Source organism: Cajanus cajan, chromosome 7 (genome assembly GCF_000230855.2).
Source record: "Cajanus cajan strain Asha chromosome 7, NIPB_CcT2T_4, whole genome shotgun sequence".
Taxonomy (NCBI): Eukaryota; Viridiplantae; Streptophyta; class Magnoliopsida; order Fabales; family Fabaceae; genus Cajanus; species Cajanus cajan.
Genome location: NC_138523.1, coordinates 7,875,901 through 7,947,989, shown reverse-complemented (window position 1 = coordinate 7,947,989; position 72,089 = coordinate 7,875,901). Strand labels below are relative to the sequence as shown.

General features: G+C 32.5%; 4 protein-coding genes and 1 non-coding gene across 7 annotated transcripts; 3 read left to right on the top strand and 2 right to left on the bottom strand.

Moving 5' to 3' along the window:
* The first annotated feature begins 17,392 nt into the window (after positions 1 to 17,392).
* LOC109805491 (pre-mRNA-splicing factor) lies at positions 17,393 to 31,004 on the top strand. Of its 3 annotated transcripts, none has more exons than XM_020367577.3 (7): positions 17,393 to 17,596; positions 18,160 to 18,302; positions 23,408 to 24,250; positions 24,340 to 24,477; positions 24,843 to 24,934; positions 30,291 to 30,362; positions 30,457 to 30,596. In XM_020367577.3, the coding sequence occupies exons 2-7, from the start codon at positions 18,167 to 18,169 to the stop codon at positions 30,490 to 30,492; spliced, it is 1,317 nt and encodes a 438-aa protein (XP_020223166.1). In that variant the 5' UTR covers positions 17,393 to 17,596; positions 18,160 to 18,166; the 3' UTR covers positions 30,493 to 30,596. The 3 variants fall into 3 exon arrangements, with proteins under 3 accessions (XP_020223166.1, XP_029128712.1, XP_020223165.1); XM_029272879.2 differs by having other exon boundaries at positions 30,451 to 30,596; XM_020367576.3 differs by having other exon boundaries at positions 17,395 to 17,596; positions 30,486 to 31,004.
* A 3,666-nt stretch (positions 31,005 to 34,670) lies between these two features.
* LOC109806372 (binding protein) lies at positions 34,671 to 46,663 on the top strand. The gene is made up of 17 exons (XM_020368753.3): positions 34,671 to 34,895; positions 34,963 to 35,252; positions 35,728 to 35,891; positions 35,971 to 37,150; positions 37,417 to 37,608; positions 38,098 to 38,757; positions 38,882 to 39,058; positions 39,290 to 39,357; positions 39,455 to 39,677; positions 39,755 to 39,854; positions 39,966 to 40,081; positions 40,165 to 40,222; positions 40,669 to 40,820; positions 40,902 to 41,100; positions 41,518 to 41,691; positions 41,771 to 41,861; positions 46,276 to 46,663. The coding sequence occupies exons 1-17, from the start codon at positions 34,760 to 34,762 to the stop codon at positions 46,277 to 46,279; spliced, it is 3,984 nt and encodes a 1,327-aa protein (XP_020224342.1). The 5' UTR covers positions 34,671 to 34,759; the 3' UTR covers positions 46,280 to 46,663.
* A 4,925-nt stretch (positions 46,664 to 51,588) lies between these two features.
* Positions 51,589 to 54,706, bottom strand: LOC109806749 (2-oxoglutarate (2OG) and Fe(II)-dependent oxygenase superfamily protein). Its single transcript, XM_020369256.3, has 3 exons — positions 54,225 to 54,706; positions 53,250 to 53,574; positions 51,589 to 51,988 (listed from the first exon to the last, which is right to left on the bottom strand). Exons 1-3 carry the CDS (start codon positions 54,599 to 54,601, stop codon positions 51,767 to 51,769), a joined length of 924 nt encoding a protein of 307 aa, XP_020224845.1. The 5' UTR covers positions 54,602 to 54,706; the 3' UTR covers positions 51,589 to 51,766.
* A 2,532-nt stretch (positions 54,707 to 57,238) lies between these two features.
* On the top strand, positions 57,239 to 57,345 carry LOC114916412 (small nucleolar RNA R71). The gene has a single exon (XR_003804862.1). It is a non-coding gene; the product is annotated as a small nucleolar RNA R71 (small nucleolar RNA).
* Positions 57,346 to 62,096: 4,751 nt separating this feature from the next.
* Positions 62,097 to 66,573, bottom strand: LOC109805849 (triacylglycerol lipase SDP1). The gene is made up of 3 exons (XM_020368097.3): positions 64,486 to 66,573; positions 63,429 to 63,572; positions 62,097 to 63,263 (listed from the first exon to the last, which is right to left on the bottom strand). The coding sequence occupies exons 1-3, from the start codon at positions 65,902 to 65,904 to the stop codon at positions 62,307 to 62,309; spliced, it is 2,520 nt and encodes an 839-aa protein (XP_020223686.1). The 5' UTR covers positions 65,905 to 66,573; the 3' UTR covers positions 62,097 to 62,306.
* Between the last annotated feature and the right edge of the window lie 5,516 nt (positions 66,574 to 72,089).

Sequence of the window (72,089 nt, the reverse complement as noted above, 5' to 3'; positions counted from 1 at the left end):
TACTACTGGTTTTGCTGATACATGGGTCATGGATACCGGAGCTTCTTATCACATGACTTTTAACAAGAAGCTGTTCAATTCATTTAAAGAATGGAATGATAGTGTAAAGTTAGGTGATGATGAAGAGCTTGGAGTAAAAGGTAGTGGTGCTGTATGTAACGACCCACCCTAGGTCGTCACATCAATAACCAACCAAAATAAAATAATATAAAATAAAGAAAATAGAGCAAAAGTCAGCTACGCTAGAGTGTAAATATACAATAACATATAAATTGTTTCCAAAATATATAACATAATCTTTTATAACAGAGTCATCATCCTCAGTAAAGTTATACAGTAATCCAAAAAGATAATGTAATTACAACGTCATGAAAACATCAAAATAAGACACCCTAGGTGCTGGTCAAGCTCTAAACCTAGCCACTTCTCAAAGCAGCTATCCAAAAGACTCCTTGCTATCCCAAAGCCTCATACCTGATCTGCTCCCCCACATAGTGAGATCATCACAGTCCACATCATGGAAATATAAGGGTTAGCACATATAAAACCAATCATAGTACATCATAATAAAATATCATTAAACAGATATTTATCCACAGTATTTATCCAGACCAACAAGTCATTTTCAAGCTAAATATAGACCAACCCAAAATATAATGTATACACGTCCATGCCAATGTATACATATTTTATGATAATAAAATAATCCATAACCAATGTATACAATCCATACCATATGTATACATATTCCACATCCAAAACAAAGTCACACCAGTATATAATCCATGATGTAACCAACACATCCAAACTAAATGTTGGCCTCAACACCATCCAAACCAAGTGTTGATACGGTGAAACATGTCATCAACCCATGTTCCACACCTAACCTCTCATGGAAAATATACAGTTGGATTACGTCGTCACGTAACCCTGGTGAGGCCACCTCAACCATCGGTATGACTCGGCCTAGACCCATACCGGTAGCAAATAGAATAATTAGAGGAGTACTTCAGAATCCACCTAACATCTGAAGTGGTTTATCATATAATCTTTGGAAAAGTTCCACATTGGAATCCTCACCATGGGATTCCCAAATTCCATATTTTTCCAAAGATTATATCCTGATCTCACCAAGAGATCTATCCATACCATAACCTTACTCCTTTAAGTCCTATTTACTTTTCCAAACCACATACACATAGCATATTCCATAATTAAACATAACCATAACCATGCCAATTTGTCAATATAATAATAATATAATTAATTAAATATTTAAAACAACCATCAATTGATCCAAATTATACTATGTGAAATGAAAATCTCCACATAAAGTAGCATATTAAAATTATACTAGTCCTATCATGTTCATATGTACTAGATTAATTTTATAAGCACTACCCTTACTTGGATAAACCTGAACTGAAATTCGGGCAGAACCTCCTCCTCTCTTTTCCTTAGATAAGAACCGAAACTCGGACAGAATCTCCACCTCTCTCCTTAAACAAGGACCGAAACTCGGGCAAAATCTCCACCTCTCTCCTTAAACAAGGACCGAAACTCGGGCAGAATCTCCACCTCTCTCCTTAAACAAGGACCGAAACTCGGGCAGAATCTCCACCTCTCTCCTTAAACAAAGACCGAAACTCGGGCAGAATCTCCTCCTCTCCCTCCTCTTTTTTCTCCCCTGGCAGAACCTCCTCTACTGGATTCCTCTTTCTCTCTCCTCTTTTCTTTTCTCCTCCTCTCTCTTTCTTTCTCTCTCTCTCTCCTCTTTCTCTCTCTAGGATTCTCTTCTCTCCAGTTATAATTTTTCACCCCCTACCTCCTATTTATAGGCAACTTGAGTTACCCGGAACGGCCGTACTGAATTCGGAACGGCCCATTCCGAATCCTTCATATGTACGCAAATTTTTGAATTGGAACGGCCCGTTCTAAATTTGGAACGACCCGTTCCCAAAAGGCAGAACGGCCCGTTCTAAAATCAGAACGACCCGTTCTGAGACTCATCCAGAACGGCCCGTTCTCCTTCTGGAACGGCCTGTTCTCCCTCCAGAACGGCCCGTTCCAAAACCAGAACGCCCCGTTCTCCTTTTGGAACGGCCCGTTCTGGGCCCGTTCTCAATCTTTAAACTTAGTTTCTTTTTGGTGCTTGGAACGGCCCGTTCCGCTTTCGGAACAGCCCGTTCCGAGTTACCCAAACACCCTCTATCTTTAAGAAAATTTACGAAAATGCCCTTGATAAAAAAATTGGGTATTACAATTCTCCCCAACAACAAAAATTTTCGTCCTCGAAAATTCACTTACTCAAAAAGAGATATGGGTATTGATCCTTCATCCTATCTTCCAACTCCCAAGTGGCTTCATTAGTAACCTCATCCCAAATAATCTTTACCAAATTGATAGATTTACTCCGTAACTGTTTAACTTTCTTATCTACCACTGAAACTGGTTGTTTCTCAAAAGTTAAATTCTCCTTAACTTGTACTGCCTCTGATTCCAAGACATGACTTGGATCGTGAATATACTTCCTCAATTGTGAAACATGGAACACATCATGCAGATTAGAAAGGAATGGAGGTAATGCAATCTGATATGCCACTGGTCCAATCCTCTTGAGAATTTGATACGGCCCAATAAACTTAGGATTCAACTTCTTAGCTTTGATAGCTCTTCCCACACCTGTGGTAGGAGTTACCTTCAAAAACACATGTTCTCCCTCTGAAAACTCCAAAGGTTTCCTCCTCTTGTCTGCATAAGACTTTTGCCGACTTTGAGCAGCTCTCATTCTTTCTTGAATTTGTTTCACCTTTTCAGTAGTCTGTAAGATGATCTCTGGTCCCACCATCACTGATTCTCCCTCTTTAAACCAACACAAAGGTGTTCGACACTTTCTCCCATACAGAGCCTCAAAAGGTGCCATTCCTATACTTGCGTGAAAACTGTTATTATAAGTGAACTCAACCAAAGGTAAGATTTCTTCCCAACTCCCTAGATGATCCAAAATACAAGCCCTCAACAAGTCCTCCAAAGATTGGATAGTCCTCTCAGACTAACCATCAGTCTGTGGGTGATAAGCAGAACTGAGTCTTAACTTAGTCCCTAACGCCTGATGCAAACTTTGCCAAAATCGAGAAGTAAAACGAGGATCCCTATCAGAGATGATATTGGAGGGCACGCCATGTAATCTAACAATCTCCTTAATATACAACTGAGTTAACTTTTCCAAGGACCACTTTATATTCACTGGAAGGAAATGAGCACACTTAGTTAATCTATCCACGATCACCCAAATAGAATCACAATTCTTAGCAGACCTTGGTAATCCAACAACAAAATCCATGGTTATACTATCCCATTTCCATTCTGGCACTTCCATCATTTGTAACAAACCTCCTGGTTTTTGATGTTCTACTTTAGCTTTCTGACACACAATGCAAGATGCAACATACTCGGCTATCTCCCTCTTCATACCATTCCACCAAAACATTTTCTTCAAATCTTGATACATTTTTGTCATACCCGGATGTACACTTAACTTGCTTTTATGACCTTCCTCAAGTATCAACTTTTTCAACTCTTTATCTTGTGGAATACAAATTCTACCCTTGTACCTCAAGATTCCATTCATATCTTGTTCAAATCCTTCAGCTTTCTCAGAACCCAACAACTCTCTAACCTTATTCAATCCCGTATCCTGAACTTGTCTTTGTTTCACCATCTCCAAGAAATCACTAGTAATGGTAGTCATACCACAATTAATAAAATCTGAGGCAATCACAACATTAAGATTCATATCCCTGAATTTTTCTATCAACTCCATTTCTTTAACCATCATGTAAGACATATGAAGAGATTTTCTACTCAAAGCATCTTCCACCACATTCGCTTTACCTGGATGGTACATTAACTGAAAGTCATAATCTTTCAAAAACTCAATCCACCTCCTTTGCCTCATATTTAACTCTTTCTGATCAAACAAACATTTCAGACTTTTGTGATCACTGAACACATCAAACTTTGCTCCATAGAGATAATGCCTCCAAATTTTCAAAGCAAAAACCACCGCAGCCAACTCTAAATCATGCGTAGGATAATTCCGTTCATGAGTCTTTAACTGCCTAGATGCATAGGCCACAACCTGTTTATCTTGCATAAGAACACATCCTAGACCTTGATGAGATGCATCACAATAAACCTCAAAAGATTTATTAGGATCTGGCAGAATCAACACTGGAGATGAAGTCAACTTTTCCTTTAACTCTTGAAAACTCTTTTCACACTCCTCCGTCCATATAAAAGGATGATCCTTCCTAGTCAGCTATGTCAAAGGCACAACTATTTTAGAAAATCCTTCTATGAATCTTCTATAATAGCCAGCCAATCCCACAAAACCTCTAACTTCAGTAACTGATTTCGGACGCTCCCACCTCAAAATCGCTTCCACCTTAGTAGGATCAACTGCAATTCCTTGTGCAAAAATCACATGACCCAAGAACTTAACTTCAGATAGCCAAAACTCACATTTTGACAACTTTGCAAATAACTGTTTCTCCTTCAATACCTGCAAAACTATCCTCAGGTGTTCTCTATGTTCTTCCATAGATCTAGAATAAACCAAAATATCATCAATGAACACCACAACAAACTTATCCAAAAAGGGTCTGAAAATCCTGTTCATATAATCCATGAAAATAGTTGGAGCATTCGTCACTCCAAAAGGCATAACAACATACTCATAATGGCCATACCGAGTCCTGAAAGTAGTCTTTGGTATATCCTCCTCCTTTACTCGAATTTGGTGATACCTAGACCTCAAATCAATCTTGGAGAAAACAGAAGCTCCCCTCAACTGATCCATCAAATCATCTATCCTTGGCAATGGATACTTATTCTTGATTGTCAACTTATTTAACTACCTGTAATCCACACATAACCTCACACCACCATCCTTCTTCTTTACCAATAACACGGGTGCTCCCCACGGAGAGACACTAGGTCTGATCATCTGCTTCTCCAAAAGTTCCTCAACCTGTTTCTTCAATTCAGACAACTCCGTTGGTGCCATTCTATAAGGAGAAATAGACACTGGTCCCGCCCCTGGTATAAGATCAATACTAAACTCCAACTCTCGCTTTGGTGGTAACCCTGGAACATCATCCGGAAAAACCTCTGGAAAATCTCTAACAACATCAATACTATTCAACAACTTTTCATTCTCTACACTAATAAAAGATAGGATCATAAACCCAAGAGCTCCACCCTTCAACAACCCATCCACCTGTCCACTAGAAATAAATCTCTCTTGTTCAACAGTAGGAAAGATTAATCTCTTTTCTGAACAATCTATCAAAATCCTATTGGCAGAAAGCCAATCCATCCCTAAAATCACATCCAAATCGGATAAAGGTAAACAAAACAAATTCACTTTATAACAACGCCCTTCCACTTCCACTGGACATCTCAAACAAACCTCAGAAGTCAAAACAGACCCTGAAGCTGGGGTAGAAACAACTAGATCCACACACAAAGAATTCACAACCAAATTTAACCTTGTCACGCACTCATAAGAAATAAAAGAATGTGAAGCACCAAAATCAAATAGAATAGAAATATCATTACCATCAGCTTTGCCCTTTCCCTTTACCAGTTCAGATGACGTTTCAGCTTCAGCACCTGTTAAAGCAAAAACACGACCTGCTGCAGTAGACCGATCCACTTTCTGGTTCTCTCTAGCTGGAATATTTCTGACATTGCAATCTTTAGCCATGTGACCCACCTTACCACATTTAAAACACATATAGTTCTTTGTAGGACAGTCCCTCATCATATATGGGCCTCCACATGTGTAACATTTAATACTCTGAACAGATCCTGTAGTAGTAGTCCCCATTAGTTTTTTATTAGCATTCCCCTTTTGAAACTGAGATGGTCTCTTTTGAGGATGTTTCCCCCTCCCAAATTCAGTTGATCCCTCTGTACCCTTTGCCACTCTATTTCCTCCTTCAAATTTCTCAACTATTTTTGCCTTTTCAACTAGAACTGGGAACTCCACAATCCCCATAGGCACAATAGTCTTTTTCAGCTCATATTTTAAACCTTCACTGAACTTCCTGCATCTCCAGGCTTCAGTGATAGCTTGAGAATAGTACCTAGCCAAGTGTTCAAACTTGACCACATACTCTTGTACAGACATATTCCCTTGTTGCAGTCTTAAAAATTCAGCTTCCTTAGCATATCTGGCGCTATTTGGAAAATATTTTTCTAGGAAAAACTTTTTGAAATTTTCCCAATTTATCACCTCCCCTCTAGCTTCCATCATAGCTTGAGCACCTTTCCACCAGAAACTAGCCTCACCTACCAACATATAAACAGCATAAACTAGCTTCCTCTCCTCGGGGCATTGCATCACCATGAAGATTTTCTCCATCTCCTCAATCCATTGATCAGCAACTTCAGGTCCATCAACACCTGTAAATTGAGGAGGATTCCCTTTTCTGAACTCTGACAAGCCCCTATACTCATCAGGTACCTCAGCTCTAGCTGCTTCAGCTGCAGCCCGGTTGGTCTCCATCTAAGCCAACAAAGTATTCTATTGTCCAATAGCAGCAGCAATTAGCTCCATAGCCTGAGCAATCTGCCGCTCATCTACACCTGAAGAAGGATTAGAATGGTTTCCCCTACCAACCATCCTAATAAAGATAAAAGGTCAAGGAACCCATAAGTTTACACCAAAACACATAAGAAATTCCTTTTCAAAAATCCATTTCAACATAATAGAAACATAACAAGACCATTTCCCACAAACCCTAAAGAGACTCGACCAGCTCTAATACCAAAATTATAACGACCCACCCTAGGTCGTCACATCAATAACCAACCAAAATAAAATAATATAAAATAAAGAAAATAGAGCAAAAGTCAGCTACGCTAGAGTGTAAATATACAATAACATATAAATTGTTTCCAAAATATATAACATAATCTTTTATAACAGAGTCATCATCCTCAGTAAAGTTATACAGTAATCCAAAAAGATAATGTAATTACAACGTCATGAAAACATCAAAATAAGACACCCTAGGTGTTGGTCAAGCTCTAAACCTAGCCACTTCTCAAAGCAGCTATCCAAAAGACTCCTTGTTATCCCAAAGCCTCATACCTGATCTGTTCTCCCACATAGTGAGATCATCACAGTCCACATCATGGAAATATAAGGGTTAGCACATATAAAACCAACCATAGTACATCATAATAAAATATCATTAAACAGATATTTATCCACAGTATTTATCCAGACCAACAATTCATTTTCAAGCTAAATATAGACCAACCCAAAATATAATGTATACACGTCCATGCCAATGTATACATATTTTATGATAATAAAATAATCCATAACCAATGTATACAATCCATACCATATGTATACATATTCCACATCCAAAACAAAGTCACACCACTGTATAATCCATGATGTAACCAACACATCCAAACCAAATGTTGGCCTCAACACCATCCAAACCAAGTGTTGATACGGTGAAACATGTCATCAACCCATGTTCCACACCTAACCTCTCATGGAAAATATACAGTTGGATTACGTCGTCACGTAACCCTGGTGAGGCCACCTCAACCATCGGTATGACTCGGCCTAGACCCATACCGGTAGCAAATAGAATACTTAGAGGAGTACTTCAGAATCCACCTAACATCTGAAGTGGTTTATCATATAATCTTTGGAAAAGTTCCACATTGGAATCCTCACCATGGGATTCCCAAATTCCATATTTTTCCAAAGATTATATCCTGATCTCACCAAGAGATCTATCCATACCATAACCTTACTCCTTTAAGTCCTATTTACTTTTCCAAACCACATACACATAGCATATTCCATAATTAAACATAACCATAACAATGCCAATTTGTCAATATAATAATAATATAATTAATTAAATATTTAAAACAACCATCAATTGATCCAAATTATACTATGTGAAATGAAAATCTCCACATAAAGTAGCATATTAAAATTATACTATTCCTATCATGTTCATATGTACTAGATTAATTTTATAAGCACTACCCTTACTTGGATAAACCTGAACTGAAATTCGGGTAGAACCTCCTCCTCTCTTTTCCTTAGATAAGAATCGAAACTCGGGCAGAATCTCCACCTCTCTCCTTAAACAAGGACCGAAACTCGGGCAAAATCTCCACCTCTCTTCTTAAACAAGGACCGAAACTCGGGCAGAATCTCCACCTCTCTCCTTAAACAAGGACCGAAACTCGGGCAGAATCTCCACCTCTCTCCTTAAACAAGGATCGAAACTCGGGCAGAATCTCCTCCTCTCCCTCCTCTTTTCTCTCCCCTGGCAGAACCTCCTCTACTGGATTCCTCTTTCTCTCTCCTCTTTTCTTTTCTCCTCCTCTCTCTTTCTTTCTCTCTCTCTCTCCTCTTTCTCTCTCTAGGATTCTCTTCTCTCCAGTTATAATTTTTCACCCCCTACCTCCTATTTATAGGCAACTTGAGTTACTCGGAACAGCCGTACTGAATTCGGAACGGCCCGTTCCGAATCCTTCATATGTACGCAAATTTTTGAACTGGAACGGCCCGTTCTAAATTTGGAACGACCCGTTCCCAAAAAGCAGAACGGCCCGTTCTAAAATCAGAACGGCCCATTCTGAGACTCATCCAGAACGGCCCGTTCTCCTTCTGGAACGGCCTGTTCTCCCTCCAGAACGGCCTGTTCCAAAACCAGAACGCCCCGTTCTCCTTTTGGAACGGCCCGTTCTGGGCCCGTTCTCAATCTTTAAACTTAGTTTCTTTTTGGTGCTTGGAACGGCCCGTTCCGCTTTCGGAACAGCCCGTTCCGAGTTACCCAAACACCCTCTATCTTTAAGAAAATTTACGAAAATGCCCTTGATAAAAAAATTGGGTATTACGCTGTACAAATAAAAATGTATGATGGCATGGTCAGAACGTTTGATGCTTGGTATGTTCCTGGCTTACGGAAGAACCTGATTTCTATTGGTACCTTAGATAAACAAGGGTACAGTTTTTCAGGAAATGATGGACAAATTACAGTTTCTAAAGGTGCTCTGGTTGTTCTGAAAGGAAAGTTACAACATGGAATTTATGTTATGCTTGGCAATTCCTTTCAGGGAACGGTGTCTATATCCCATTCCTTAGAGCAACATGTTGATAATACAAAATTATGGCATTGTAGGTTGGGACATATGAGTGAGCGTAGACTTGCAGTGTTGAGTAAACAAGGACTGTTGGGTGGAGCGGTGACAGGGAAATTGAAGTTCTGTGAATCTTGTGTTATGGGTAAACAACACATGCTGAAATTCAGTCACGGTAAGCACACTTCAACCGAAATATTGCAATATGTTCATTCTGATTTATGGGGTCCTTCCCCAATTCAGTCCCATGGAAGGAGCAAGTATTTTGTGACGTTTATTGATGACTACTCTAGAAAGGTTTGGGTGTATTTTTTGAAGTCCAAGGATGAAGTGTTTGGGCGTTTCAAGGAGTGGAAGACTATGGTTGAGAAAAGAACCGGGAAATTAGTCAAGACTCTAAGAATAGATAATGGATTGGAGTTCTTCAATACATTATTTGATGATTACTGTAAAGAAGCAGGTATAGTCACGCACCTCACAGTGAGACATACACCACAACAGAATGGTGTTGCTGAACGAATGAATAAAACACTACTTCAGCGTGCTCGGTGCATGCGTTTAAATACTGGTCTCTCAAAAGAATTCTGGGCTGAAGCAGTTAATATTGCTGCCTATTTGGTGAAAAGGTCTCCATCTACTACAATTGACTTAAAACTCCTTAGGAGGTATGGTCTGATAAACCTTCTGATTATTCTGGCTTACGTATATTTGGTTGTCCTGCTTATGCTCATGTTAATGATGGTAAATTAGAGCCTAGGGCAATGAAATGTATATTTTTGGGTATCCTACGGGTGTCAAAGGATATAGATTATGGTGTACTAAAAATAACAGAACAAAAAAATTTGTTCTTAGCAGAGATGTTACTTTTAATGAGTCTGCTATGTTTGGCCAGAAAGAGGAGGTTGAAAATCTTGCAGGAAATAAAAGTACAAATAAGGGAGTTCATCAGAAGGTGGAGTTTGAGGTTGAAGATTCAAATAAAGAAAATTTGAATCATGTGGAACAATCCAGTAATGTTCAAGAAGAGCCTCAAAGCATAGCAACAAGGAGAACAAGGAGGGAAATCAGAAAACCTACGAGGTATGCAGATGTTACTAATGTTGATACTAACTCTGTTGCATATGCCTTGCTAGTAGGTGAAAATCTTGATTCTGATGAGCCTAAATCCTATAAGGAGGCGATTCAAAGTAAAGAAGCATCGAAATGGCTAATTGCCATGGATGAGGAGATGCAGTCACTTAAGAAAAATCAAACTTGGGAGAAAAGTACCATTACCTAGAGGTGTGAATCTAGTGGGATGCAAATGGGTGTTAAAAAGGAAAGAAGGGATTCCTAGTGTTGAACCATCCAGATTCAAGGCAAGACTTGTGGCAAAAGGTTTTTCACAGAAAGAAGGAATTGACTACCATGAAGTGTTCTCGCCTGTGGTAAAACATAAGACTATTCGAGTTCTGTTGGCTATGGTGAGTGCTTTGGATATGGAGTTAGAGCAGCTTGACGTGAAAACTGCATTCTTGCATGGAAATTTAGAAGAGCATATTTACATGTCACAGCCAGATGGATTCCTTGACGCCGGAAAAGAGAACCATGTGTGTTTGCTGAAAAAATCCTTGTATGGTTTAAAACAGAGCCCGAGGCAGTGTACAAGAGGTTTGATGCTTTTATGATTTCCTATAATTTTGTCCGAAATGAGTTTGATAATTGTGTTTATAGTAGGAAGCTATCAGATGGTTCTTATATATATTTGTTGTTGTATGTGGATGACATGCTAATTGCAGCTAAGAGCAAGACTGATATTGATACTCTTAAAGCTATGTTGAGCAGTGAGTTTGAGATGAAGGATTTGGGTGCTGCCAAGAAGATTTTAGGAATGGAGATTTGGAGAGACAGGAATGCAGGTCTACTTTATGTATCTCAGAAGAAATACATTGAAAAGTTGTTGCAGTCTTTTCAAATGGAGAATTCTAAGCCTGTTAGGACTCCTTTGGCAACACATTTTAAACTTGATGCTAGCACTCTTCCTAGTACTGATGAAGAAAAGGAGTATATGAATACGGTTCCTTATTCTAGTGCTGTTGGGAGCTTAATGTATGTCATGGTTTGTACAAGACCAGATTTGGCTCATGCTGTGAGTGTGGTTAGTAGATTTATGAGTAATCCTGGAAAGGCTCACTGGGAGGCTATGAAGTGGATTATGCGATATTTGAAAGGTACTAGTAATATCTGCTTAGTTTATGGTTCTAATGATATTAGGTCTGGTCTTATTGGCTATGCAGATTCTGACTATGGTGGAGATCTCGTGAGGAGAAGATCTTTGACATGTTATATCTTCCCTCTTTATGGTTGTGCTGTAAGTTGGAAAGCAACACTTCAACCTACTGTTGCTTTGTCTACCACTGAAGCGGAATACATGTCCTTGACAAAAGGGGTTAAAGAAGGTATATGGTTGCAAGGTCTTATTGATAGTTTGGGTTTGAATGTGCAGAGACGTATACTTTATTGTGATAGTCAAAGTGCTTTGTGTTTGGCAAAAAATCCAGTCTATCATGAAAGATCAAAGCATATTGATGTCAGATTGAATTTCATACGAGATGTAATTGAAGACAAATTGTTCTCCATAGAGAGGATAGCTACTGTAGACAATCCAGCAGATATGTTGACTAAACCTTTGTCTTTTGAAAAGTTTAAGCATAGCTTGGACTTGGTGAATGTTCACATCACTTGAGACCCTTTGGGGAGAAGCAGGAGAGTTGTTCTTGGTTACTGGTGACTTGGAAAAATTCAAGTCAAGGTGGAGAATTATTGATATGCCTTGAATTTATAATTTTGTCCGTTACTATTTCCACTATTATTTGGGTTGTAATGAGGCTGTTATATTTTATCCTTGTTATAAGGCTAAAAGGCATCTGTATCAGATATCTCTATTCATTCAGAAATAAGAACAAAACATAATATTTGCTCTCAAAGTTTCTTGACTATCTACATCACTATAATAATAATAATATAATATAAAATTCTTTAAATGCTAATGGTATTTCAAAATAAAATACCATCATAAAAATCATTGCTAGAAATTCAATGTTAGGAGTGACTTAATGCATCTTTTTCTTTAAGTTTTAGCCCATCAACTTATTGTATCCTATCGTGACCCTGATGATAAAATAACATTATATATATATATATATATATATATATATATATATATATATATTAAAACCAAATGTGATGATAACCAATAAAAGAAAGGAAGTTTGTTTAACAACTTATGCATCTAATATATTTTTGAAGTCTGAGGGAGGATTCATGTGTAGTGAAAATAAATCATGTAGTAACATTGTCCCTAGGACAAATATTTAAAATTTTCTAATGAGCACATTAGGAAATAGTTAGTGAAAGCTTAGTTTAAAAATTATAATGAATTATATAACTATTTACTTACTTTGGCTGATAAGCAATCGAGTAAACTTGTTTATTTGACTCATATATCCAATTATGGATGTAAATATGGGTGTTTATGGCTTTATTGCTTGTCCTTTGTATAGATTTAGGTTCTAGGAATCCATATATGTCAAAATTTTCCTTATCCATATACAATTCATGGAGAAATCTACGAAGTTTAAAAAAAGTTAGAAAAAATCAAAAAGTTAAAAAAAAAAAACACTAAAGAAATGTAGTGAGTTGTGATGATTGAGAGTTATGGTTGGATGTAAGATTTAGAAGTTTGGTGTTATTTGTTTAATTCTAAAAAATATCGCATAAACATGTCTCAATATTTAGGTCATTTCTCTCCATGTGAGTAATAACCAAATAGAGTTTCATTTGTTGAGTTAGAAAATAGACATTTAGAACTATAATTTATATTAAACAATCACATGAAAATGTTAAGAAATTATCAAATTATATGAATCACAAGATGAACCTTACATTTTATGGGCTAAAAGTAACATATGTAACTTGTAACCCTTGTGAGGACATTTAAATGACTAAAGTAAGTTTCATGGTATTCATTAAAGTCGTAGCCTTAGATGTTAGCTTTCTACACGTGTTACCAATTACCCAAAAAAATATGTTTAGAACTCAATTTATGATCAAATTAGTGAGTAAAGGACATGTTATTAGATTTAGACTTAAACACTATGATTATGTAATTTTAAAAATTAGTAATGGTAAAATCAACTTTTGAAGTCAACTTGATAGAATAGGTACATAAAATTAAGATTGACTTTAAAAAAAAGTTTTAGAAAATTAATGTAGTTATTTAATAAAATTAATATCAACTTTATAGCATAGGTACAACTCTAAATATCATGTTTAAACCACACCTGTCATAGAAGCTTAAGATAATAAGAGATAGTTTCTTAGTTGTAAGAGTAAGTCATTTTATCCTTTAAGTGTTTAATCTAGAGAATGATTTGAAATACTAATACCAATAGTTAAAAAAAATGTGAAGGGGATACTTTTGGATAAGTGGCGAGTGAGTTATGAAGGTGTGAAATTATGTTTGTAAGACTTTGTACTTAAAATTTCATGCCTATATGCGATATTAAACAGTAATGTATGGTGTGATATGAAATGTTGATGTTTAAATTGAGAGTGATGAGTGAAATATTTGAAACATTGGTGAATGATGAATGATGATGATGATGATATATTGGTGATGATATGACAAGTCATGTAAGTCTAGGTTGCGGTTTGGCAATGATAAAACCAAGTAGGATTTGGTATATTGTGAAGAAGTCCAAGCTATGATTTAGAGATGATGAAATCCAAGTAGGGCTTAGTGTATTATGTAAAAACCAAGTTGCGGTTTGGAAATGATGAAATCCAAGCAAGTCTTGGTATATTGTGGAAAAGTATAGGACTTCGGTTTGACAAAGTCATTGAGATGGTCATTGCATTGGTTGTAGTGTGGTGTTGGTCTGTGTATGGAGTCCTTGCATCACATATTTTCTTTGGTGGGGTAATGTGAATCTATATAGGAGGATCTCTATGATCATCTTCCTATACCTTAGGGCCGTGATGGTAGTGAGCCTCTAACAGGGGTGTGAGGTTACCATGAATGCTTGTAACACTTTGATTAGATCTCGTTAAATATCACTAGTTGAGAGTATCACCTAGTGTGTGGTGATCCGGTCCATAGCTCCCATATTTCCTTGTATTAGTGATGATGAGATTGGTACCACATGCATGTAGAGTTAAGAGCATACATCATACAAGTCTATTATATTTATGTTAAAGTTTATTTAGATTAAATGTATTGATGTGGTTAAGATGAATGTACTTTGAATGTTGGATATATTTATTGTTAATGTTTAGTTATGAACACTTGTTGTGTTAGTAATGCCTTTATGCCTTATATATTCTCACTCCTTTATATTTGTGTTGTTTGTTGTTTTTTTTTTACTGATTGACATATTATAGGAGTAGGATTGGTATATGAGGTCGAGCATGAGGGAAAAGAAGTTTAATGCTTTGGTGTTTGTTTTGAGATTTTGCTCTAATAGTGTGATATAGGGATTAGAGAACTTTCGTATTTTTATTTAGTTTTTGTTTTAGTTTAAAAAGGTTTTATTATGTTATATATTTCATTATAAAGGTTTTGTATGATGTTAGTTTGTTCCTTCATTTAAAAGCTCCTATTTTATTTATTTCATTTGATATTTTGAAGAGTTTTTAACATGTGAACACTTTTATAAAATGAATTTAAGTCAATCTTTTTATAATAAACTTTTAATTAAATGCATTTTCCTAATAAAAGGTTTATCGTAACTCTTTGGTGGTAGAAAAATGTCACATTTAGTGGTATTAGAGTAGGTCAATTCATTTGACCAATGAGTTATGTGTATTCCATTTTTTCCCAAGTGTGTTTCGTGAAAGTGTTGATGTGAAATGAAAAGCTTTAGTTTGTTTGTTTGTTTTGCCAATGGTATGAACTAATCACCTTAATATGTTGTGCACTATAAATAGGGGACTTGCCAAGTCTAAAACATGTGACCATTGGCATTACCCCTAGCATTTTTTCACTACAACATTTTTTGAACAAAAAAATGTGGTTAGATGTGTAAATTCTATGGCCTGAAGTTTAAGTTATGGATTAGCCATATGTTTTGGAAAATGCGTTCTCAGTGGTCGTGGTATTTGCTCAAAGACCACGATTTTTTACTTTAGGCTACAATGCAAAGATAACTATGGCCTGAAATAATGAGATAGACCACACTATTTTTTGTGGTTGTATATTTAAGACCACGAATATTTGACTGTGGACAGATATAATAAACAATGGTTGAACAAGTATAAATCATTGTGCAAATTCTTTCTTAACCTTCATATCTTGATATAATTCTTGTTATTATTGATAAAAAGAATTTCAAGAAATTCAAGAAATTGTTTCTTTGAATGTTATCAATTGCTTATTCAAATTCTGATTATTGTATATGCAATTTGGTAATAAGTGAAAGAAAGTAATTACTAAAATTAATTTAGATTACAAGAATTTGTTCCACTGTGTAATAAATATGATATTGTGCATCTTTAAATGCATTGTAATTTGAATGTGATTAACTGAAATTGGTATATGAAAGTAAAGAATTAAAAAGAAAGTTCTTAAATACCATAGGAAGCCATCTAAGTGAAAAATCTATTCAACCCCCTTCTAGATTCGTATTCTACCGAGACCAACACTATGGACTATGACTATTGCAAATACTTGAGTCTTCTTGGTGGACTTGTTTCATCTTGCTCCCTTGTCTGGAGATGTATATGTTGGTGCATTGCAGATCAATGATGTTATTTATCAACTTTTAGGTACAAAATATAAGGAATTGCAATGTGTGTTAGTCCAAAACATCTTTTAGTTGACTTTGCGTACTTTGAAGGGTCTACTTGTCCCTTTTATAACGAAAGACACATCTCATCCTTTTGTTATTCATTCTTTGTACCAAAAAAGCTCTTATTTTTTCAATCTAAGGTATATTATGAAAACAAACTATAGGAATATCAAACATAATAAATACATTTATCTCAAACATATAATATAATTAGTATAGATGGACATGTATAATCCTTAGTTTAATACACTCTTACAAGCAATTTATAGTATTATCTTATAACATTGTCTTTTTGTGGTTTGACATAAACATTTATATTTGTTATGATTATAACATAATTTTTGAGGGATTCTAACTTTTCATTTGATCTTACACAAAAATTACAATAATAATAACAAAGTCTTAACTTAGAATTCCGTATATTTTATCATAACTCTCACTATTATGTTTAGGAAAATTCTACGGTACCCACAGGGTATCGGAACAGTCGTTTTTTTTAATATATATTTTTATTATAATTACTTTATTTTTATTTTTATTTTAATTTAATATTTTAATAATTTATCTTTATAAAAAATTTTATATCTTTATATTATTTTTATATTTTTAAATTTTTATCTTAATATAGCATTTATTATAATTAAATAGTTTAATATTAATATTTTGTTAATACATTTTAGCTTTTCTTTGGTGTTAATTTTTTAAATTTATAATATAAATTAGTTTTTCAGTTGTATTATTTATTATTATTATTTTTAATTTTAATATTTTTATAATATTATTATAATTTTTAATTTTTAATTTTTAATTCTATCATATATAAGTAAAATTTGTTATAAAAAAAATTGACCATTTAATTATTATTTTTTAATTAATCTTTTTGATTGATTCATCTTATATAATTTTTTAATCTAAAATTTATACTGTTTTAAAATTATTTTTTAAAAATTATTTGTTCACATAATTTAAAGTACCAAAATCTTTCAATTTTCATGGGTACTATAGCAGTTTCCTTATATTTATCCTAATGGTTCAAATATTTAATTATAACAAAAAAAAAAAGAAATATCAACTTTAAAAGAAAAAAAATATAGAAAAATAATCATAACTTTCCAAATTTTAGATGCATGAAAAGAACTTTTTAATTTTTAATTTTACAAATTTTAGCTATTATTCATTTACTCCAAACATAATTTATTTTGCAATTATTTTTAAAAAGATGAAATTCGAGAGAAAAAAAGTGTCCAACGATTAACTCTTTCATTTCATTTTATCATGTAAGATTGGAACAAAAATATATTTTTTTTAAAAAACAAAAATATCTAGACGCAGCTCAGCTCTGGTTCCTGATTTCTTTTTATTGTATTTTATTTTATTTTAAGGCTTGTTGCGACATAACGCTCTTCATTCAAACGAACTGAAACGACATATCGCAGAACCAAGGGTTTCGTTTCTTCTCTCGCAACTTTCATTCCTTCTGCTTGCAGATTTCTGCTGCTAAACTGATGAATCAAGCGCCAAAATCCCTATGAATCAATCATCTACCGTTTCAATTTTCCGAAACCTCGCAGTAGCTGGTTCCCTCTCTTTCTCTTTTACGATTTCAGTAGCGCATCTTAGACCCTGAAATTTGATGCTTGTGTCGTTTAGAATATGTTTATGCATTTAATTTTTGGATTTTATTTTATTTTATCTTCGTTTGATTGATTAATTTGGAACTGTAGCGATTAATTCTTTCATCTTAATTTTGTTTAAAAAAATTTGAAGCTGTGCTGAATTTCTAGATTTTTTTTTATAATTATTATCATTATTATTATTATTTATTATTTTAATCTTTCATTTCATCTATTGAAACGTTACAGTTCGATTTATTTATATATGTATTTAGTTTTTCTGTGCTGTTAAACTAATGAAGCCTGAAACTTGATACCCTCGATGCAAGTAGGACTAGCCATTGGTTGAAGAGGTTGGCATTAATTTATTCACGAGTCTGTTTAATAGGCGCTGTAACTGCTAGCCAGTACTTTAATTTCTGCCTGTTTCTGGATATTTGCACAAGTCTTTTTGCCTTGTCTTGATTGTTTGATTCACTGAGATTATTTGCATTATAATCTGACCAACTGTGTTAGTGCAATTACAGGCTTGGAATGATGGATTCGAACTTACCGTCTCCAGCTCATGTCAATTCTGATACAAAAAATGCATTTCGCAAGCCTTCTGGTGATGCAGCTAATAGGAATTATCGGCGTCGGTCACCTATTGAGGGATCACCCCCATCTGATGGTTGGGATCTTTTAAGCTCTTGGTCTTATTTCTTTTAGAAGTTACCATGGTATTGTGATGAGCTAATTTGCTACTAATATTGGTAATTTGGCATTTGAAACTTTTTACTGTGTGATGTTCATGCTTGGTACTTCTTGTGACGGAAATTAGATAGGTGGTACTTTTAATATTGTTATCACATGCCGAATTATCTAATTTATGGGATTACTATACTCAAGGTTGATTCACTGTGTTTTTAGACTGCAGTTTCTCATGTATCTGAGAAAACTGATACTGTGTGTTGTATGCTTGTGATAAGCATAAGATGGGAATGTTGTTGCGGTTTCAAAAAATTTAAAACTCATGCACTGATAGCATGCATATTCTTTTTCTTTTGGCTGTCTATGTGGTTAGTGTTTTGGAAAAGATTTTAGTTAGTATGGCATGAATTTATTTTGCTATAGCTGGAATATAGTTTTTTCTCTAATTAAGGTGGGGATATACTGTTAACACTCCATTGTTATAATTTTTATGGAATTTCTTGATGGAGGAAAATTTGGAAAGGAATTATTTACTTATTCACATTGAGTAGTTTTTCAGTGGTGAAGCTTATGTGCTGAGGTGATCTTATTTATTATTTTTATGTGCAAGTGTGATAGTTAGTTCCTAGTACTCCCTGTTTTCTTTTGTCTGATTGAATATCTTCTCTCTTTCGCTTATCTGATATTGTTTTTATCAATATCTTATTCATCGTCTTTGATTGAAAGTTTTATCACTTGTGTCATGGAGCATGCTGTTAGTTTCCTAAAATTTGTTTCAGTTCATAGAATGTATGCTTGAAAACATAAATCCTAGCAGAAATTATGCCCTTGTAATCTTATGTACTGCAGTGGCACGAGTTAGCATTTTAAATTTAAAAGACCAAACTTATTTTATTCTTAATTAGAAATCTGATTTTGTTTTCTAGTATGGTCGAATGAAAATTTTAATTAGATTTCTTAGCTTGAAAATTTTCAATCGGACTAATTTTTAAGTAGATACTGTATGGCTTAGCCTATAATTTTTATGTTTTGCTTTAAATAAATTGGAATGGAATTACATCTGCGTGTTCTTGCATATTTTAAATGTTGTAGGATAGGAATGTTGAAGGGGAGGTGGTATGGCCTAAACAATACTTAATGGCTGTATGGCCTCTCCGTACTTTTCCCTCCCTTTTGCTTCCAACTTTTTTCTCTTCTTACCCTCCTTGTCATATAGCCAAGGGTATTACTGATTACAATTTACAACCCAATTCCTGCTTTCATCCCTTGTGTTTCTCCATCTGATTTAGCATTACAATACTCCCCTGCTGAAAGATTCACCTTGTCCTCAAGCTGAAGATTTGGAAAAACAGCCTGGAGAAAGACATCGAAACAACTTCCCATGTGCATATCTCAATCTGTTTAACTGTTATTTTAGGCCGGGTAAAGGTGGTTGTCTACAGGCCTTTAAACCTTTAGAAGTGAAGCAATATTGGATGCAGTGGCAGACCTTAGTTGGGGTGGGGGGCAGTCATGGCCTCCTCAAATTTTTTGTTTTCCTTTTCAAATGTGTGTATATATATTATGTTATAAATTTTTTTTGAAGTATACGTATTTAAATATTGTGGTCCCCTCAAAATATTTTCACAAGATCCACCTTGCTTGAATTTTTAAAGCCTAGTGTAGCGTCACATGAAAATGTTATGAGCCCTTGTGTTGGACTGAATCATGGGGATTCCTTACAACCTATAGTGAAGGCAAAGGAACAAACTTATCCTTGATCGAGTCTCTCTTGAACCAACCATGGAAGTTTTTTAAAGAAAATAGTTTCTGATGATCTTATTCTAGTCATAAAGTGCCTTTTTTAAAGGCTATGAATACTAATTAGATATCCTTATTGAATCATAATTGATAGAATCATATCTACATATATTCTAACAAAATCAAAACCAAAATTCAAAACTACGGCGATAAGGATTCTAATATGCAGATCCTTATCAAAGCATTCTTATTGAATTACAAAAGTAATTCCAAATTATTAAGAAATAAAAATCTAAAATTATCCTAATATGAAAAAAGAATAAAAATATGAAATTATCCTTCACGGTACTTAGAAGTAGCATGTAGCTGTCTATGTAGCTGTATAAGAGCAAGACGAGAAATAACATAAAAGGTTAGGAGGGGGAGAATTAGTCATGGGAGTCAGGAAATCCCAACAGAATCATGACAGTTGGCACAGAGGCAATGAGTGAGGGGATTTAGAAATCAAAGGGCAGTGATAACAAGGGAGAGTAACACTGATAGAGAGCTAAAAGCTACAGCTTCTAGAATCAGTACAAGCATCGTATGATACACAATACGTATTGTATAATACGATAATGGAGCCAGCGATTTGAATCACAAGGAGACTCGTTTTGGTGCATGAATTGCATCCAAATTGCTAATCAGATCAAAGGAATTACAATATCGTGCTGGATTGCCAATAGAAGTATGTTCTTGCCAATAGGTGACATGAATTCTCAAAGGTTTCACCCTACTTGATTGCCATATCCTTATGTTTTAGTAATTTGGTCTATTCGATAGAAGTGTGTTCTTGCCAATTAGGTTAGGATTGCAGGTTAGCTAACATGTGAGTCGGATGTTGATATTGAGCCAATGCAATAGCAATAGCTTGTTGCTTGCTATGAGATATGAAAGTGTATATGAATTGTGAGGAGTAGCTTCTGAATTAGCCAGGCCATGCAAATGGTTGCTTAAGGGGAAAATAGTTTGTTGTGAATGTGATGGAATGGATGTTAATGGCCAGTATGTTTGAATAGAAGGCACATGCAAAGCTTTTGATGCAGGAATAGGATTGGAGTAAGTGTCTTGTAGATCTAGCATAAGACCAAGTATTCTAATGGGATAAATTAGACCAATGAGTAGCATCTATTTTTTTAAAAGCCCCAACAAGTAATGTAACATTTTGATCATACTGATAGGTTGGTTTATAATAATTTCCATTTTATTAGAGGGATGAGATGTTCATGAGATAGGTTCAAACCCAATTGTAGCAAGGGCATAAGAATTTGGAAGATGTTGGCTAGCATTTACGGGTGGATGTTTGAACAAATGTGGCTCCACCAAGGCCAAGGTCTCAATATTACTTCTTACATGCACTGTCTCACAAAAACCTTTAGAAAGAGAAATAGTGAGACTGAAAAAAAACAAAGTAGATTGAAAAAGTAAGAAAAAGTGTTTACATTTGATTTCAAACTCATTATTTGACTCGAGAGTTTATAAGAATTTAAACAAGTTTTGAAGATTTTACTTGAAAAAGAGTATGTTATAAAGTTAAGTTGTTTTCTCTACTTACGATCGCAAAATCTTTTACTAGTTAATTCGAGAGTTTGATAACCTTGGCCCCATTTGATAAAGCCCTTCAAGCGTTTAGGTTTCAAGGAAGATTTGGGTCTCCTTGGGCCCATCTTAACATTATTCTTAGGATTTAAGCACAAGAGGAGAGTCCAAACCAAAAGACTAGTCCATTTGGTAGGAGAGCCTCATGGCTTAAGTACCACATCAAGCTTCTTATGTTACTCAATGTGAAACTTCTAATATTGTCACCCCTTTTAAGAGTTGACATCCATGGAGACTTTCACTCAATCGACATTGATCCAATAGTAGTTATTTTCTCTTTGACTACTTTACTCGCCTATTAGTATTCAGTGTTGTACTTTAATCCAGCCTATAAGTGGTCCATTTTGTAGATCAACTCTCAATGAAAGCACTAATTGTTAAGACATAAGCACAACAGGAGAGCTTAACTCAAAAGACTAGTTCATTCAGTGAGAGAGCCTCATGGCTCTAGTATCACATCAAATTTCTTTTGTTATTCAATGTGGAACTCCTAACAAATACACCATAAGAAGAGAAAAAAATAAAGAGAGGGTGAGTTGCACTAGCCATATGTAGCTGTCATATTTTCTTTCATTTTTAGCTTTGTCCCCATTTTCAGGGGATTTTGTCAGCTGTAGGAGTATGAGTTCCACTCCCTTAGTTTTCTGATAATATTCACTCATTTCCTGTTCTAACAAAATCCCTAAAATCACCTATTTTTCAGAAACAAGTTGGGTGACCTGACCTGTTCTGTGTGCACAACCTGCTGTGCAAGAATTGCACAATGTGACTGAGTTGCAATTCCTCCAATACTGAAGCGATTCACATGATTGAGCAAATAATTCAAGGTCAAAAACCTCTGATTGTGATATGTATCAAACTATGAAGATTTTGTATCATATCAGGATACAAGTTGTATGATATATGCAATTCTAACTACAATGGTGCCTAACAACCTGCCTTTCATCTTCCTCTTTTTTTCTTCTAAAAAGCCAAAAGTAAGTGTCTTTAATATTCGTAGCCACTTAAATGATTTACTGTTCATATCGGTTAATTGTTTTAGTGCGTGATTGGACACACACCCAACACATATGTATATTAATAAAATCATGTCAAATATCTTCAATCACACAGAAGTTGTGAATGGTTGCTTCTTTGAAACGTATGTAAAAGTGTAAAACAGAGGGAGACACAAAAGCAAACACGCTGTTACTAGTTCCTGCCTCTTATGTATTGAATATCATTCTATGCACATTTTGGCATAAATTATTGTATTTTAAACAGTTCACTTTTGAGTATGCACTAGTATCAATGTCCTTGTGCTGCAATTTGCCATAAACCATTTTGATCCAGAAGTATCTCTAAGAAATTGTGGTATGCCAAGAAATGAAATGAGAAAGAAAAGGAAGATTTTATTTCTTGATTGCAAAGAAAAAAAAATGGAAGATGTAACTTCCCCCCAAGGGACTTTAGAAAGGATTTTTCCTTTCACAAAGAGCTAAAGCTCAATTTACAAAAGAACATATAGGAATCCATTTTCTCACCTTCAGTCCTCCTATTTATTTATGACACTAACTCACTATGACTAATATTTAACTGTCCCTTCTCTGGTGTTTTGCCTAATATACAGCTCTGCAATACTGATCAGTGTTACGAAATTCAATACTAAGCATGCTGCATATGAAGTAAGACTTGAATAAATAAGTTTATGCTCTTCTCAATATGCAGTTAGTCCTAGGCATGGACATAGCTCAAGTCCAAATCCAGTAAGAGAAAATTCTGCAAGAGTCTCTCACCATCATTCAAGGAAGTATGATGACAGGGAACAAGGCCAACAATATGGAAGAAATCACTATGGAAGAAGCAGTGATTCTCTTAGACATTCTGATAGGCAGTCATCCAAGAGTTCCTATGGTCACTTTCGGCATGAGAAGTATGCCAATGAAGATAGATATCGTGAGAGGCCATTGTCTCGTTCTGGACATGAGTCAAGGGATGGTCATATGAGAGATGAGAGTGATAGCAGGTCAAAAAACTACCAGCACGGTGTGGACAAGTATTCACGTGACAAATATGACAGGTCTGATCATAGAAGCAAAGAAAAACGTAGAGAAACATACTTGGAGCATCAGAAATATAAAGATATAGATTCTTCATATGACAAATCTGTATCTGGCAAGAGGCTTGCACTGTATGGTGAGGTGGAGAAGGAGGGGCGTTCAAGGGACTGGGATGGTCGAAATGAAAGAAGAGATTCCCGCAGAAGTTCAGGGGATTACAGAAGTGAGCAAGCAGTCTGCTATTCAGATTCATGGAACCAAAGGGATGACTCAGGTCCACAAAGAGATGGCAAATTTAGTCTGAAAGAAGCTTACAAGAGTGAACAGGAGTCAAATGATCAAAACCATCCATGGGAAGGAAAAAGAAAACATGATGACCCTGAGATTGGGAAGGGCAAAGACTGGAAAACTAGGAAAACAGGCGAGCAGTATGGTATTGAAGATAAAGAATCTTCTGGAACAAAACTAAAGTTGTTTGATCCTGTCAACGATGACAATTATAAAAAAGATGGTATTGTTTACATATTTTTTGTACCGATTCTTGATATGATTTGTACTTATAGGTGATTATTGTATACTTTTTTTTGTCATGTACTGAAGCTGATGAAAGTAAGACTTCAAGTTCAAAGCTTTCTCATGAGAACAAGGCAGATTTACAGGCTGCCAAGACCAGTGGCTTTGATGGTGACAATGATCTGGATGCTGCAAAAGTTGCAGCCATGAGAGCTGCTGAATTAGGTATACACTACTTAACCGGAAAATTCCCCGACTTTTAGGTTATGGACATGTGTCCGGTATTCTATGATTGATTGGATTCTTATGAATTGAAGATTCATGATTTTAATTTTAACCATTTGCTGAAGTCGAATTGATGTGGATTTGGAGCATGCCATTGACTTGGTTTTTCTTTTTCTAAATACATGTCTTCTATTAAGTCCTTACTTTTATTTTGCCCATAGATTAGTTTATTTCTCCTAATAATCTGTGTTGAAGTCTTCAACATTAAAAAATGGTTTTAGTAAAGCAGCTAGATACACGAGACTGAAATGAAATTTTATATCACATGGTTGTTGTATTCATCTGGAAATTTTGGTGTATGACAGTTAATAGGAACTTAGTTGGGGCTGGTTGCTTGACTACTGACCAAAAGAAGAAATTGTTGTGGGCTGGCAAAAAGAGTACACCAACTGAAGAGGTATTTTATGTTTTTCTTTTTTTGGCAGCATTCTTACCTTCACATATAGCATGGTATAAAAGACAGTAATTTTTTATTTGGGATTGATGCTTAATGAATGATTCTGAAGTTAAAATGAACTATATTAGTGTAATTCACATTTTAGGCTTCCGTTTCTTTGGAAATAGTGCTTTACAATTTAGATAGCACCAATGTGAAGTTTTGAGACCAGAGGTTAAAAGTGCACAGGTGATGATGACCAGTTCTACAATACAAATTAAATTTATTGTGTAGGAATACTAATAGGAATCTGGTTCTTATTTGAATGAGAATGTATTGTATTATTGAATTGAAACAGTATAAGATTCTGAAGAAACAGAGCAATGCTCCCAGCGAAGGGAAGATTTCCTTTAACTCCAAGCTAATGCCAACTTATCAACAACTGAAAAAGATCCCTCTTCACTTCCCCATCTAACCGAATACATAATTTCCACTTTACCTCTTTCTTTTTCTTCTAACTAATCTCCCTCCTAAATCCTTTTCTTGGGCCTTAGAGAATATACCAACATAGGCTTGTCAGTACTAGACCTATCCTTTGTAGCTTCTGGGTCAGCTGTGTAGATTGATGATTTGAAAGATAGAAGCCTATTATTGAGATAGACAGCTGTATGAAAAGCATTATCCCAAAAAGAGATAAGCATGGAGGCTTGAGAAAGTAGAGATAGGCCCATTTTAACTATATGGAAGTGTTTACATTCAACTAAATGAGTTGGTTAGACCCAAACCCACATTCTTAGAGAGATATAGCTTGGATCAAACCTGTGAGAGCAAACAAAGGCATCATGTCTAGGTTTATGGAAAACCTGAATCAACCTCCTCTACCATGATAACTAAAATTTCTTGAACCAGCAAATTGAGGAAAAATTAGAGGAGGTAGTGTTTGGCTTAAAACTAACCTGAGAGGCACTTGTATATAGAATCTGAAACTTTTGATGCCCGTGATATTAAGTGAGACAATATCATTTACTGATTTGAAATTCTCAGTTTGATGTTCATGTGCCATAAGAACTGAAGAGCTTCAATTTCATCGAGAATATACTTTGTCCATGACACAACAATTTCTCTTTGATCTTGCAACTTTTACCCCCAAAAAATATTTTAAGGACCCAAGGTTTTAAAATCAAACTTTGCAAGTTTTCGACTAATTTATTTCACTGAAATCATCTTTAGTAGTCGCAATGTTGTACTGTTGAGAGTAATGTGAATGGAGAGAACATATTCCTTATGGATTGCAAAGCAAAAGATGTGTTTAAATACAAAGTAGTGGGCCTAGGCCCATAAGATAAAAACTATAAGATAAAAAACTATAAGATAAAATTATATCTAACACTCCCCCTCAAGCTGGTGTATATAGATCATATGCACCAAGCTTGTTACAAATATAATCAATCCTAGGATCCCGTAATGATTTGGTGAAGACATTTGCCAACTGATCAGTAGAGTTAACAAACTGAGTAGTAATGTCCCCAGATAAAATCTTCTCACGAATGAAGTGACAATCTATTTCAATGTGTTTGGTCCTCTCGTGAAATACTGGATTTGAGGCAATATGAAGGGCAACTTGGTTATCACATATGAGAGTCATCTGTGTAACTTCGCCAAATCTCAGTTCTTTAAGCAACTGTTTGAGCCAAATAAGCTCACACGTAGCAGAGGCCATGGCACGGTATTCTGCTTCTGCACTAGATCTTGCCACTACATTCTGCTTCTTACTTTTCCACGAAATCAAGTTATCACCAATAAAGACACAATAACCTGAGGTGGATCTCCTGTCAGAGGGAGAGCCTGCCCAATCTGCATCTGAGTATCCCACAACTTGGGTATGATTGTTGTAGCCATATAATAAACCTTTTCCTGGAGCACCTTTGATATACTTCAGAATGCGGATGACTGCATTCCAATGTCCTGCACATGGAGAATTGAGAAATTGACTCACCACACTAACCGCAAAAGAGATTACCGTGAGATAGTTCAATTTCCCAACCAGTCTTCTGTACCTCTCAGGATCTGAGAAAGGCTCTCCCTGACTTGGTAGAAGTTTAGCATTAGGATCCATAGGTGTATCAACGAGCTTGGAATTCATTAGCCCAGTTTCCTCTAAAATATCCAATGCATACTTTCTTTGAGATATTACAATTCCATTTGTAGATTGCGCTACCTCAATCCCCAAGAAATACCTAAGTTTACCAAGGTTTTTTGTCTGAAAGTGATGGCAAAGATGTTGTTTTATCTGAGAAATGCCATGATGATCACTACCAGTGAGAACAATATCATCAACATATACTATCAAGTAGATGCACCCAGCAGTGGAATGTCGATAAAAGACCGAATGATCAGCTTCGCTTCAAGTCATACCAAACTGTTGGACTACAGTACTGAATCTACCAAACCATGCCCTTGGAGACTGCTTAAGACCATAAAGTGATTTGCGGAAAGGCGGCGGACGGCGGCGACAACGAAGAAGAAACCCTAAAAAAAATAGGAAAAAATTGCCGGAAAGAGACACGACAGGATGGGTAGCCGGAAAACGGAATGAGACACCTTCTCCGGGCACCGATGAACAGTGGGTCCACCGGGAGGTCAAGGATTAGGCTTTGATACCATGTTGAGAGTAATGTGAATGGAGAGAACATATTCCTTATGGATTGCAAAGCAAAAGATGTGTTTAAATACAAAGTAGTGGGCCTAGGCCCATAAGATAAAAACTATAAGATAAAAAACTATAAGATAAAATTATATCTAACATGTACAATTAAAAAAACCATTTTTGCTCTAAAAGTGTTTTACAAACATTGTATGGTCACTTTGATATTGAACTTATTTTGTTTCTTAGCAAATTTGGCAAATCTCTCAAACTAATCTCTAGGTGATTGTCTTAGAGATACTTCTGAAGATTGCATACCTTTTGATTAAAATGTGATTCAAAACCTAAGGGTGCATCCACGTAGACTTCTTCCTCCAAATCCCTTTTTAAAAAGGCATTTATCACATACAGTTGTTGTAATGGCCAATCTAAATCTATAGGTAATGACAAAAGAACACTAATGGTTTTTAACTTAGCAATTGGGGCAAAGGTTTATATCTATCATTAGATCCATCTGCCTTATGTTAAACACCCATTTACACCTTACAATTGTCTTTCCTCTAGACAAGTCCTCTTTTTTCCAACTTTGAAGTCTGATTTTCCTGAGTTTTCTTTCTAAAATTGCAATGCATATATGCCCTCTTCTCAAGTGAAATCTATTTAATTCCAATGTTTATAGTTAACCTCTTTAGTTGATTCCTTAATCAAAGCTATATTATGTACGAAATTATAAAAAAAAATGTCCTTGGTTAACATATCTATGGCTAGATTAAAACATTGCCTCAATGTTGGGCTTTGCTATAAACCATTCTTACAAGTCCTTAGTCTCGCCTCTAGGAGTTCCCATCATACATGTGTTGTATAGCTCGAGCAAACACCTTACTTTGCCTCTGCAACACTTTTGATGGAACTTGATCATATGCTTTTTCCATGTCTATAAAATTCATATTTAAGTCTTTCTTTGTTTCAATACCTTTTCATGTAAGATAAATAGCTTCCATTGTATACCTTCATGGCATAAGTTCAAATTGATTTTCCACTATCCTAGTCTCTTAATCTATTTTCAATAACTTTTTCCCCATAATTTCATGGTGTGACTCATAATTTTTTATCTCTTCATAGTTTATACAATGAATATTTTTCAAATTGTTATATAAACTCTTGTAAATTGTTTTGCATCAATTATCTTTATAATTCTCTTATATATAAATAAATTTATTCTGCTGGGTGGAATAATCACTCAAGTATATTCAGAAAATGATATCTCCATTTGTCTTTTTTTACTGTCCTCTTGGATTTTGAATCCTTCCATAAGGGTGATCCTTGCCCATAGTGAAAAGTTTATAAAAATAGTTATCTTCACTTTCTTTGATATCTTAATTTATAACCATTAACCAAAATTTTCTTTCTTTCCTTGGTACATTTAATATCCTAACTTTGTTTCCCTATTTTTGACAAACATATATATCTGTTTTCTTCTTTTTTCCAAGATCTTGGCAAAGCTTTCGGTTGTGGCACAGTCACAAGTCACAACTTTCCTTTTCTCATTAGAGCCTTTTGATACCTTACCCATTTTTTTCCCGATAATGTTTTTATTGCTGTATTCTACAAAATTATTCTCATGGAACGAGGTTGTGTGAAAAATATAATGTCACCTTTATTAGCTTACTTAATGTGATAAATAATTAAATTTTTTTGGAAAGTTATATTGAAACTAAACATAAAAATCTTTGATTCTCAAGAAACATATTTAACTATTTCCTAGGATATTTATGACCAATTAAACAAATTTAAGTCATTCATAGGAATCATCCAGGAATCATGGTTTCTACTTTCTAGGCATGAAAATCTTTTCCTTTTAGCAACTGCATCCTTAAGGTACCAATATTTCAAGTATCAAACCTAATTAGGAATTCCTTAAGTAACTTCTTATGACTTTTTTGTCCAGAAAAGTGATAATACCCTTGCTCATTTTGATAAAGACTTCTCCATGTGTTTGATCGAAAGTTTAGTGTTGTGTAGTAGTAGTTGCCAATTCTTAGATAATACCAATTTAACTCATAGTATCCACAAGTTATGAGTAGGGTATAGTGCCTTTTTTCTCCCCTGCGTATTATGGGTTCTTGTTTAGCAGCTATCATCATGCTTTGGAGATGCTTGCCAGTATGGTATAGTTATTGTTGGCATCATTTGAGATTACAAATGTTCATTTTTGTTTACATTAACAAGTTCTTCAATTGTGCACATGATGAAGTCATGCTTTGTTGTGAACCAACATCCGCAACTAGGTGAGATCAGCCCCAGTGTGAGGGTAAAGGTGATGCACATTTGTGCTACAACATGGATTCATCAAAGTTGAAACATCTAGTGCATGTTTTGGTTAGGATAAATTTTGATGAAATAATTGGTCTTTTTTCCTTTGTTTCAAAAGCACTCAGATAACTGATAAATAGTTAGTTATTTTTCCAAAATACTCTGAAACAGAACTAAACATGCTTTTACTCTTACCTAAAGCTGCAATGACCTCCAGTTGAGTGGATCCTTTTAGATGTAGTCTAATGGACCAGTGTTGTATACACCATAGATATAGAGTATAGATGAGTGCAAGTGGTGCAAGTCAATTGTGTCTACCTATCTGTAATCTGTTCCAGTTTTATGATATGGGTAATAGCATAAGCATTTGTTTTTGCATTTCCTAAAACTTGGTACTAACAATGCAATTGGTGGTTGTAGTATGGGAATCATCGTTGGGATACAGCTATGTTTTCTGATCGTGAGCGGCAAGAGAAATTCAACAAACTCATGGTAAGTCTTGATTGAGGCAATAATTAATTACAGGACAGGATAGGATTGTTATTTGTTAGTGTTTCTTCACCTACTAACTCGGTTTGAGTCTGAGGTTGTGTTTGTGCCTATGGCAAATTGTAGGGTGTGAGAGGCGAAGCTAAAGTGGAGCAGAATTCCAACCAAGACACTCTCCGAGCTGAGAAGCAGAAGGAAGTTCAGATCGATCTAGAGAAACAATACACTGCAGGTCTTCGACGAAGAGATGGCCGCACAGTTGGCTTAGGCCTTTAAACGTTCACTTATGTTTCAAGTATCACCCCGTGTTTGTTTGGGAGTTTATATATCTGCATCATCACTTAGCAGCTAGTGGGATTTCCTGATCTAGACAGGCCATGTTATTTCTACGGAATTTCTTATCGTCATTGTACCTAAATTTTTGTTTTTATATCAAACTGGCTTGGCTTAGGTAATTTGGTTTTCTTAAACCCCTGATTTTATTTCTGTTACCGGGTTGGAATGAAATATGTCTAGCAGATGCAACAAGTCTACTGGATTATGAATTTTCAAGTCATTCCGGATATTGTTAATTGTCTGTCAATTTGAGAAATCAACTATTAGGAATGGGTTTTCATAATGCGTCAGCAGAGGCCCAATTTCATACCTTTCCGTTATACAAATGTCTTATTTTTTATGCCTAAAAGGCTTATAGTGTTTTTGGACGAGGAATTTTACAAATTCAAGGAATTTTAAATTCTTGGTATTTGAATTATTTTGATTTCAATTTTTATCATTCTTTAAATATTTTATTTGGATGAGTCAATTCAAATTTTTTAAATTTTAAATTGTTAGGTTGAATATGATAATTTGATTTTATCATAGTGAAATTGATTTTAAAAATATATTTATATGTTGAGATTTTTAAATTAAATTTTATAAAAAATAAATATTAATCCATTTTAAAATATTTAATAATTTTAAAAATTCATATTAGATAAGATTTAATAATTTTAAAAATTAATATAAGATAATATTTAATAATTTTAAAAATATTTTTGAATATCCAATAATTAAAAGAATGAAGAGATAAGATAAAAATATATAGGTGAAACAAGAAAAATAAATATGATAAATTTTAAATTCTCTCATTTTTTAGAGAATTTGAAATTCTATTATTTTAGGGAATTTCACAAATGTTTGGATTTCAAATTCTTTGTAAATTCTTCATCTAAATAAAACATTTCACCTCAAGGAATTTGAAATTCTTCAAATAAATGAATTACCCTATATAAATTCTTCGTCCAAACACATCATTAAGTCACTTAAAAATTGAAATTGAGGTAATTTATAAATAATCTTCTTCCTTAATCTTAATCCACCAAGGTGTCTTTTAAGAAGTTGTGATGGCTGACAAGTGTCAAAAAAGATAATATTTTCAATGTAGTAACTTTAATGATGTAAGTGAACTTATGATTGGAATATTGGTACTAGTAGGATCTAGATTATTCTTGTTCCTTAGTCTAAACTATAAGACTTATTTTGATATGTTTAAAAGTCTTACATCTCTTAAAAATTAAGGTTAAAGATATTTTATAAACATCATTTCTCTTTAATCCATCAAAGTACTTTTTTATGGACAAAATCATGACAGATTAACAAATATTAAAACAAACAATACTTTAAGTGAGGTGATTTTAATGATGTTAACAAACTTAGGAATGGAACACCTTTACTTTATATGAATTTTCACATTTCTTAATATATCATGATCTATTATCTATTTTAATATTATATAATTTATTCTTTAAAAATGTTTAATAATTTTATTGTAAGGGTCATGAATTTTATTTCTTATCAAATAAATTTTTTATTATTACAAAAATAAATATTATATTTCTTTTATATTTTTCTTTTGTTACCAAAAGGAACACATTATAAAATTTTAATAATTTTGTTAATTAGCTATTGAAATGAATTTGACCACTATAATAATTATCAATAATAAAATGTTTACTTTTTAATTTTATTGTGTTTTATGATTGAATTTGTGATCGATTGATATTTTAGCCACTGAAACTAAATTGGTTGCTAACTTATATACAACTTTGTTGCTAATTGGTCGCTAAAGGTTGAACAAATTAAGACTTCCACCAAAGCTTATTAACGATGGATTTAGTCATTGAATTTAGTTACCGAACATATTTGGTCTCTAAATCAGTTGCTAAATTAAAATAGGGACAAATGAATTTTTGTTGCGAATTCAATGACTATTAGCGATTGAAACATATTCGGTGGCTAAATTTGGTGGCTATTTAGACTTTTTCTTGTAGTGAATGTTAGCTTAATTATGAAAACATAATCGTTTTCTTCCACCTAGTGTGTTTGACAAATGAAAAATCATATTGTTAGTGTTGTAAATTGTAAAATGAGAAAGCAAAAGGAAAAAAAAAAAAAAAAGAAGCAAACATGAATTGTCAGATTTAACAGTAACCAAGTATGAACAATATGCAACAAAACATATAACCTAAAAGTCGACTACACATGTTGACTCACATAAAATGAACAAAATATGCACAAACAAGGATAGATAAAAAAGAAGAGGGACTTAGTTCCATATAAGAAAAGCCTTCCATGGCTTTTAGTAGTGTAACAAAATGTTCACTTTGATTACTAACTCCCCTATTGATATTCACAAATAAGTAACATGAGTTGGAAATGTTGAATGAAGTGCACCTAGTGTTTTATTAAACTTACACGTGGGCATTGTGATGAGTCTTCGAGGTTGATGTTTTGTAATCATGGGTAGTGTGAGATGAATTGAAAGAAATATGTGGTAAATGTGTGGTTTTTTTGTCGTAGTGTGAATGGAAAAAAGATGTATGTTACATGTGTGGCAACATTTTGAAGATGTAGTAGCGAGAGCGTTATGATGCAGACTTTGATTTTTAAGCTAAGAGGGTGAAATGAAAAATAAAATAATAAAAGAGCGGGAACATGTGTGATGTAGGAGGGAGAAGTTGATGTTTGAGGAATGTGAAGGAGCGAGAGTAATGAGTGATGTTGTGGAAGAGAAAATGTGAAAGAAAATATGTGTGATATTGAATGTTATATGGATTTATAAGGAAGAGTGAGTTAAAAAAGGAAGAAGGAAAAGTAGTAGCTTCCTGTGTGAAAGAAAGAGAAGAAAGCCCCATCTCTTCTTCATGAGAAAACTAGAAAAAAAACCAACCCCATTTTAGGGGTGGGTGCATGAAAAGAGACCATTGTCTTTTGTGTATATTTTTTCTTGAAACAACTAGGAAGAGAAGGATTAAATTTAGGTGTGTGTGAGTGAAAGTGCTTATGTGAGAGTGATCAATGAATGTGTAGTTGTTACATTTTAAGCACATGATGAGTCCATTAGATAAGAAAACTTGATTTAAGTATCATATTGAATTTCATTTTTTATTACTTTTAATATTGATGTCCCTTTAATGTGAGACTCAATGTTATCATTAATTAATATATTATTTTATTTAATTATAAATAAATTTAATTTTTTTATCTTACGTGAATGTTCTTATTTTATTGAATTAAAGATTAATTTTATTTACTACTATAACTATTGCATGTCCAAAAGATCTAAAAATATTCTTTCTAATTATTTTGTTTTAAAATTTTATAAAATAATAATACCAATAAGTATGTTAAAGAGAAAGATTTTATAAATAAAAGAATGTGTATAAGAAAGATACAAAAGAAAATGTAATATTCTAATATATAGTTCAAAACACTTAAATTTGTCATGATTGTAATAGTGAATAATAAAGTTTAAAAAATATATTAAAAATTAATTAAAAAAATATTTTATCATATACGAATAAATATATAAATAAATATCAAATAAATAAAAGATAATTAACATGTAAAAAAAATAAAGAAATAAAATTGAAAAAAAATTATATTTCATTTTGGTTTCTTAATGTTTTCATTTCAAATTAAGCTAATAAACTCTATAATAATCTCTTACTTTCACCATATTATAATTTGTTCGACAACAATAAAATTAAAATTAACTTCTTTTATCATCTTACATTAATATTTTTTTATATCTTTTAATTCCTCACTTATTTTTCTTTTCAAATTCAAAACTTTTTTTTTTTTATAAATAATAAAAATATAATACATATCATATTTTATCCAAGAATTGCACCTTTTTTTTTAATTATAAGTGTCAATTTTTTTTATATATATATTATATTTGCATTTAATATTTAGAAATTGATTGATTGATTTTTTTTTTAATTTAAATTTCTTTAAATTTAAACTGGCGTATGAAGTTCGGAACCCGCGTTTTTCATTTGAAATTGGCTTAGAATAGAGCAGAGATCAGAAAAGCCTCTCTTTCTCGTTCCCTCTCTCTCTCTCTCTCTCTCTCGATGGCTCCCCACTTCGTGTTCCCTCGCGCACTGGAAGACCTGGAACACGAAGGACACGAAGACAACATTCTCTACGTCCACAACCCTGTCAACATCGCTTCCCTCGTCTCTTCCCAACTCGAAGAGTTCGTCAAAGGTAAAACAATCTCACTCTCAAATCCACCTCAACCATCCTCAGATTTAATCTGGAATTTCTCCCACAGGTGTGTCGTTTGATCTCTCCGACAAGGAAATCCTGTGCGTGGAGGAGCAGGATGTGTTCGACCGCGTCTACTCCTTGGTTCGCGCCTTCGCCCTTCTCTCCCCTTCCTCCAAGTTGAACCTCCTCGAAACCCTCCGTTCCAACCTCACCGTCCTTCTCCCCAACGTCGATTCCCTCTCCAGGGCCTCCGACGACCACGTTCCCCTCGCCTCTCACCGCAACGCCTTCAAAATATACACCTTCTTCCTCCTCAACATTCTCGCTCAACACTCCAACAATGTCGCCTCCAAGGTTAGTGTAATTTTCATTTTCCACCCAAAATTATTTTCAATTTACAAGTCGGTTTTGTAAGATTGAGTCAGTGTAATTTTCATTTTCCACTTGCGAGATAGCCAAAATAATCTCTGACTTATAAGTTGATTTTGTAAGATTGAGTTATTTTCTGTAATTACTTTTAAGTTGGTATCAGAGCCCATTTTTGTTAATGGGCTTATCAGGCACAAACATCCCACTATTGGGTGTTATCAGATCACCTTTAGATGTTCAGTCTTGTAAACTTCACGCTCTTTAATGTAAAAGGGGTTGTGTAGGGGATCCCATATCGATTAGTGGTGTGGCCATGATAATGTATGTATGTAGAGAGTAATCTTCATCTTATAAGTTGATTTTGTAAGGTTGAGTTAGGCTTCAAAATTACTTTCGATCATCCTTCAGGGACAAGCTTATATCTGTCGAAGACTGATTTTGTTATTGGCCAAGCATGCAGGTAGTGCCTCCAAGCGCTAGGAAGAAACAAGCTGTGAATTCATGGAATTGGGAGGCACAGAGAGCTCGGATACTCAATCTCATTGCCAACTCTTTGGAGATAAACCTTGAATTGCTTTTTGGTTCGCCGGATCTTGATGAAAGCTACTTGTCTTTCATTACAAAGTGAGTGCTTTGTTTATCTTCCACAGTTTGCTTATTTTTTTAAGAGCAAGGTTTCTGAATTGGCACACACTTGCTGTAGAAATGCATTCTCTATGTTTGAGGACGTGACGCTCTTAAAAGATTCTGATGTGAAAGATGCCCTTTGCCGTATAATTGGAGCCTGCTCTACCAAGTACCATTACACTGCACAGTCGTGTGCATCCATTATGCACCTGGTTCATAAGTATGATTTTGTGGTCACGCACATGGCTGACGCAGTTGCTGGTGCTGAGAAGAAGTATGCAGATGGAAGCCTTGCCACATCCCTTGTTAGGGAGATTGGAAGGACTAATCCCAAAGATTATGTAAAAGATACTGTTGGTGCTGAAAATGTGGGTCGTTTCCTGGTTGATCTTGCTGACCGCATACCAAAATTGATTTCAGCTAACATTGGGATTCTTGTCCCTCACTTTGGTGGAGAGTCCTATAAGATTAGAAATGCGCTTGTTGCGGTGTTGGGGAAGCTAATAGCCAAGGCATTTAAAGATGTTGATGGTGGTGAAGTGAGTTCTAAGTCTATTCGATTGCGTACCAAGCAAGCTATGTTGGAAATCTTGCTTGAGCGTTGTAGAGATGTTTCAGCCTACACCAGAAGCCGAGTTCTTCAGGTGTGGGCTGAGTTATGTGAGGAGCACTCTATTTCAATTGGCTTGTGGAATGAGGTTGTAGAAGTTGCTGCTGGCAGGTTGGAGGACAAGAGTGCAATGGTCAGAAAATCTGCTTTGAATCTGTTGATCATGATGCTGCAGCACAACCCTTTTGGTCCGCAGCTTCGATTAGCTTCGTTTGAAGCAACCTTAGATCAGTACAAAAAGAAGTTGAAAGAGCTTGAGCCTTCAGAAGGAGAAGAACGCTCCTCTGATGCTGATATTTTTAATGGTGATGGGGAAGTGCATAATTTAAATTGTGAAACTGTTGTGAAGGGACTGCAACATGACAGTTTAACTGATAGTTGCTTGTCCCAATCAGAAGATGTGATCCCTTTGCAGAACAGTAGTGTGCCGGATGTTGGGAACTTGGAACAGACTAGGGCATTGGTTGCATCACTTGAGGCTGGATTGAGGTTCTCTAAATGCATAGGAGCCACAATGCCAACACTTGTCCAATTGATGGCTTCATCTTCTGCCACTGATGTTGAGAATACAATTCTCTTATTGATGAGGTGCAAACAGTTTCAAATTGATGGCTCTGAGGAATGTCTCCGAAAGATGTTACCACTGGTAAGCCCTTGTTCTTTTTATTATGAAAATTTTTATGTTGCAATCACAGTCACATTATGGACTTGTGGTGATTGAATAGGGACAAATCATAGGTAGATATGATTGCAATTGCGTTTGCTGATGCAATTTAAAACCATTTTGTGAAACAAGGATATTAAAGGCTTATTTGATTGTTTCTTCAATGTGTTATGGGCCATGTATTCTATGCATGTAACCATTGATTTTTTCTAAAATTAATTCTTTCTGTCATCTGCTCTTGTTTCTAGGTATTTTCCCAGGATAAATCCATCTATGAAGCAGTGGAGAGCGCTTTCCATACAATATACATCAGGAAAAGTCCAATTGAAACTGCCAGTAATCTGTTGTGTCTTGCCACTGATTCCAATATAGGAGATCTAGCAGCTCTTGAGTTTATAGTTGGTGCTCTGGTCTCTAAGGGTGATATATCTTCCAGCACGGTATGTTTTCATGTACCGTCCTAAGTATTATGTGCGCTGCATAGATTATTTGAATGTCTCTAGATAAGGACTTCAGAATGATACATTATCCCCTAGAAATAGAAAACTTGACCAAGAAATATACCAAGTTTGACTCTCTAGATGTTTTTTCAATGGAACTAAGCTTTGTGTTTTCTTTTTTAGTTTATATATCCGTGTTCACTAATTTAAACATGATTTGGGACGAGAATGAAATTGGCCTAATTTTCATGTTTGTCTATCATTTGATGATAAACACCGCTCTTAAATTTGTATAAATATATAAATATAAATGTCTTACAGTGGTAAGAAGGATTCAGATTGTTGAGGCTGATAGTGAGTTATGATCTCTTGAATTAGTAATTGTAATTGCCTTTTATTTCTCCCATCAAAAGAAATTCTTGCTGCCAGAATATCAAATTTGGTTCTCACTATTGATTTGATTTCCTTATGACATTTTTGCTACGGCAGATATCAGCGTTATGGGATTTCTTTTGCTTCAATGTTGGTGGAACCACTGCAGAGCAAAGCCGTGGTGCTTTATCAGTCCTTTGCATGATTGCGAAGACGTCAACTAGTGTACTTGGCTCACATTTGCAGGACATCATTGATATTGGGTTTGGTCGTTGGTCCAAAGTTGATCCTTTGCTAGCTAGGACAGCTTGTCTTGCTTTCCAGAGACTGTCCGAAGATGACAAGAAAAAGCTGCTGGCTAGTAGTAGCGTTCGAATATTTGGTATTCTAGAAAGTTTAATCACTGGTTTTTGGCTTCCCGCAAATATTTGGTTTGCCGCTGCTGACAAAGCCATAGATGCCATATATGCCATTCATCCTACCCCAGAAACCATTGCAGCTGATATGATAAAGAAATCTCTCAGTTCTGTCTGTAATAATGATGGTGTTAATGTGCAGAGTGACATTGACACTAGTAGTGGCAGTATGCCTCTCACAGTTCAAGTAGCAAAACTTAGCAGATGTTTATTTATCATAAGTCATATTGCCATGAATCAACTGGTGTATATTGAATCCTGTGCTCGTAAAATTCAGAAGCAGAAACTTACAAAAGAGAAAAAGGACAGTGAGAATCAGAGCATAGACAGTAATGGAACAGTACCATCTGGTACACAGAAGGTGCAATCTATGTTTCTTTCTTAAGGTCTTGTCATCCTTGATAGCTTCAACCATCAGTTGTCAGTAACATGTCTTGATCTTTTGCTGTCAAACCTATTAAGTTTGGCTTGTTGATCTGTTGCAGGATAATGATATCAATGCAGAGTTAGGATTTGCTGCCTCTGAGGATGCAGCACTTGATGCTTTGTTTGAAAAGGCAGAAAAAGAAATAGTATCTGGTGGTTCAAATGAAAATAATTTGATTGGTGTCTGTGCAACCTTTATGTCAAAACTTTGTAGAAATTTTGGACTAATGCAGAAGGTGATTGACTTGATTTCCTTCAAAAAACAGAAGCTGTCTTGTATTTTTCTTTTCATTATTTGGTAGCTTTTTTGTATTCTACTAAGTTAATGCCTATATATATGTGCCAGCAGTTCTTATCAAAAAATTTGAAAATACAATATGATTTCTGAAGTTAATTAGTCTCTTGAATAAAATTTCAAACATTATAAAGCAGATGTTTTTATGACCTAACTTCTTTCATTTATTCAGTATCCAGAATTACAGGCATCTGCAATGCTTGCTCTGTGTCGATTGATGATTATTGATGCAGATTTTTGGTGAGTTCCTTGTTAAATCTTTACGTCCTATGCCTCATTCTTGTTCCTACTTATTTATGCCTTGTTATGGAGTGAAAATAAAGTGAATTGTTTACAGTGATGCAAATCTCCAGCTCCTTTTCACGGTTGTTGAAAGCGCACATTCTGAAATTGTCCGTTCTAATTGTACAATTGCATTGGGAGATTTAGCAGTACGGTTTCCCAATCTTTTAGAACCATGGACAGAAAACATGTATGCCCGCCTAAAAGATCCATGTGGATCTGTTCGGAAGAATGCTGTATTGGTGCTTTCACATCTCATACTAAATGACATGATGAAGGTAGAGGTCACTAAAGTTATTTTTTTTTTTCAGTTTTTGCAGTGGTTTAGAGACTAATGCAATCATTTCTTGATCAGGTGAAAGGATACATTAATGAAATGGCTGTAAGATTAGAAGACGAAGATGAGAGAATTTCAAATCTAGCGAAGCTATTTTTTATTGAACTTTCCAAGAAAGGTATTTACTTATATTAAGATTTTCTCGTGTAGAAAAGTATCTCCTATTATTCTCGATATTGCATTTTTTAATGTAGAAAATTGTTTAATATAATTTTCTGGATAATAACAGGAAACAATCCAATATATAACTTACTTCCGGATATACTAAGCAAATTATCCCAGCAGAATCTGAGCAAAGATTCTTTCTGTAACATCATGCAATTTTTAATTGCTTCCATTAAGAAGGTATACGTTATGTCAAAGTGCTGAAATTGTTTATATATTTATTCTGATTGCCATCCTCACTTTAGTTTCATTAAGTACTCCAGGATAGACAAATGGAAGCTCTGGTGGAAAAGCTATGTCATCGGTTTAGTGGTGTTACAGGTATCTTCTTTATCCTTTGAAATTTTTTAATACATCTTATAAGCAGTTCAGCCAAATTAATAAACAGTTTCACAAGTTTATGCCTAAAATTGGCTAGACTAGTGTTCTATATAGTAGTATCCTTGAGGGTTCTTAGTTTAATAAATAGGAGATTTATTTGCATCAAGAACTACTTCCTTAGGTCGTCTGCTTGATATTCTGATCAATCTGATAGTTTGTCTGTGCTTGTAAGATTGTGCATGCCTTATAAAGAATAAGAAGATTAAGATTATTCTGGTCAAATGTTTCAATTTCACATTTGACCAGCCACCAAGTTAAAATCATGAGTTTATTTTTCCCGCCCTTCTATTTTATTCTTGTAATTGCGAAGGGATTTAAAATCAATCAAGAGAATTAATTGTTTTTAGTTTGTTGTTGATAGTGATTGTGACTTTATTTCTCTGCAGACGTCAGACAATGGGAATACATATCTTATTGTCTCTCTCAGTTATCATTTACTGAAAAAGGGATGAAAAAACTCATAGAGTTATTTAAGACATATGAACATGTCTTGTCAGAGGATTCTGTTATGGACCATTTCAGGAACATACTGAGTAAGGTAATTATGTTTTGTTGCTCATGCATACTTTCTGTGAAAATTGCTGAGGCTTTTTTCTTGTATAATTTAAACCGAAATCAGGGCAAGAAGTTTGCAAAACTTGAACTTAAAGTATGCATAGAAGAGTTTGAGGATAAGCTGAACAAGTTTCACATGGATAAAAAGGAACAGGAAGATACGGCTCGAAATGCCCAAATTCATCAACAGAAGGTTGGCAGCAGTCAAGGTTTTAATGTGGCTATAAATTCTGAAGATCACTCAGAGTCTAATTCTGCTTCAGGTTAACTATTAAACTTTACAATGTCCAGGTGTTCTATTTCTGCTGTTTCCCTAATGACCTTATATTTTTAACTGTACATTGTCTGGTAGTAATCAACTAATCATTGCCACGAGTGCTTTGCATAGTTAAAATCTTGTTATATTCCTACTCCTACATGATCAATCTTTACAAAATGATGAAATGGAATAGAGCCAGCCGTTAAGAATATATGCAAATGTCAATCCAGTGACAAGTTGACATAGAGAATGAACATTTAAGCATAAATACGCTATATGATTTTACTGGATAAACAATTGTCTGCTCTGGAAAAAAGACTGATGTTCAAGAGTTTTATTTCATGTCATAGCTTCTTGTTTCGATGAGCTTCTCGTGAATGTTTTGGTTGTGTTTTCTTTATAATCATGAATTTTCTGCCAGATGAAACCGAAGGCGAAGTAATCGATGACTGCACTGAAGAGGTAACTTTGCCTTTAAATGGGAAATCAGAATCTGAACTTGTTGTGTCAGAAGCACATTCTGGTGCTTCAAGTGAATTGACAGAGTTGGAACAAGGGGATATTGAAATCCAATCACCCCAGGTTAAGACAAGAGGTTAGTATAAACTCAGCCTTTTGCTAATATGCTTGATTCTATTGTTATTTTATAATTAACAAGGGCTTACTGATTATAGGAGTTCAACGATCCAGAACTAAAAAAAGCAATGTTAAACATGAAAAGGGTGATAATATCTCTGTCACCAAAAGAGTTATTCGGTCAAGGAGGTAACATTCTGATTTTGCGCGTTGTTATGTTCTAAGTGGATTGAAATGGTTGTTTACGCGGGATAGAACATGAAGTGAATATTATGAAAACGCTTTAGCTTAATATTATGCACAATTGCTTGCTAATTTAGTTTTTGTTATAAGAAAGAAAATATTTTATATTCTGAATTTGCTAGAGTGAGTTTTACACTCATGCAGCAGAGTAATCTATTTATTCTATTTATAATAATAATGATTACAAAGATAACAAATAATTACAAGTTTGTAACTATTTTCAACAGAACTACATCGTAGGATACATTGAACTTCCTAAACACAATAACCAATTTACTCAGAAAAAAAAAATTGTTGACAGGGTGTCAAAAGAGATTTAAATCTTTTTGATTCCTTGAAATATTTCTCTTAAGTTTGATTGTGTTGTTAATATGTTTCCCTGTATATTTAGTAATTATTCTATTTTCTGTATAATTATTCTGTTATCTTTTATAATTCAGCTCATTTTAGATAATTCATTATTGTCATATTTTCTTTTCTTATTTTAGGATTTAATTTCCTTCTTTCACCTTATGTAATTCCCCTTTATAAAAGGAGGAGACCTTCCACAGATAATTATCAATAATATTTTATATTTGTCACTATAATCATTAAAAGTTCTTATGCCTAAACTCCCTCGCAAGCTAAAAATAGATGTTTTCCATTCCCATTTCCAGCTTGAATATAATTCTTTTAAAGTCTGAACAACACGGTAAAAATATTTGCAAGTTGACCTTAAATTACATACGGGTTACCAATCAAATAATAAAATGTTTTTTCTTGATAAATGTCTATGCACTTCAATGTGTTTTTTTTGGTCATGTCGAACAAAATTCAGTTATGTTGATTATGGACTTATTATCATCACAGTAGAGCTTCGTAGTTTCATCATATTTGATCTAAGTCTTCTAAGATGATTTCCAACCAAAGAAATTCACAGATGTCTTGTTCCATAGTTTGAAATTCAGCTTCAATACCAGATCAAGTTACACCCTTTTGATTTCTATTCCTCCGTTATTAAGTTTCATCTAAGGAAGGTACAATATTCAGTAGTGGATTTCCTATTAGTTATTGGCAATCTTGCCATAGTCCTTAAAAAAATGTCGATAATATCTTGTTAGGTCCAAGAGACCTCTAATTGCTTTGATATCCTTTGGAATTGGCCACTGTATTATACACTAAACTTTTTGAGGATCCATAGACACCCCCTATTTGGAGATAATGTGCCGCAAATACTTCTTTTCCCCATATGCTACGTTTCTGTTGACTTGCATAATATTGTAATTGAAGTGTTTGAAGAACTATTTCTATATGTTGTAAATGATCTTCCCAAGACTTACTGAACAACGAGTATGTAATCAAAGAATACTAGAACAAACTCTCAGAGATAGAGTTGGGAGACAAATTTCATCACACATTGGAAAGGGTGGAAGCATTGGTTAATCTGAAAGGCATAACCAAGAACACATGATGTGACAAGTTTTGAAACTTAATCCATATTTGATATTTGATGATATTCTGCTTTCAAATATCTTAGAAACGTAATTTGTTCCCGAAAGTCATCTAATAGCTCTTCAATAACAGGGATTGGATATTTATCCGGGACAGTATCCTTATTAAGTGCTTTATAATCCACACAAAATCTCAACCTGCCACCCTTTTTCTCGACGAAAATGACTTGACTAGAGAAAGGGTAATAACTAGGTCGAATGATGCTCAACTCCAACATCTCTTCCACCAGCTTCTCAATCACATTTTTCTGTGCATGAGGATAGTGATAAGGTCTGACATTCACTAGATCAGTTCCAGATTAAGGGGAATACAATGGTCCACTATTCTACTAGGTGGCAGTCCCTTGTAGAAAAATTTATGGAAAGATTTTCTACCAGTTGGAGTTGTGTGTGCAAAACCAGGTCCAATGCACCTTTCTCAATATTCCCATCCTTGTCTACCACTTCATGGTTGAATAAATGAAAGAGCAATGAAGTATATTCTACCTGTTAGCTTGTGAACGGCGTTGATTGAAATATGCGGTTCAGCCAGATTTGGATCCCGTGAAGACATATCACCGTCCCATTTTGAATAATTATCATGCTAGATGAATTCCAATCTCCCAGTACCAATCCCAAATTAGCCAACCATGTCACACCCAAAATCACATCCACACCCCGTAAATCAAAAACAAAGAAATTGTTTTTAGCCACATGGTCTCCCAAGGTTAGCTCCAAGTCATGATAACATCCTTTTGTTTGTTTTTGAAAACCCATTACCCCTGTTCTGTTCCCTAACCTTCGAATCAGATCCAATGTAAAAGAATCACATGAGAAGTTAAGGTTCTTTTGGCATCAAAACTGGAACCAATGGACTGCTAGTCGAACAACATTGTTAGAATAGGATGATGTGATATCAACGGAAGTGGATTATGATTATGATGCACGGACATGCCTTGCGGCCGCTGTTTCAATATATATATATATATATATATATATATATATATATATATATATATATATATATATATATATATATATATATATATATATATATTTTTTTTTTTTTTTTTGGAGTGGACACGCAACAGATGCACTACGGGGACTGGCAGACTGTTCGCACAAATAGGACATCTTATTGTGGATACCTACAAAATGGAAGCAGCCCAACTCTCTGATGAGCATATTCGAGATTTTTATAAAAAAAGAAAAATGTCGATAACAATATAACAAGAAAAGGATGATTCAATTTTTTTTAAAAAGAATTTGTTTTTGATAAAAATAAAAATAAGAAAAGGATTCATTATTATCTTTTCTTAACTTTCACATAACAAAACTAGAGTCGTAGAATCAAAATTAACTGAGATTTTTTTGTTGTAGATTATTGTATCTCTTAATAATTTGTTTGAGATTTAGTAACTTATTATTATATTAATATATAAATTTTTTTGTCATATTATCTATATTATATTTATGTTATGTTCATTTGTCTTATATTTTTTATTTTATGGTATTTTCATATTCGAATTTGTGTTGTATCTTCATGTCGTGTCCAAATTTATCTTACATAAATTATGAAATTAATTCAACTTTCCAACCCTCAAACTGACCCTTCTAACTATTCTTTACAGCTTATTGGTTCCTCTCCTTTCCCTTCCCTTCAAGAATAGACATTATTGGATCCTTTTGGTTCCTAACAAATATCACGCTAATATTACCTTAATTCACATAATTTTGGGTGAATATAGCTACATGACTATATCACATTTTATCGTTATATCAATGTATAATTGAATGTTTAGAATTACTAACTATATGAAAGCATTCTGATTTTTTATTTTGAATTTTATATTATAATTTTTACAGTATAGTATCATAGTCGCGTTAAGTAGAATATTTTATTACACAAATAGACTTCTAAAAGGTTTCTAAGCTGTCTCTTATACTATGAATTTGTGTTATCTACTTCATTTAGTTTGACTTAGTCAGAAATATGAAAGAATCCTCATAAATGGTTATTTAAAATGAGTTGAAGTTGCACCGGACAGTCATCATAAATCTGGAGCTGGTGATTTAAGGGTAGTTTGACTTTCGATGTGTGATTTATGGTTATTGATAAAAAAAATATTCTTTAATTTTTATTTCATTTATTTTACCTTTCCGTCTTTATAGTTTAAAATAGATTTTTTTTAATTCTTATACTCTTTCAATTTTTTTAATCTTTAGATAGATTCTTTTAATTTCTATACATATAATTCTGTAACTCTTTTACTTTTAGTCTGTATTATAATTTTTTTAAACATTGATTATTTTGTATTAATGTGATAAATGTGATCAATTTTGTAAGAGTATAAATAGGTGTCTCAACAATGAATGTTGAGAAACTTAATTTAGAGTAATTCTAATAAAATAAATTTGACATTAGACATACAAAAATAAATTAATTTAAATGTTTACTAGACTTAATTTAGAGCTCAAGAAAGATTATGTGAAAGAAGGGGAGTTTAAGAATGCTGAGTGTAATATCATTTCAACTTTTAGGATGAGATATTAAGTGTAATATTGAAAAATACAAAGGGTGCAAGTGTAATTTACTCTAATATTTGTGTTATGTGTTATGTCAATAAAAGAGGAACAATGTTGTAGAAAATTAATAGCAGAGATTTGAAGATTAAAAAACTGCAAATAGAGATTAAAATAAAATTATTTTAAACAATAAGAACTAAAAAACTTGAAAAATATAAGTATAGAAATTAAAAAGATATGTTTCAAATTATGAAAAAGGTAAAGTAAGTAAAATGGAACTAAAAAATATTTTAACCTAAAATTTGCTTCACTTTCAAGCTTATTCATGTTTTAACTAATTAATTTTCGAATGTCCCTCGAAGCAGGTAGATACTGTGGCACCTTCCAATGAGAATATGGAATCTGGAATCCCCATTGGAGCAGCTGCCAATTAATGACTTCATTTTCAAAGTTTGGATACATTATGCTTTACATATTCTAGTTGAGGCAACTGTGGTTGCTATGGGTTAAAATTTAAATTGGCATATTATATGTATACTTTTTACGATCCGTTTCATAGTGTGTATATAACTTCTTACTCCTAAAATATGCCATTGGAGAAAAGTATAATGTTTAAAACTGCAGATATGTAACAGGGCAGTATATCCAAAGTGCCATGGATGGAAACTTCCATTGCTAACCATTTGTATCGAGGGATTTACCTCATTTAGTTGATTATGATGCGTTAATTATTACAAATTTTCCGATACCAAATTTGATTTTGATGATAAAAAATAGACGAATCCAAACTCGATTAACTCCTTTATACAGAATTATAATACGAAATGAGTCGATGAATTTTTTAGCTAAATTTAGTTACTTTTTTTCAAATAACTAAATAAATATTGTAATTCAATAGTTTTTATCAAAATAATAATCATGAAAATGAACACGTGGACTTGTATTTTTCTTTTTAAACGTTTTATCATTCAAATGAATTGGATATTTTTTAAAGAACGTATTTGTTTTATTACAAAATCAAGATTATTTTTGTCAATGTACAAAACTGCGCTTTGTACAGCGTGTCAAACAAAAAATATGGATAATTTTAGACAATATTGAAATGCTTTTCATTATTTTTTAAACTTCAAATTTTTTTCAATATTGATTCTTATTTTAGAAAATAAAATAATAAAATATGTTCAGCGTATTTGTTTTTTTAATAAATTAATAGTTAATAAAAATCAATCTATATGAAGTTTAAAACAATCGGAATGATAAAAATGTTTTTATATTTATGCGTTTAATGGTGATGGGTTGATGCTATAAATTAATTTTATATTATAATTTAACTACAATTTATTAAAAATGATAAATTTGTTAACTTATACTATAACTATTAAAAATAATATGAGTTGTGATTTTTTATTAGTTAATTGTGTATTTTTTTTTATATTAATAGTATATCACTATTAAATATTTTATATATTAATGAATAATTTATAGTAACAAATTATTAATTGTATATATATTATTGAATTTCTTGTATTGTTTTATTTATAAAACTGTCCACATTTTTTCATACTGGTTTCTTTTAAATTTATAGAGTCAAACCATCAATTACTTCTTCAATTATTTTTTAAAATTTGAATTTCGTGATCGGTTTGATTTTATAAAAGTAAAGTGATATTTTTAGTATATTCAATACTAGAAACAAATTCTGATCTTTAATTAAAGAACACTAATAAATTACTTAAACTAATAATTTTTAATACGGACATAATATTTTAAAATTGCTTCATGTCGCCTTAGGTCCAATTTTTATATAGATGATTCTTCTGATATTCTAGATGCATCTCAACTCCAACTAAACGCTTTCGAAATTGAATCACTTCACCTTGAAACAACTAAACTAGCACAACCTGTTTGCTTCAACCACATTTTCATGTCTTTATTTTTAAACTAGTATCAGTACCTGTGTAACCTACGGGACATTTTGTAAATCTCTTTTTAATAAATAAATTTTTACTAATAATATTAATTTCTTAAAATAGTTATTAATTTAAAAAATGCATAATAACTTTTTAATTTAACTAGTATAGGAAAAGAGACACTTCATGTCTTTATATATTTATTTTTAATTTTTTTAAAAAAATAATATAAATCTAGGTACAATAATATCTAATATAAAAAATGAAAATCAAAAGAGTAGTTCTAAAACTTATCTCCTTTATAATTACATGCCCCATTATTACCTTTATAATTGGTATGGGTAGATGAGTCAACATGAAAGAAAATCATCAAGCAATAAGAGTATTTATAATACACCTTAAGAATAGTTTATTGCATTCCTTGAAAAAGACAACATAAAAGACAACATCTAACTTAAAGTATATGATTTGATTGGATCTTCTTTGTAAGTTTTGTTGTTATTTTTAATGAGTGAACATAATTATATAATTACATGAAAGAAAAACATCAAGCAATACAAGATATAAGACTATTTATAAATACATATTAAGAATAGTCTATTACATTCCTTGAAAAAAAGACAATGAAAAAGACAACATGTAACTTAAAGTATATGATTTGATTCGATCTTCTTTGTTAGTTTTGTTGTAAACAGAAGACATGTTGCTTCGTCTATTTTTGGATTTTTCATATCGCATATTTGTCGAATCTGAAACCAAATTTACTGTAACATGAAAATTAAGATTTCATTACAGTTATATAAAAATGATATAATATGACTTGAAATGAAAGAACTGATGAAATTACGAATCAAATTAATTTTAAATTTTTAGTTACCTATTTTGTTACTCCTTGAATTTTGTTAAATTTGGGTTGTATATGACGTTGGTTATTTTGGGAACATTCTCAAATAGCAATATTACCCGGAAAAATACGATTAAAAACATGAGATGAACAAAATTGTTTAAAGATATTAAATTATAAATTTTAAAAATTGTAATCATATGTTGTTTTATTATATAACATAATAAATGACATATATAATAATAACTTACCTAACATCAAAGGATGACATGCAAATTAAATAGCTGTTTTGCAATTAATTAAAAAACCAGGTACAATGTCACATAATAATTCATTATAATACATTAATTCAACTTGGTATCTACAAAAACACAAATATTTTTTTGGTTTAAAATAATATTAATTATATGTAAATGAAAATTATTTACGATAAATTATACGTGTAGTCTGATATATTTGCGAGTAGAATCCTCATTCTTTCCATATATTATAAACTTATTGGTAGATGATCTTGCTGTTAGTATATATGCTAACAACATCCAAAAGATTTATGGATAAACTAATGTAAAATTAATAAAATTGACTACGATAAAATAGACTTTTAGTAACAACAAAAATGGTTGCAAAATCTTTTTTCAGTATTTTTACATTAGTCATTTATAAAACATATATCGACAATTATTCTGGATGTTGGTAAAAACCTTTATAATGGTCAAGAAAAATATATAAGTTTTGTAGCATTTTTTTACTAACATTTAATATTTTTTTGTTATTGTCATTAAAAATTTAAGAAATGATTCATAACTTATATACTCTTTAATTACGACCTTACCTCTAGTGGCTTGTTCTCTACTTGTATATTCTTTAATTTCCTTATTTTTAGTTTATATACTTTTTAATTATCTTATTTCCTAAGAGATGTGGGACTTGTAAGTAGGGATGGCAACGGGGCGGGTCGGGTACAAGTTTCATGATACCCGCCCCCGTCCCCGCGAGTTAAATCCATCCTCGTCTTCGTCTCCATACCCGTCGGGTATAGATTTTCATCCCCATCCTCGTCCCCGTCAGGTATCGGGTATACTCGTACCCGTCAATTTTTTTATTTTTTATTTTTTGTAAAAAAAATATTTTTAAATTATTTTTTTATTATATTATAATTATAATTAGGTTATTTCTTTATCTCATATTTTAATAAATAATCACACATAAAAAATATTATATATTTTTTAATATAATTAAATTAAAAGTGAGTATTAAATTAAAAATGAGAACGGGGACGAGTACGGGTACGGGTACGAGGCGGGTAAGTACATACCCGTACCCTATTTAATATATTGGGTTTTACCTGTACCCATACCCGTACCCGGTCAAACCGGGTATTTCCCGTCAAAGTCGGGACGGGTTCGGGTATTACCCGCGGGTATAGATATATTTGTCATCCCTACTTGTAAGGTGAGAGTTACTTTCTACTTATATACTTTTTAATTATCTTATCTATAATCGACGTGAGACTTGCGTTTTTTTTTCAATATACCCCCTCAAGTTTAGCACTATTAAGCTGGGTAATAGTGAGTGATCATCCATTTATATATTCTTTAATTATCTTATCTCTAGTCAATGTGAGATTTAATTTTTTTAATAAATAATTATCACTAATACTAAATTTTGTGTTATGTAAATATATTTTTAATGACTATTATATATTAATAAGGTAATAAAGATAAGGTAATAAATATATATTAATCATTAATATTTTTATTAAATAATAAAATAGAGATAATTAATTTATTATCATTAAATAATTATCATTAATAATAAATTTTGTTATAGTGATTAGAATAAATTATAATTAATTAAAATTTGAAATACAATTAATTTGGTTGTTGCTTTCTTGTGTGAGTGTGACACCTGAAAAGTTTTTCTTTTGTATGTCCTAACTTTATATATATATTAATGAATATTTCTTGTGGAAGATAGGATAATCTTCTTTAAGGATTTGCATATAAATGAACATCTCTTTTCAACGTCAGGGACAATCATTTAGGGTTTATATATTCTAATTTTCAATAGATGAATAAAGTATACATTTAACAATCACAATTACGTTTTTTCGAATTTATTTTCAAGAAATTTTAGAAATACGACATTTGTGGACAAGTCAACTTAGAAATACTTAAGATTTTGTATATTGCTTTTTAGAATTGTTTGCTTTTAGGATTCAGAGTTAATTAAGAGGTGATATGAAGGAACTTTAGCATTTTGCTAGAAAATTGCAAAAATTGGGTGAAAAGTGCTATAAATAAAGCCATAAATGAAAAGTTAAGAAAGCTGATAAAAACAACTTTAAATGACAAGAGATTAAGATAAATTTCATTAATATGGTCCAATTAAAGTTGTTTTTGGTACAGCACTCATTTTACATTTTATATTACTCTATTCACTAACCGTTTGATTAAGTTGATAAACAACCCACTACCCACATTTTTAGTAACATAAACCTTCATGCAAAAATTGTCACAATCTCTCTCTCAACTGGTCTATAAGGGAAAATAAAACTTATTGCTTTTGTAACAAATCAATTTGGTGACGTCCTGACAAAAATTACATATAATAATATATCTCTAAGCTTTCAGTCATATAGGCTATTGTATAGTCTTTAGCCATCTTTGTCATTATACAGTTGTCAACTATTTCTTTGAATGACAATCATCTGCCACTGAGCGAAATCAGCTAGTAGTTTTAGCACTAATTAACAATACAGTAAACATAATAATATTTAAAATTTTAATTATTATCCCAACAATATAATACATAATAATTTCATTTTCTTTTCTCGGTTCTTGATTCGATTCAATATTTCATTGTTGAATCAAAATATATTCAAGGTTTTAAGATAATAACATGCATATGATGACAATTAACCATGATTAACAATACATTTTATTAATTAGGAAAACATTTGAAGACTGTAGTACGTATAAGCCATGATTAATAGACCACATAACACACCAAACAATGTCTATGGAAGACATTTCTAAAGACATAGCTTAATATATATAAAATACACATCACATAGTTTGTTGAACAACCTTGACAAGCCTTTTAGACGCCACAATAGGCTTTCATATTAGCACTGTAAGTGAAGTTCAACAAACCAAGATGATCAAAGGGCTTATATTGCAATGGGTGTTCCTCATCAATTAGCTCTTCAGGTACTTGCATAATCCCTTTGTAGAAGGCAAACAGACCAAGAGAGTACCTTATTTCGTTCCCTTTCATCAAAACCTTATGATTAGGGGACTTTATTCTGTCGTTGCTCCAAGCCTGGATATATAAACCAAACAAGACATTCAATTCATTGACTAAATCAGAACAAAATGAGTATTTATTTTTATCTAGTCTCTCGAGTAATTTGTTAGATCAATAAACTCTTGCATTTTCATCTTTTACCGCATGATTATCCCAGTACTTTTTCGTCCCTTTCTCTAATTAATTATAAAAATTGGAATTGAAATATGAAAATATTTTTTCTCAAATAAGTACATGCCCTATTGTCATTTAGCATCTTCAACAACATTTATTTACTAAAATGTTACTATAAATTAAGTTAATATATTATTGTAATTTTTTTCTTCTAAAAATGTTACTATAGATAAAAAGTAATATATTTTTTTTATCTTAATATTATATTTTCTAATTATTTCTCAAAATTAATTTCCACATTGAGTAAAAAAAACATATAAAGAATATACTTTTCAAACTTTTTATTATTTTCCAAAATTAAAATCTCACATCAACTAAAAAAAATGATATATAAAAAGTAAATATAACTACAAAGTGAAACTTAAAATAAATGAATTTTAATATAGGATATAGATTTGGTGGAAATTAACTTAGGATATCTTCTCTTTGTAAAAATAAAACAACTTAAGATATTTTCATCTTAAAGGACATCTAGACATAAATCATAAAATAAAAGTGGTAGTACAATCTATATTAATACTAATTATTATTTTATAAAATTTACAAAAATTTAGTAATATTAATAAAGTACAGCAAAACACCAATTTAATAACAATTTGAAAAATATCGTCATTAATATGTAAAAATATTTCTAAAAGTCTTTGATAACTTATACTTTATCTTACATTAGATGAAACATTTAAAAATATATTAGTAAGATTTATTCATAGTTTAGCAATTTTTTTTTAATGTTACTAAAAATATATTTTGTTGAAGGAAAAAGAATAATATTATGATGGAAAGCCGAAGACAGAAAAATGTATATAATATAAGATATATATGGTGGAGAGGATAGAGAGAAAAAAGGTTGTGATTTTTATTTTTGATAATAACATCACTCTATTTTGAAGTAAGCACATATATCTTTAGCAATAGCAAGTGATACAAAATAAAATAAATAACTCAAGCTAGATGCAAAACAAAAAAAGTTAAAAGTGAATCTCTCGAGTTATAAAACCTAAGCATCATGTATATATATAAATTAGATGCAAAAACAAAAATAGTTCAACATCTTATCCCAAAAATTAAGCCTTAAATTAGTCGAAATTTATTCTATCAGTACCATGAGTGCATCGCCAGCCATGACGACAAAGGAAGTAGGTGAAGAGAAATCAACATCAATCCAGTGACCATCCCTTGTCTCCACCATGAGTCCATTGACTTGATTCTGGTGAAGAATTGTTGTGAAGCTCTTGTCAGTGTGAGCAACGAAACCTAGTTGTTGCTCGACTTGTTCTGGTGCTTTGTGTGCCAAAAGCCTAAGGAGATAACTTGTTGACCCTATGTATGTGTCATAGTGTTTCAAAACACCATAACTTTCAAATATCATTCTGGCCACCATCCGATCCAAGTCTTCAGCTAGCTTTGCATACTCAAATATATATTTGCTATAGATAATTTCGAAAAAAAAAAAAAGAAGAGAGGGTAATCCAAACTTTAGCATTTAATAGAAAAAAAAATCATGAATATTGCATGATTAGATAAAATATGAGTGTTCATGGATCTGGTTGATTCAATTTTGAGAAAAAAATAAAAATTTAAATCAATTGATTTTAATTTATTTTTAATTTTTAACCTAACTAGAACCAAATTATCTTTGAGGTTAATTACATGAGTTAGTTTTATTCGAGTCATCAGATATTCAATAAAAAACTATTATTTTAAAAATTAAAAATAAATATGATTTAGAAATATAAATAAAAAATTTTAAATAACACAATATTTACTATGTTAACAAATAAAAAGTAATAAAACAGAAATGGTTGATTTGATTCATGTTGACTTAAGTTTCAAAAGTATAAATTTGTTACTTGAATTAATCATAAGATTTCAAAAGTATAAGTTTATTATTTAAATCAATCATAAGATTTCAATTTGTTTAGTTTTGGTCCAATTCAAACTAGACACATATTCGAACAAACTTATTTGATTGGGTTTAAACATTAAGTTTGTCGGATTAACTTGAATTGATGAACACTTATAATAAAATAAGTAATATTTCATAATAAGCAACAAAATTATATGGATATATATGTACCAGAATTGATCATTTCCGTTTGGCCACATTTTTTGTATGAAATTTTGAATCCCCTCTAGTGTTGTTCCCTCATCTATACCCATACTTTCGTGAAGAGGAATCTGTGGGCGTTGACCAACATAGCCTTTCAAAGGCATGCCCTCATATATGTTTCTTTGTTTGGTTTCAGCTGGGAGATCGAAGAGCTCCTTCATTGAACCGAACACACCATTTTGAAGCCCAACAGAAGCTTTATCATACACAGCTACGAAGCAACCATATTCTTCAAATGCTTGGCGCACCCTTCTGCATGTTGTTAACCAGGAATTGGTCCCTGGCTTCAAATCTTCCATGGTGAAATCTAGAACAGGAAGCATCGGCTGTCCTTCTGAACCCATTGATTCTGATGTTATGATCTCTGTTAATTATTGGTTTTGCTTGCTAGTTTTGAATGCACCGTTTAAAATGTTGAGTTTTATTTTCTTTAGTAGATACGATGGTGTTGATGTTTGACCAATATATAACATTTTTATTTGATATTATTGTACGAATATTTGGATATCCTGGTCATCATGTGATTCATGTCCTAACTAGTTGGGACCAGATTGACTTGATATTTTGATAAAGACTATATATTCTTTTGATCGTTTTTATATATAAGAAAAAAAATACTTTTATTTTTCTCACAGATAAACAAAATTTAATTGTGTTTCTATCCTCAAGAATTTTAATTGTGTAATTTTGTTCCCAAGATTTTATTTTAAGTAATTTTAGTCTTTAAAAGATTGTATTCGTACGATTTTGGTTTTTTAATTTTTAATTGAACAATTTTAATATCTCAAATATCATAATTATGAAATTTTAGCCTCTCTTGTTAAAAATTTAATAATTTTAATATATATGTATATGTATAATATTTTAAAATTATATAATTATTTACCTATTTAAACGTATATTATAATTTTTTTCTAATGTATCAAATGATATATTTATTATTATTAAATAAATAAAATTTATATATTATTAATATTATAATATTATTGATAAATTAATATCAATAATATTATTAGTATATTTATAGATAAATTAATAATTTGATAAATATAATTTAGTATATACTAATATACTTTTATAAAAAAAAATATAAATATATTAGCAAGCAACTATAGTTGAAGTTGAAGGACAAGTAATCATGAAATGCTAAAGAAAGGGAAGCTACAACACTAGTTTGTTACACCAAAGGTAACTTCTTACCACTCCTCAAGGTAATAACACTAATATTTCCTTTTGGGTTAATGACTGTTTTGGAGGGAAGGTTGCTAGATCCTTGTGATTATAGGTGGTTAATCGTGGTGGCTAACTATCCAATTTGTGTCTGCAAGTCTAGAATGTGACATTCATATTTTGGTAAAAATGCACTAGTAGAAAAAAGACTTTTAAAATCGGTTATTTTCAACTTTTAAAATCGGTTCCGTAACCGATTTGAAAAGAGCCGATTTTGAAAGTTAGACTTTTAAAATCGGTTAAATAACCGATTTTAAAAGTTAACTTTTAAGATCGGTTGTTTTATAACTGATCTTAAAAGTTTGGGCGGCGAAAAAAAATTAAACTGGAACGGGCCGTTCCAGGTTGTTAAAAATAAGTACGAGCCGTTCTCCCTGAAGAACGGCCCGTTCTCCTAGGAGAACGGACCGTTCTGCAAGGAGCATGGGCCATTCTGCAAGTAGAACGACTCGTTCTCCTTGCAGAACAGGCCGTTCCAGTTTCATAATTTGCCCAAAATGAACTTACAACGAAAATAGAGACAAGAGAAGAGCATGAAGAAACGAAAAGAGACACAAAAAGAGCATGAGAAGACGAAAACAAAAATGACAATGAAATTTACTTTATTAGAGACTTTAGAAAATGAGAGCGCGAGAGAGTAAAAAAATGAATGGAGGGAAAGATTAAAGAGAATGAGAATGGAGGGAAATATAAAAGGTTTCTGACGATACTTTTAAAATTAGTTATTTAAGAACCGATTTTGTGTACTACATACAAAATCAGTTATGAAATAACCGATTTTAAAAGTAGCACTTTTAAAATCGATTCTTAAATAATCAATTTTAAAAGTAGCACTTTTAAAATCAGTTAAAATTTAACCGATCTTAAAAATACTTTTAAGATTGGTTATTTTATGACCGATCTTAAAAGTGATGTCTGATACAACTTTTAAGATTGGTTCTTTTGTAACCGATCTTAAAAGTTGTGTCAGACATACCTTTTAAGATCGGTCATAAAATAACCGATCTTAAAATTACTTTTAAGATTGGTTAAATTTTAACCGATCTTAAAAGTCTTCATATTATTTACAAAATTGCCACCGCATCACTTTTAAGATCAGTTACCTTATAACTGATCTGAAAACTTCGATTTTCAATCCAATTTTTGCACTAGTGATGCATGTTATTTGTGTTCAACTATTTCATCAAATCCTCCAAAGAAGTATTTTGTTATTGCATAGGTTGTTGTTGGATAAGTTGTTATTGTTTGAATGGAGGGGGCTTATATTTACTTGAACCAATAGCTTGGAATGGTCTCTATTATTTTTGTTGTTGTTGTTGTTGTTGTTGTAGAGGTCAAAATTGCTAGCCAATATACATTCCGACAACATCAATAGTTGGGTATGTAGTTTCTTGTAGTGTAGGACATGTATTTGTCAGGTGTTCTAAAGAACCACAAATACCGCATAGTGATATTGATGTTGCATTAACTTCTTGTTGTTGTTGAGTAATGGATGATTGCCTCATCAATGTGGTAAGTTTAGATAACTTGTTTTCTAGCCTTTGGTTATCTATAACAAATACTACCTCACTTACTCCCTTGACAACTCTTCTAGTACCAAACTGCTGAGTGTTTGTTGTCATGTTTGTAATGAGTTCCCATGCAGCTAATTGTGTCTTATCCATCAATCTCCTCCTTTGGCTACATCAATCATGCTCCTATCCATCAATGTCAATCCCTCATAGAAATATTGAATCAACAACTACTCACTAGTTTGGTGGTGAGGACAAGTGGAACACAACTTATTGAATCTCTCCTAGTATTTATACAATGTCTCACCATGTTGTTGTCTTATACCACAAATCTCTTTTTTGATTGCTATATTTTTGGAGGGAGGGAAATTTTTTTCAAGGAACAACTAGGCATGACAATCTAACCCGTCCCGTGGGTACCTGCCCAAACTCGCCCCGATTTGGATGGGGAAAACCCGTGTTTATCGGGTTCGGGTTCGGGTTCGGGTTTTCCCCGATTGATAAAATCGGGGGTGGGGGCGGGGACGGGGATGTTAATACCCAACCTGCCCCCACCGCCATACCCGCCCCCGCCCCCGCCCCGCTTAATAATGTAATTAAAAAATTATTTATATATATATATATAAACCAAAATTAAAAATATTTATATATAAAAATTTATATTATTTTACTTTTCTTTTATTTTTTTAAAATTTTTCATATTTATTTAAAAGAAAAAAAGAAAAAAAAAATAGGAGCGGGGGTGGGGGCAGGGCGGGGAAACTTGAACCCCACCGGGGGCGGGGATGGGGACCTAAAATTTACCCCCAGCGGGTATCCGGGGCGGGGCGGGGCAGTTTAAATTTGCAGGGGCGGGGGTGGGGAACGTAAAACCCGCCCCCACCCTGCCCCGTTGCCATGCCTAGGAACAACCTCTTCATGTCATTCCATGTAGTGATGGTTATTGGTAAAAAAATATAGTCAACCTTTTGTTGCATCATCCAAAGAGAAAAGAAATGCCTTCATTTTGACATAATCCTTTGGAATAGTTAGAGGTCTCATGGTAGAACACACCACATGGAACTCCTTAAGGTATTTATAAGGATCTTCACCTGTAAGTCCATGAAACTTAGGTAATAAGTGGATCAGTCCAAATTTAAGCTCCATAATTCACTTCCACATCATGATATTGGACACACCAAGGTTAGTATACAACATTAGGTGTAGCTAATTCCTTCAAGGTTAGCTCACAGTTATTCATATTTCCAGATTCAGATCTACAAGAATGAAAATCAGAAATAAAAGAAGGATCAACAATAATATAACTAACAATTACTCTACTATAAACTACTTTTCTAACAACCTATGAAAGGTTTGTTCTATTTCAGGATCAAAATCATGTAATTCATTATGACTAGATCTATTCATGCAATACAACATAGATACAGAGTAAAATATAACCAAGCAAACCAATAATTAAAAAGTCAACAAAAAGTCAAAGTCAAGTTGCTAGTGAAGTCGTTTTGTTGTTAAATGGGTGCATGTTGTTTGAAGTTGATTAGTTTTTATATGATATGTATCCTTTCACAAACTTACCCTTTTTTCATGTGTTGAAAAACTATGATTATATTTGGTATGAAAACATGTCAAGATTAAGTTGGAGGACGAGCACAGTTGGATGACCATATTAGATATGGCATTATGTCCTTGTTGAATTATTCAAACATGTTTATAGAGACATTTGATTACCATTAGAATTTTTGTTTTAGTACTATTATATTAGGTGTATATGTATATGCGGAAAGAGATTGTTGTAATCCCATAAGGGGATTTATGTCTTCAAGTAGGGATGGCAATGGGGTCCTATGTGGGCGGGTAATAGTAAACCTGTCCTCGCTCCGTTAGATGAAAATTGGCCCTACATCCACCCCATATCCACACAGATATCCATGAAGTGGGTATCCATGAATTTCTTGAATACCCACAAATATACATGAATATCCACGGATATTTATAAATTTTTTAAGAAATTAAAAAAATTATATTACAAATAATTTTAGGTTTATATTTAATGTCATTGAAATATTAAAAATAAAAATTCAACGTTAATTTTGAACTTGTATTTAACGTTAATTTTGTTGAAATAATAATAAAAATACAAGATAATCAATAACTTAAAATATATCAATCTCACAAGTAAGTGGAAGTATCATATCACAAAGGTACAATAATTCAATCTCATAATTCCAAACGAAAGTAAACAAATTAAAATACATAAATCTTAGGTTAAATACCTCCTTTATTTGGTCCCTTACAATATTTTTTTGTTTCAATTTAGTCTCACTTTAATTTTTGGTCTCAATTTGGTCCCCAATAACTTAAATTAGTGCAATTTGGGACTTCCGTCCAAATGATTTAGACGGAGTTAACTGTTAGCCACGTGGCATCTACGTGGATGCCACGTGGATGTGCACGTGGACGCCAAAATTCTTAAAAAAACCTGAAACCAGAACGGGCCGTTCTGATTTTAGAACGGGCCGTTCTGGTTTTAGAACGGGCCGTTCTAGTTTTAGAACGGGTCGTTCTGGTTTTAGAACGGGCCGTTCTAGTTTTAGAACGGGACGTTCTAGTTTTAGAACGGGACGTTCTGCTTTTAGAACGGGCCGCTCTGAATTCAGAACGGGCCGCTCTGAATTCAGAACGGCCTGTTCCAGAACGCCATGCTTTTTATTATATATATTTTTATTATATCTATATTAATAAATATATAATAAATAAAAAATACAATAAATTAATATTCATTTATGAATAAAACTATAAAAAAAATCAAATAAGATAAGACCTTCCAAAATATTTCTTTGATTTGAATTTATCCAGTTCAAAATCTTGATTAAAATGCCGCAATGTATTTCAAAAATTTGAAAATAAAATTCAGGGTTTAGGAGTACCTCCTCAAGAACAGGTTGTTATTGTTGGGGTACATCGTCAATGACTTTAAGGAAAAAAACTGTTTCATTTTATCCTTGACTGTATAGTGTCAATTTGGTAGTAAGTGGTTCACTCCAGTTTGACTAACAATGAAATAAAGCTTGTTACCATTGTCCTTAGTGATACACTACATCATCCTTAATGATATACTGTATAGCCAAAATGTTTAACGATTGAAGTTATTAATCCTCATTAACAATATTACTAAATCTAGTGTTTGAAATACTTTGTATTTTCCCTAAAAAAAATGCTTTGTATTTTTTTTTTGTGCACGAAATTCTGGACCAGAACGGTCCGTTCTGGTTACACTGTTGATGTCTTAATTTTGGACCTGGAACGGCCTGTTCCAGGTGCAAATTTTACACACCAATAATGTAACCAGAACGGGCCGTTCTGGTTTCAGAACGGACCGTTCTGGTTCTAGGTGTATTCAAGTATTTTTGGATCCACCTACGTGGCATCCACCTGGCATCCACGTGGCCACCAGTTAACTCCGTTTAAATCATTTAGATGGAAGTCCCAAATTGGAACGATTTAAATTATTGAGGACCAAATTGAGACCAAAAATTAAAGTGGGACTAAATTGAAACAAAAAAACATTGTAAGGGACCAAAAGAGGTATTTAACCTAAATCTTATTAGTCCAATCAAAGCTAGAAAATTAATCAAATTACATCCAACATAATTCTATAACATGCTTAACACATGTTGGTAACTTTATCAACCTCACTTTTGTAAGAAAATAAGATGAGAGAGTGTAACTTTAAGGTTATGTGATAAAAGGATAATTAGGATATTTAAGAAATATTATTAAATCGTTACCCGCGGGTATGAATATCATCATACCTGCCCCGCTCTGTTTATAAACGGGTAAAAAATTATCCTTCCCCATTATCCGCAGGTACCTAATTAGCCTATCTATTTATTATCCGTATCAGATTTTACCCATAGATACCTGCGGGTGCAGGTGTTTTTGCCATCCATATCTTCAAGTCAAGATTGATAGAAAATGTTTTATGTTTTCTATACTATACATATAATTGTTGCATGAATATTTGGTTATTCTTTACATAATAATCATAGGCTAGAGAATATTTATGTTTCCCATTACAATGTAACTATGTTGTATCAAGTGTGGTGGCATATTAAGTTGTTACAAAAAAAAAATAGATGTATAAAAAGTAAAATGCAACATATTTAACTATAAAGATTAAAAATCCATGCTAATATAGGAACTAAAAAACATTTAAACCTAAAATAAATTAATAGTGCCTCCCTTGCCCTCCTTTTTTTTTTTTTTTTTTTTTCCTTTTTAACGATCCATAACAGCAACGAAATTTTGTTTTTGCTCTTTTTTCTTCTTAGCTTTTGTTAAAAGTTATAATACATCATGTAAAGTTTAGACAATGTTTGCTGCACTATGATGTATTAAGACTACATATGTCCATCGGGAACCAAAGGAACATCACCTATACTGCAGTTGCTTAACCTTTTAAACAATAAAGGAAACTAATCCCCCAGCATCATTGATTACTATAATAAATCTATCACCAACATGGGCAACACCTTTTGCAAGGCAATATATGAATACCTCAAAGTTGAGACATGCAACTTTATGATTAAATGAAGACTTAAATATATTTTTAATCCCTTAAATTTAAGATAAATTTGTTTTTAGTCTCTTAAATTTAAAATTATTATTTTTAACTCTTATAATTTTCAAAAATTTGGTTTTAGTCTATTAAGTCACCAATAACATATCTAAAAGTGACAAATTAAAACAATTATATAATATCAACAGGATAATATTTTAACTAACAGAGCCATCAATAAGTAAATTTTATGTAATAATATTTAATAAATTTTTTAACAAAATTTGAATATAAAAATTAAAATTTTTTTTTAAATTATATGGATTAAAAATAATAATTTTAAATTTAAGAGACAAAATAAATTTACCCTAAATCCTAAATTTGAAGGACTAAAAACATTTTTAAGCCTTAAATGAATTTACCGATGTCTCTTCATGTAATGCGGTTAACAACACACAATGAAAGGGAAAAGACACACATAGAAAAAGGGGGAGGGGGTGTTGTGTGAAGTGAGTAGATTTCATTCATCTGCACAAGTGGTAGCTAAAAACTTTCAATCTAATTGTGGATTGCATGTGATTTAAAGTTGAAACCACTTTTCTTCCTTGCATTTATGAGCATATCCCAGATTTTGGGCTATATTTCAATTGAAAAAATGAATACAGAGATCCTAGACTAGATTTGATACAAAAAAACATTATCAACAGCATTAGTACCAACGTAAAGTCAGTAATGTAGTGATCTCTGGAGTTAATTTTCAGCAATGCTTTGATCCTTACCCAAACCTGTGCTGGAACCATCTGTGGAACTATAATTTGGTGTTTCAGGTAGTGACCTGGCCATTGTGGAATCATCATCACCATTTTCGGAAGCTGAACTAGCAGCATCCATCTCCTTCCCTGGAAAGTCAATTTGTACACATTCAGCAACTTCATTATTACAATCACGATTCCTATTTGAAGGTGTCAAGTCTTCTTTCTTGACAACATTAAACACAATCCCATTATGGATCCTTTCAGGTTGCAAAAGATCACCTTCAGTTACCATTATGTTAGATCCATTCATGACAACCCTGTTTCCATTTTCTTTCTGATCAGATTCTGTGCTCTTGGAGCACTTGTCGGGTGTTGTGAACCTTGAACTGTGATGCAGAAAATCGCGAGGGCTAGTGAGAGCCACCTTGCCTCTATTTAGTTCAGTATCAACTTCTAAGTTCTGGATATAGTCAATGAACATATCTGCAGATCTAGTTCTCATCAAAGGCCCACCGGATCTGGTCCAAGAATTCAAGTCAGCACTTTCAGATTCACTGTCACTTGCATCATGAAAGCTACGGTGGGACTTCCAATTTTTAGCAGTGGCTCCATTGGGACTATTAACACCTTGATGCAATGAGGGAGCAGCATCTGCATGAAAGTCTTCTAGGGAACCTGTAGAATTCTCTCGTGCAATGACATTCCACGATGGAATTCTTCTTGAACCACTGAATCTGACTGTACTGTGAAGACCGTGAGAAGCAGCAGCAGCTCTCTCAGAACTTCTTTTGAGTCGTCTCATATGATTGAGAATTGCAACAGACTCATCAAGAGCAAGCTCAATTCCACAATTTGCTTTTATGGCTGAAAGCTTCTCCCAGGTGCATCTTCTCCCTTGGTTAGCTGCCTTTTGAAGCTCTAAATAAGAAGGATTCTGTATGATTTTTAAGTACTGGAGCAGGAATGACAGAGAAAAGACAACATACACAAATTAATCACAATTCAACTGAATCTTCCCCAATAAAATAAATTACTAATAATTTTCGATAAACACTGGTTATTTGTTTTATCTTCTAACATAACCGAGTAGTTTATTTAATTTTTCTTAGGCACATACCTGACCAATAGTTGCAGGCATAACAACTGTTACATCACCCTCCCAGTCTTGAGCAAACAGTTTGGCAAGTCCACCCAACGGAAAACCGAGTTCCAGAACTTGATGACATCTATGTTTCACCTCCATCTCTACTAGATGAGCAAGCTACAGAATTGAAAACCACATTGAATTATTATCGTTGCATATTCAGAATAGTAGGGCAGCAGGAAACTGAAGATTCAATGATAAACAAGTGTGTTGCTTATTGAAACAACTGCTGAAAGATACCACCATTTTGCAATCAAGTTGGGGAGGGGCGTGCATAAAAGTTACACAGCATAATTTGAACTTGAGAATTCTGTATATGCCAGTAAATATTCATATTGGAAATCATGTATGTGTTCAAGTTTGCATACAAATGGTAACATATTCCTAAGAAAATTTTTACCATTATTTCAATATACAGCTGCTGGACCAGTTTGTTACTCAATTTATGCACCAAGACACTAATAAGCCACCAGCTTATTGGATTACACTACCAGACATCAATAAATATAAGTTGTATGTGTAAGTAAATGGCAATGGCAGCAATGTGTTTTAGTCATCGAAAATCTGAATGTGTCAATTTCCCCATGAAACTGGCTGGGAAAAGTACTGTAGAGGCAATAAAAACTCCATGGTGGTTTAACCATTAAACAGTAAATACTTGGCGTAATATTTCACTGACTGGTGGACTCTCATAAGCAAACGTAGTAACATACAAAACACACCCAAATCACATTCATCAGTTCAACACCAACTACAACCACCAAGGGTTTTCCCCCTACATGGGTTCATCAGCTATAAGAATCAAATGATGTCAAAATGTTCTAAGTTGTTAGTTTAACAGCAAGGAACCTTTTACTCATCAACTCAGAGGAAATGAAGTTTTTAGTTAGGGGCAGAGACTTGGTTAATGAAAAATGTAGAAGTAAAAATTCATATAAGAAACAAAAGAATATATGCAATGACAATAAATAGACATATCAACATGTATGTATTATCATGCATTCATAGGGATCCAAGTCCATGAACATACCTTTGCTGCAAAATCACCTCCATAAGCTCGTACAAATTCTTTCAATCTCAATAATGGTGAAATATGAGGATTGGCCTGACTAACTATAAAATGATTGACATTGAACAGTTCTTTTAACTGAATCATAGGTAAATCAATCTCTAAGCTACCATCCCTCCACCGGCGCACTGGAGTGGAACCCTTTTCAGGACCCAAATTAAACGGAGGATGGTAAGGAACAATGTCTCCACTTCTATCCTTTGCCATCAATTCCTGAGCCTCGAAAAGGCCAGGAAAGGCACAAGAAGCAGTGACTGCACTCCATATAACAACATGGGGTGAAGTCAAGTAGTTAAGACATCTAGGTGGTTCATGTTTTCTCGGGGAACAAACTGTAATCCCAAGAACTCGACCTGTCATGTCGTATGCTTCTTGAAATGTAAGATTGCTTGTGAGATGCCTCAGCAACATTTGCAACTGTCTGATCTCATGAACTGCACCAAATGTTGTGACCCTCTTCACAACTTGAAAAATCCCACCCATTTGATCAAAAAACTGTAATGAGTGCAATGAATCCTCAAAAAAGCTTTGAAGCTCAGGCCAAGACCTAGTGGCAACAATAGCGCACATAATGGACCCAACACTTGAACCAGCAATTATTCTGGGCAAAAGTTTGTGTTCTACCAGTGTTTTAACCACACCAACATGAAAAGCTCCAAGGGAAGCACCCCCACTTAACAACAAAGCAGTCCTCCCAAATGCATGTCTAGTTTCATGCATGAAAGAAAGCCTCTCTTCCAATGCAAGCTCCTCTGAATCAGAGTTGCAGACCATCCTCAACTGGGTTGAAACCTCATCAATATACTCCTTGATTAGTCTTGGAACATGAAGCCTACCTTTGTGGAGGTCAGGGTTACACATATTACCCAAATTTCTAACAAGATCTGCACGCATGAAAAATATTATATCTCGAAGAGAGCCCTCTTGCCGGCGATGGCGAAGCTCTTCAAGCTTGTTACTCACCAACTCCACATCATAAAGGTCTGATTCATTCATCTTTGGTGTCTCTCTATCAAGCATCTTGGCTGCATGAGCCCACTCCTCGTAGGACAATGCAGCTCTCATCATATTTCTCCAAAATTTCCGCCTATATGCCATCTCCGCCCTCACCTTCACATTGGTGTAGCGTTTCAACAAGAAAGCAATTATTGTCATCATTGCCAATATCCCCTGCGGGTTTCTTGGATGCAACCATGACACAATGGGTGCCCAAAATCCCCTAAACCTTTGGAAGGTATCCAACAACACAACCAGTATCTGATGCCTCAATTGTGACATAGACTTGCAGAAGAGAACCCTGAAAGCAATTGTTCTGCCAAGAATACCAGAAGGGCCAATTGAAAAAAGATCAACCCTAGCCTCATTGCTTATATGATCCATCCTTAGACCAAAAGATGGAAACTAAACAGTTCTCTTCTCTAAGCGAAAACCCTTGAGAGATCAAGTACTCTACAAGAGCTTACACAGTAAAAGCTTGCCCTTTTATGATAGCATCAAAGAGTAAAATCTGAAAGGCAAGGAATTTTACAATTGGGTATGTCTGGTAGACTTAAGGAAAGCATATAAAGGAATTAAATATGCATAAAACTCCTGAACCAGTGCATAATTGAATGAATAGTGGACAAAAACAATTATACACAACAAATATAAATTCGATCTGAAGATGAATACATCATCAGTAAGGTTGAATAAAAATCAAAAGCGAAAGAACACAGTAGGGAAGGGTTTGAAATAAGGCTTCAATTCCAAGGGAGAAAAATGGTTCTCTAAACGGATCAGATTGGATTCATCAAAAGGGGTGGAAACATAAACGGGAAAGGGTTATTGCAGAAAGAAGAAGGGTATAAAGTAAGGGAATCAAATGAAAGGTGATAACTGATAATAGTAACATTATTATAATAATAATAATAATATTATAATGAAGAAAATGTTCCCGCTAAGCCAAGGCTTATTGGCTTAGCGAGAAGAAGAGTGATTGTTTGTTTAAATTATTATGTAGAACATAAGTATGATTTGACAGGGGCATTGGGATGTAGGAGTTGGAGTTGAAGATAAAGCTGTCACGTGGGTGCCAGTCAGGAAGGCGCGCCATGGCTAGGCTGTTAACGTTGAATTTAACATAAATGTTGTTGCGTACTTTTCTTGCTAACTGTTTCGTGTACACATGTAATGTAACAATACTATTATAGTTTATGCGTACAAAAATCAAGATGCCTTATTAATATAAACCTTGATTATCTGTAAGATATATAAGAAGATAGTCTAATTTGGTGTACAATTTGGCAATTTTTAATAAACATAGATAATTTTAAATATTTTTATTAAATAAGTTATAGAGGTACGGTCGATTCTATTGAAATAATTTATACATATCATAAAAGGAATATTTTATTTTCGTGTATATAATTTTTCAATTATTTTATTTTTATATTTTAAATAATAAAATATAATATTAAAAGTTAATTAAATATAAGATTTTAATATTTGAAGATTAAACATAATATTAATTAATTTAATAAATATTAATAATTTTTAAATATTTTAAATAAATATAGAAATAATCCCACTAATAAATATATAAAGGTGATATAATTTTTTCATCTATACATTTTTAAAACATTTTTACCCTTTATTTATTTTAGTAGTCACACATCCTCTTTTTTTAATATAGAATATTTCAGTAATTTTATTTATCCAAAACGTTTTTTTTTTAATAAACTGTAATTTTATAATTTCCACATACATAATATTCACAAAGCATGATTTCATGTCTTTATTTTACTAGTAACTGATAAATTAAATTAATTATCTTACTTTAAATATAAGTAATAATTATTAATCTTTAATGTCTCTTAGAAGTTAATCTCTTGTATATCTTTAATTTATTATTAACTCTATTTTTGTTATAAATATTAATCATAACAATACTTAAAATAAATGGTATCTTTATAAAATGATTTAAATTTATGGTAGAATTAATTAAAAATATTTAATTTAATTACTTTTATTTATTTTTATGATTTATCATATTATTTTTTTTTGTTCATTATTACAAAAGATACTCTTTATGAACAGGATTTATCATAAGTTACTATTATTTTTATAATCTTAAATGGACAAAACAAAGTTGTATCATTTATATATCATTTTGGTAGTACTAAAGGGAATGTAAAGATTTATTATATATAACTAAAATTTATAATAAATTATATAAAAATAAATATTATTTTGAAATATAAATCATTTAAAATATTCAAATTATAATTAAAATTAGTATAAATAAATATTTTAAATATTAAATTATATTAAATATTATGATAATAAATTTATATTTAATCCAAGATTATATTTAATTATTTATAACTTATTTTTAAAATATTAAAATTTAATTTATAAATAAATATAATGATAAAATTTGATATGGATGAAAATTTATAAGAAACTCTAAAAATTTCATATTGAATAAAGTGTCTAAAAATATTGTCATGCAATATAATTGTTTGTATTTAATATAAATAGATGAATTATTTTTATTTTTTTAATTATATTATTAATCTTATTTTATATATTTTGTCATTATAAAAATATGTAAATACAATTTCTTTAGAAATTTATTTTTGCAATTTTTACCCACAAAATTAGTTTCACAAAAGAAGTTTAATCGTTACTTTAACTAAAATATGTGTCATGTTAGGTAAATGTTTTATTTAATCTAACTACAAAATTCATAATAAAAAAGTGTTCTTTAATATTATAGAAGATAAAGAAGAACGTGCACTACCAAACAAACAATTTGCTGCAACTTTGGAATGTTGGAATCGACATTGTAGAAAGCTGACTAGACGATAAAATGGAGCAAATTGATTACCCAAATTGCCGCGGGACACGTGACAATTTTCTAAGGTTGTGTTTGGATTAAGATTTTAGGATTCCAGCGAATTTTAAATTTCAAGAATTTTAATTGTTTTAATTATTTTTTATTTTAAATTATTGTATTTAGCTAATAAAATTAAATTTTTTCATTTTCAAATTCTGATGTTTGGATAATGCAGTAAAATTTTTCTCATTTATTAAATTTCCTATATTAACTAAATAACTAATTTTTTTTCTTCATAATTTTACATTTTAATTTCTTTTATTTATAAAACATTTTATTTAAAATAAATAAAAATTCATTTAAAAGTTATATTAGTTAAATAAAATCAATTTTTTTACTTAAATTGAAAAATAATTTTAACATTATTGCTAACTAATTTTTACTAATATTTGTGATACACTCTACTCCTCGTGCATACATCCAATAATATAAAAATAGTAGTTTGAAAAATGCTTCATTAACTAAATAGGAATTAAATGTAAAGCTATCATATTACAACTCTTAAAAATATCAAGACTCCAACTAGAAGCAATTACAAAGAGTACTAATTGAAGTGGAAACATCTTAAAGAAACTAAATTCCTAAGTCAATGATAAATGAAAATAATCCCTAACTAAAACTTTGATGACATATCCTATCAGAGTGATCCCAACATAAAACTCAAAACTCTTATATAGTTAAATTCACCTGGTCAAATATAATAAAACAAAACTACAAAAAGAAAAAGGAAGTGAAAAATATCTCACTCCAACTAACAATGTAGAAAATAATAAATTAGCCATACACAAACATAACAATTGCACTATTTGAATGACAACAATTATTATAATCAATCACATTTTATCATTCTCAATAGTCAAGTATACTAGGTCTTATACTTAAATCACAAGTTACGACAAGGTTTATTTCTCACATCTCAATATCAATCAACTTTTTTATTCATAAATAATAGATATGTTATGTCCATGCAATAGACAAGACTTTTCCAAAGCTACATGCACGTGGCACCAATAAAATTACTTTATCCTTGTCCGAAGGCTAAGTAGCCTAAGAGTTCAAGCCAAGTCAAGTCATCACAACACTCTATATTAAGAGAAAATACACTAGTGGCGTGTCGAGACAAATGTGTCGTATATACACACAAATGTGGAAAGACTAAGGCTCCCAAACCCAATTATTTCTAGGGTCATGAATCATCAAGCTTTTACACAATGGGAAACTTCTCTAGTATTGTATTTCACGTTGTACCCATCATAAAAACACGATATACAAATGATGCATGTCATAGACTCTATGCATGGTCACATATCTAGCATTCACAAGGTTTCACATTTCACAAATTGCATCACTACTAAGTTATACTTTAGGTTTTTTCACATGATCACTTACTTATCACATATCACATACTTCACAATTTCATAAGCTCTCATTAGCATTATATACATTCTCAATTTCCAATACTATGCACATAATTCCTATCCCAATCATTAGTTCATAAGGTTTATATATTAGTCTATTCACATTCATTAAGCAAATAACTATAAGATTCATTTTCAAGAACAAGGTAATGCCCAACATAGCTTACAGTCCGCATGGCACGATCAAGGTTTAGAGCCTCTAAAAGGATCACACTCAGTGTGACCTTCCACGCGCTTGGCAAAAGCACAACAAGGAGCTTTTGGAATTCCCACACCCAACATGACCAAGATCACGCTTGACATCAACTAGGTCCCAAGCATTTTGTGTTCTTCGTGCCTAGTGGCCCCAAGTGGTGCTTGGTACAACATTAGTAAATTCTCACTCTACATAATTGTGATCCATTTATATGCTAAATCCTACAATTTACACGAATCCATGATAAGAGAGGGTATCTATAATCTAATTAATTCATTATACTCTAAGGATTTTTTAATAATTATTTCTCTAATAATTTGCTTTGTATTTTAATCCTTAGGGTTTCCTTGGGAACCCATAGGTACTCACAAATTCGCATCACTATATTTATGTATATAATTTAAATTAATAAATGGGTGGCTAAGAAGAATAGAGGAAGATGCCATAACTAATTTCCCTTATTTCTCTACTTTAGAAGTTTCCATGTTGTTGTCTACCATGAATGATAAAAGAAGCAATTGGGTTTCATGTATGCATAAATCCACATCTACAAAATATATGATATTATCAATTTGTTTCTTCCATTAAAAATAATAGCAATCATAGAGTCAAACATTGTAAAACTCTTTATTAATGGTCAAAATGTACTATTACAAATTATAAAATTCGTTAAATAAAAAAGGATCTACCAAATTTTATGTTTTGAATAAATAGTTAATATATTAAAAAATGTGTTAAAGTTAAACTCAATTAATACATTATCTTAAGATTTTGCAACTTTGAATCTAAATAATAACAGACATTTTTATCTGTTACATGCAAAATTTAATTGGATCTCATAATTCTAACAACAATTAAACTATCATATATATATAATATATATATATATATATATATATATATATATATTTATCTATAGTGAAGAAAATAATTGAATTTTGCTTCTTGCAAGCCCGTGAAATGAGACAGCTACCCAAAAAAAGACATTCGTCACTTATGTTTTTTCTTTCAATTTTGTCTGAAGCATAGTTAGCATCACAAAATTCTACTAATTTGAAATCATTATTTTTTCTGATGGAACAAACTAAGGTTAGTAGAACTTGCAAGATATCTAAAGATACACTTTACAACTTTAAGATGAGACTCTTTGGGATGACTTGATCCAAAGTATGTGTCTCATTGATGGAGTCCCTTTTATTGTCTTACTTGATTCTAGTACGACTCATTCCTTTATATTGCATGTTTATGTTTCAAAGCTTAAATTGCTCGTGTCCTCTTCGAAGTTTGAACTTGCAATTGAAACACCAAATAGTGGACTAATTTCTACTTTTGATGTATGCCTTAAATGCCCTTTAAAAATTGTTGATATATAAATTTTATAGTTGACTTGATTTGTTTTTCTGTTAGTCAACTAGATGTTATTATAGGTACAAACTGGTGTCATGTTTATCATCAATAATTTACTTTTTGTCATTCAGAGATCTTTCATAAAACAGTTTCATTGGAAGTATACCATATTCCTTTCCTCATATGGTGACCTCTCCTCAACCACCTATAAGAAAAGTGTCTTTCTATTTTTTATTTGTAATTTTTCTTAGAACTTTTGTTTTGTTTCTCAAAATGTTATGCATGCAAATTCAACTAGTATCTCTCATATTCTTTATTGATACTTATTGGTAATAATTATCAATAAAATATCCAAAATTTTTAAAAATTATAAAATATTCATTACAACTAAATAAGACATAAACATGTTTAATATATAAAAAATTGACCATTCATGAATTATAAATGAAAATTATCTTCTATATAACTAATTTTATGAAAGAAATGAAATTGGTAATATTATTTCTATTTATAAATAATAAAAACATAATTTACTATAAAATAATTTATAATTTATTTGATTTTAAGTAATGTATAATAAATATGTTTTTAATTTGAATTTACAAAATAACAATTATATTTATAAATATCGATCAAAATTATAATCACACATTTATTATATTTCATACATATAATGATATATATTTTATACGTATCGTAATTTATATATTTTAAAATAATCATATCA

Bases quoted from the DNA above. Each gene is read 5' to 3' on its own strand.
- LOC109805849 (XM_020368097.3), bottom strand. From the start codon at position 65,904: ATGGATCATATAAGCAATGAGGCTAGGGTTGATCTTTTTTCAATTGGC. The intron at 63,573-64,485 runs GTATGTTCATGG...TCAATTCTGTAG, and splicing joins GAGGTGATTTTGCAGCAAAG to CTTGCTCATCTAGTAGAGAT. The intron at 63,264-63,428 runs GTATGTGCCTAA...TTCCTGCTCCAG, and splicing joins TGCCTGCAACTATTGGTCAG to TACTTAAAAATCATACAGAA.
- LOC109806372 (XM_020368753.3), top strand. From the start codon at position 34,760: ATGGCTCCCCACTTCGTGTTCCCTCGCGCACTGGAAGACCTGGAACAC. The intron at 34,896-34,962 runs GTAAAACAATCT...TTTCTCCCACAG, and splicing joins ACTCGAAGAGTTCGTCAAAG to GTGTGTCGTTTGATCTCTCC. The intron at 39,059-39,289 runs GTGATTGACTTG...TCATTTATTCAG, and splicing joins ATTTTGGACTAATGCAGAAG to TATCCAGAATTACAGGCATC.
- LOC109805491 (XM_020367576.3), top strand. From the start codon at position 18,167: ATGATGGATTCGAACTTACCGTCTCCAGCTCATGTCAATTCTGATACA. The intron at 18,303-23,407 runs GTTGGGATCTTT...CTCAATATGCAG, and splicing joins GGGATCACCCCCATCTGATG to TTAGTCCTAGGCATGGACAT. The intron at 24,251-24,339 runs GTATTGTTTACA...CATGTACTGAAG, and splicing joins TGACAATTATAAAAAAGATG to CTGATGAAAGTAAGACTTCA.
- LOC109806749 (XM_020369256.3), bottom strand. From the start codon at position 54,601: ATGGGTTCAGAAGGACAGCCGATGCTTCCTGTTCTAGATTTCACCATG. The intron at 53,575-54,224 runs GTACATATATAT...AATTATCTATAG, and splicing joins AACGGAAATGATCAATTCTG to CAAATATATATTTGAGTATG. The intron at 51,989-53,249 runs GTACTGATAGAA...TTATATATCCAG, and splicing joins TGGCTGGCGATGCACTCATG to GCTTGGAGCAACGACAGAAT.